The sequence below is a fragment of the Aulonocara stuartgranti genome (genome assembly GCF_965226115.1).
Source record: "Aulonocara stuartgranti genome assembly, chromosome: 7".
Lineage (NCBI taxonomy): Eukaryota > Metazoa > Chordata > Actinopteri > Cichliformes > Cichlidae > Aulonocara > Aulonocara stuartgranti.
In genome coordinates, this window is record NC_138945.1 from 42,338,982 (window position 1) to 42,402,173 (window position 63,192).

General features: G+C 39.3%; 2 protein-coding genes across 4 annotated transcripts; one reads left to right on the forward strand and one right to left on the reverse strand.

The window, feature by feature from the left end:
- Positions 1-5,869: 5,869 nt before the first annotated feature.
- Positions 5,870-48,069, reverse strand: ckap5 (cytoskeleton associated protein 5). Of its 2 annotated transcripts, none has more exons than XM_082539511.1 (44): positions 47,939-48,069; positions 41,648-41,741; positions 38,790-38,983; positions 36,799-37,005; positions 36,381-36,552; positions 36,127-36,259; positions 35,920-36,020; positions 34,419-34,532; positions 34,217-34,321; positions 33,735-33,824; positions 33,053-33,217; positions 31,016-31,144; positions 30,767-30,928; positions 30,520-30,621; positions 29,787-29,897; positions 29,558-29,650; positions 29,062-29,247; positions 28,793-28,887; positions 28,031-28,214; positions 27,742-27,887; positions 27,302-27,476; positions 26,221-26,334; positions 25,875-26,003; positions 25,483-25,677; positions 25,273-25,399; positions 24,726-24,811; positions 24,391-24,501; positions 23,846-23,968; positions 21,559-21,708; positions 21,286-21,489; positions 21,071-21,206; positions 20,069-20,262; positions 19,801-19,973; positions 13,998-14,171; positions 13,769-13,889; positions 13,214-13,393; positions 12,931-13,118; positions 10,487-10,562; positions 10,211-10,399; positions 9,685-9,822; positions 9,266-9,349; positions 8,991-9,150; positions 8,783-8,901; positions 5,870-8,100 (listed from the first exon to the last, which is right to left on the reverse strand). In XM_082539511.1, exons 2-44 carry the CDS (start codon positions 41,702-41,704, stop codon positions 7,840-7,842), a joined length of 6,153 nt encoding a protein of 2,050 aa, XP_082395637.1. In that variant the 5' UTR covers positions 41,705-41,741; positions 47,939-48,069; the 3' UTR covers positions 5,870-7,839. The 2 variants fall into 2 exon arrangements, with proteins under 2 accessions (XP_082395637.1, XP_082395636.1); XM_082539510.1 differs by having other exon boundaries at positions 41,648-41,744.
- A 5,744-nt stretch (positions 48,070-53,813) lies between these two features.
- Positions 53,814-60,585, forward strand: cstpp1 (centriolar satellite-associated tubulin polyglutamylase complex regulator 1). Of its 2 annotated transcripts, XM_082538065.1 has the most exons (10): positions 53,814-54,042; positions 54,119-54,221; positions 55,646-55,776; positions 56,774-56,858; positions 57,051-57,136; positions 57,760-57,804; positions 57,874-57,967; positions 58,554-58,663; positions 58,825-58,888; positions 59,642-60,585. In XM_082538065.1, exons 1-10 carry the CDS (start codon positions 54,000-54,002, stop codon positions 59,808-59,810), a joined length of 930 nt encoding a protein of 309 aa, XP_082394191.1. In that variant the 5' UTR covers positions 53,814-53,999; the 3' UTR covers positions 59,811-60,585. The 2 variants fall into 2 exon arrangements, with proteins under 2 accessions (XP_082394191.1, XP_082394190.1); XM_082538064.1 differs by having other exon boundaries at positions 57,760-57,967.
- Positions 60,586-63,192: the final 2,607 nt, after the last annotated feature.

Below are 63,192 nucleotides of genomic sequence, written 5' to 3' on the forward strand. Positions count from 1 at the left end.
ATAAGTACAAATAAGCAGGTGTTTTGTTGTTTTAGAATTAATAAAAACATCTTCCATCCTCCCCCTGAAAGAGCTCGTTACTTTTTCCATGTGTTTATGTGTACACAAACACCAGTACAAACATAAATGGTGACACTGCTCTGTGTCTATCACATAAGTAAAAAGAAAAATCATTAGTAATATTAACTTTACAAGACTTTAATATATAGTTATTCAAGCCAATTCAATTCGCTTTAGTTCAATTCAGTTTAATTTATATAGCGCCAAATCACAACAGCAGTTGCCACATGGCCCTTTAGACTGTACCTACAACAATAAAAGGAAAACAGAGAAACCCCAACAATCAGATGACCCCTCGTATGAGCAACAGTAACAGCAAGAAACCTCTGGAAGAACCAGGCTGAGGGAGGGGCGGCCATTGCTGCATAAAATAATTATAAAAAATATTATTTAAAACAAATGGTACATTAACATTTAATTAAACTTCAGTAAATATTGTTTTTCTTTCTGTTAACAACAATGAAATGATAAAATGTATATAAATTATTGCTAATATTATTTTTTATATTTATATGATTATTTAAATATATATTAAAAATATATATATTATTATTATTATATTATTTTGTGTGAAGTGTTTTGAGTGGTCAGTAAGGCTAAAAAGTTATCATCATTTTACTAAACCACATTTAATTTAGCTATGAATGTATTTTATTTAACAATGGTTGTTATTAAGCCTTCTAATGGACTGGCAGAATGCACCTGCCTTATGCTCTACGACCATTGTTGAAATGAAATTATTTGCTTTATATTAACTAAAATGCCATATAACCATATAGTGTAAGATTAAGTTGACGGCCCTGGGGGAAAAAAAGGCATTAGACCATGTGTCCTTGGGGGGTAGAATGCTGTAGACCAGAGGTAGGCAACTCCAGGCCTCGAGTGCCGGTGTCCTGCAAGTTTTAGATGTGTCCTTGATCCAACGCAGCTGATTCAAATGGCTAAATTTTCTCCTCAACATGTCATGAAGTTCTCCAGAGGCCTGGTAATGAACTAATCATTTGGTTCAGGTGTGCTGACCCAGGGTGATATCTAAAACCTGCAGGACACCGGCACTCGAGGCCTGGAGTTGCTTATCCCTGCTGTAGACTCTCGCTCACGCTTGCCTGGGAAAAAGTAGATAACAGGGGACCATCTTCTAGTGGAAAGTTACTGAGATGCTGTTGTTCAAACTAGAATGAGAGAGCGTCTGTAATAAAACTGTTAGGGGTACACCACCATTTTGAGATCCGCGGCAATGTGTCATGCAGGACGCATCTCCCTTCTAGAAGTAATTGTTTAAGAGAGTAAAGCATGAAATCGTTTACTGAGCAGTGTTTTGTCTTCCATCAGATGCCTCTGAGGAATCAAAAGAACTCGTTCAAGTGTTGATATTTAACAATTGGGGGCTCACTCCGGGATTCCAATAGGAAGCTAAGGAAGACAGATTGGGCGGTCTGGGGGCTTGATCAGCAAGGCGAACAGAGACCCGGGTCATTTTAAAATAAAGGTAAGCACCACCTGTTAAATCAAAGTGTGCATATTGGATATTATCTAAATTGTCTGTTCGCTAAGTTGATCGAATACTCAGTGTCAATTTGCTGCAGTAGACAAAGAGCCGGTGTGTGATCCGTCCCAGTGTGTTAGAGCAACGAAATTGTGGGTGTAATAAGTAAATAAGCCGAGTAAACTAATTGGCTGCTGTGGATAGCGACTGAAAAGTGTAAGAGTAATTATCCTTAGGCGTGATTGATCCACTTACTTTCATCTCAACAATTTCATCTCAACACCATAGATAGACTCCAGTCCCAGGATGACCCTGAACTGGATAACTGATTAATTTCAAATCACTTCACTTCAATTAGGATTTATTTGTATAGTACCAATTCACAACAGCAGTTTCCTCAAAGCACTTTATATGTTAAGGTAAAGACTCTACAATATTAGAGACAAAACCCCAAAAATTAGAGATACAAGCACAAAACTCAAACTATGAGAGAAGAAAAAAATGGCATATAATAGTAGAGCACTGCTTGATTGTTGGAATCACTATAAGATCAGCGGGTGTTTATGTGAGCACTACTTCAGTCATAGTCAGAATTTCAGTCGTGCCAGTGAAGTTGGAAACAGTACTCCCTGAGGACTGTAGTCTCATTCAGCAAGATAATGCAAGCTGACGCACAAGTTCCTTCAAAACTTTCATCATCTGGTCTCTAATGTCTCCACATCTCTATGAACCCAAGAATTATTCCTTGTACTTACTAAAAATGTTGTCAAATTTCTGAACTTGGCGGTAAAACACCATCAGTGTGGGTTTTGTTGAAAAAACATGGCAGTAAAAATAGCTTGCTGCTTCCTGCTCTGGTTATCAACCAGATCATCCCTTCTAAGACTTTCCCAGTAGGCCTCAGTGTGTTGCTTCCCTTTGTTCCATCTTGAAGTAGTGCCATTAATCTTTTGCAATAACACTTGAGAGCGTTTATTTTTCTATGCAAGCTACGATTGTATTTGTCTTTTCAAGTGCTTGAAGAAGACATTCACCACGTCAAACAATATAGCGCCACTACAAATCAAACCTTCTTCACAATGCCATTCTTTTGATGTTAAATTTCAGCTGCTTGGAGTCTTTGGGAAGCCTTTGGTACATCTGATTAGGAGATTAGAAAAAACCCTGAAAATTGGTCTGAGAAATATAAGAAAAGCAGCTTTGTGAGGTGTTTACAGATTTCAATTGTGGTTGCTAAGAGAGGGCAGGGTGTGTGGTCGAGCTCCTCAAGTGCTACTTTACAGCCTCGCTCACATGTTTGGCAGGATTGGAGCTCTGATCTGCTCACATCAGTGTACCAACAAAGTCTTTTCCTTGGAGCCACATTTTAAATGTGAAATGAATCTGCTTTGAGCTGTGAATCTGCTATTAAAGGAACTCTGGAGGTTTGGATGGCTCAGATGATAACAGAGTTTCTGGATTACAATGCAACACCAAACGATTTTCCATAATTGTGTGAAAGCTCACAGCAGCAGAACTTTTCCCATGATCCAGCTGCACTCGGTCCTGCCCCACTGTGTGTAAAAAGTTACAAACAGCCCCCTTTTATTGTCCCAGCCAAAGAAAATCCTGTAACGTTGACTCAAAACAGATTCTTCCTCCATCATACAGAACTGTTGTTAAAAACTATAAAATGAATTGGAAGTTATGGATGAAATGAAATATTCAGTTACAGTGAACATTTGCATGTTCACTGTAACTGAATGTGTCAGTGGTTTCACGAATGGTCAAATGGTCCATCACAATGAATTTTGGGACGGCATTTTCTCCTCCCTTTTCATAAACGATGGTTCAGTGTATCCTATGCTAACGGAAGCAATAAAGGAAGCGTTGAAGTGCTTCCTTTTTGCCCTAAATATTTGGAGAACTGAACAACTCTTACCACCATGCAGATACAGTCGGGTCACATCTCTCAGTCAGGAATCTTCCGAAGCAAAATGAACTTTTGGAACGCTCCCAATGGGAGCAATCTTTGTGTTATTTTTACTGTCATATTACAAAAAATATAGTATATGATTTTGAACTAAATGGAACTTATTACCTGTTTAATGGTCACAGAACCTGTACAACTAATAACATCAATGTTGCCATCTGTTAGAGGAGTGCATACATTTTCTGATGCTGATAATATTACCACGCCTTACAGGGTTTTTTATTTTCAAGGTATCAATTTTTTGCAGTCACTTATGTAAAAATTACATTGTTTTACTTACAGTGTGGCATTACCGTAAAATTAATTAATTACAAGTAAAATACTAGTAAAGTACTTAAGTATAAAATAAGTATAAAACTGCTTATAGAATGGGTTTATGTGTTTTCTGTAAACAGCTGCCAGGTACCTGAATCAGAAATATAAACAAATCTTTATAAACAAAAAGTTTTAACTAATGCAAAACTTCTATTAAGCCTTACATTTTATTGCTATATTCCTGCTGTAGCTCACCAGCAGGAATACTGGAAACAAAGAAATTATGTTAACACCCCATACTGCAAACATAGCAGCTATTCTCTTAGTGATTAACTTAGTTTGAGGTAAAATATTTAATACAGTTTTCAGAAAAATGACTGTGAATAAATTGGATCACTTTGATTCAAAATACATAGGAGATCTTTTAAAATAGAAGAAACTATTGACCTGTTGTGATAAGACCAATCACTGTATAAAACATGGACGACCTAACAGCTCTCCCAAAATGAAGCAAAACCGTTTCTGTCGCGCCCAGGTGTCTGGCTGCAGTATAGGTCATAAACCCTGACTCCTCCATGTTAGTGAATGGGACTGGGGTCGCTAAAACAAGTTCTTTACAAATAATTGTTTTTGCAGATATGCTTTCTCCCATTATTAGTACTCATGCTGATTTGTGTTCAAGGGGTCTCCTTTCTCATAAGTTTGATTGTAATTACTACCATAATGCTGTAAAACCGGGGTGCAACCTCATCATAACAGCTTTGACTGGCAACTGCAGACCGCCGTCCACATTTGAAAATTTACGCAATAATTTGCGCACCTACATCACTATGTACGGCTCATTGTGGGTTCGCTTTTCATGGTGCCTTTAGGTGCACCTCGTAAATTCTGCAATTTATACTCCCAAAGACACAAGGTTGTTTAATTTCCCTTGGTTGGGATAAGAAAAATACTGTATATCTGTAATCACTTTGTTGTTGATGCCAGGTTTCATATAATTCAGTGCTAAAATCACACTCATACAAATAATACACACAAAATACAAACTGATAAACGGTTATATTTACACATTTCAAAGAATATAACAACCAAGTTGTTATCAACCGTCATCAGATATCAACCCTATGGTTGTTCAAGCTGTCTTTGTGTGGATCATTGATCATTTTCAAGTTTTATGGTTGCAAAATTTTGACATTACATCCTAGAAATCACAAGAACTCCCACATTCACTGCTAAATCAGTACATACTTCATAATTCATTTAAAAAAATGAATTCACTGGTTTCATGCGAACACTGCCATATTCTTCTTAAAAATGTTTTTGTGTACATCTGTGATCATTTTCACATGATATGGCTGCAGAAGTGTGAAATTATTACATACAGAAATCAAAGTGTCATCCCATTCCGTGTAGGCAGGAGGGAAAAAAAAAAAAAAAAAAAAAAAAAAAAAAAATTCCCAGCACTGGCACTGGATACTTTTGGGATTATTTTACATCGTGTTTCACATCTTATTGAGGGGCAAATTAAAAGGTCAAAGGTCTCTCTCTCTCTCTCACTTTCAGTGCTGCTAAATTTGAATTTAATTCCTCATTACACTCGTTTTGTCCTGCTGTGTGTCTGTGTCCAGATCCTGGAATGTCTCAATCTTTGTGTTGACTGTCAGGTCTACTTTATTTATAGCTTGTGTTTACATTTCAGGTCTCCAAAAAAAAGAAGTGAAGTTCATCATTGTAAAATCAGTTATTTGGTGGTCACTATATATCATATAGTACTTTAACCATTTTCCCTTCCCAAAGGGAGGGCATTAATATTTTATAGACCAAATAACAATGAATTTTGGAAAAACCCAGAAGAACCATTGATGAGTCTTTTCACTCCTACAAATACAGAAGTTCTAAAACAACAAATTTTCTCCTTTAAGGGCAGAAAAAAAAAATAAAAAAAATTCCACAACATATTATACAAGCATGGCTAAGGAATTACATACTTACTCAGCATCTGTTTTTGTATTTAATATTAACTACGGAACAGATGACTTAACAGCCTTAGTTATCTTCATTGGCCGAGGGCTGGAAATAAGAGATGTAATAAGCAGTTTAATTGATGTAAACTTTATTTACAGAATAACATAAAAATCACAGGCTCATGCCATGCTCCTACAGCCTACAAACACAGAGTGCTTCCTTCTGCTGAACAACAGTTTGGACAATGCACTTTACAGTGGCAACCACGTTCACCCTGCAGTCTGGCTTCATGGCTGCGGTTTGTTAAGTGAAGGTTAATGGAGAGTTTTACATACATTATTTACAGCTGAGTGTAAACCCACAGCACAGCGCAACACAACTGCACACATGTAAGAAAAATTCTCAGCGGTCACTTCCTTCCTTCAACAAAATAAGCCTTTTTTGTTTTTTTTAAACTGCACCATTAATTGTACACCAGCTCCAACCCATTTCAGGGGGAAAACAGTAGCTTCTAGACTCTGAAGCAAGACTACAAAAACAGATGGAGTTACTAAAACAATGGATCTGATTCATTTAGTTTACAAAACCACTAATAAGTGGACTGGAGGAGTCTACTTTAGAGATCCAGACAAAAGGAGACCGTTATGAGATCAGCCCGTCCTTCAGTGCAAGCTGATGAGAGTTTGAAACATTTTCCCACTGTTTTCTGATGGGTCAACCATTGCATACACTAAAATGAGAAAATAACCTGCAGATTAATAGAGAACATCTAGTAGTTAAAACCCTATACCGAAGTGTGGACCAGCCAATGTTTTTGGTTACACTTTTGCTCTTCCTGTGATAACAAAGCTCAAGAAAAAGCTACAAAACAAACCAGATACTTTCTGAAAGCCCATCATCTGAGTATCTGGTTAAAGAAGATGCAGATAATCCATCAGAATCTGAATAAATGCAACTCAACTTACAATATTTTCAAGTCTGAAATTGACAAAAAAACAAAAAACAAACAAACTTTAGACACGTTAATTAAAGTAGGTGCTGGAGTTTTACAGTGTCACTTAGAGATGCCAACCATGGGCCAGAGGACAGAAAGCCTTTATTATTATTATTACTTTGACTTCATGCAGCTATACAGTTGAAATTTAGTTAATGACCGTTAATGTGAAACAATGGTTTTAAGTACATTAATTTTTTGAAGGTTATCCTTTCAGCTGAATATAACATTAATTCCTATTTATAATCAATATGACCTGGACTCATTACTGAAGCTAAACTCTTGAGCAGTGCAGCAGTAAATCAGCCTGTCCCAGCAAATTTCACTCTCCCAGTAATGACATCTCCTATTCAGAGGTGGAGAATGAAACCTGACAACTGGATTCACATCAGAATATAACATGTTACTAAGGCAGAAAAGGGGAAAAACTAAAGGCTTTTGCAAATAAAATTTAAGAGCATCTTCTCAGATTTCCTGCTGAGGTAAATTTAATTCAGTGTGTTGAACACATTCTTTAAAATCATACTGAACTGATGCAAAGCTGAAATCACAGAAACTATGTATGACCAATAGGGGGCACTCACCTCATGTCACGCACCTCATTTTGGGCGTCTACCTGAATATTGCTACTGTTGTGTCCTTGACATTTTCCCCTGCAGCCAACAGAAGTGTTGAACTGTTCAATATATACAAAACAAAAAAACGAGCAGACAAGTGGCTGAGGAAGCTTCATAATACAGAGTGTACATAGAGGGCAAAGACAGAACAAAGTACATGATCCTAATTCTCTAACAACTACAACACCACCGGTGCCCCTCCTCTCATATTGCTGAAGGGCTTCAGCTTTTCACTCTGATGAACAATAACTCACATTCTGATAACAGTAGCTGAAAACACCTGTATGGTTTCTACAGGGTGCGTTTTATTTCTAACAACATACAGGCACAGTGGGTGGAGTCAGGTTCAAATCTGAGGCGGGGTCCTGTGTCCTTCCCTTTCCCTCCAGCAGAACATCAATATAAAGACAGCATGAGTTAAAAAGGTGGATGGTCCATTTCTTACTAGAGGACTCCACAAGGTTAATGGATGAGATGTGGTGCTCCTGCTTCACTGCCGCTTACTCTTTATCCTCTCTAGGCGTTTCTTCAGGTCATCCAGGTTGGCAGCTGGTGAAGCTGAGCGGGTGTTGGTGTGTGTCGGGGAGTGAACGTTGTGCTCCTGCATGTACAGCTCCCGCGACTCTTTCAGCTGTGACAGCTTGCTTTGCAGCATATCGGTGGATGATGCCACTGACGGCTTTGAGGACAGCAGGGAGGAGATGGTGGGTCGCTGCTGAGCCTCGTCCTCACTTCCCCCAACACTCTGTTGCTGGTGGAGGGAGACAGAGGGCGAAAAGACACGTTAGCTTAGGCTGCATACCACTACTAACAAACACTCATCCTGGAATTAGGGCTGTGCGATATGACCAAAATCTCATATTTAAGACATCTATCGTCCGATAACGATATAAATCACAAAAATGTGACATTTTCTGTAAATTCTGTGAATCTCGGGCAGCTCGACTTGCGTGAAGTGTTTCCTGCTGCACGTTGTATAGCTGGAGTCGAGTGTTTTAACCGATACATTTTTAGACAAGTTGTTACGGCCGCCGTTTTCTTTGTGAGTATTTATTACACGGCGTGCTGCGGGGAAAAGCCTGTTCTAACGTTTGAGTCTAAGGTTTATTTTTTAGCACCTGGCGGCTCTTTTTTAATTCTCATCCGTAAACAGTCTGCATGCTCTTTCACGTGATTCAGTTTATTTTGAAAAGTCTCAACAGGATCTTGAGCTTTATTGTGAAAGGTTTATGTGGAAAATAAACAAGTGGACAAGCCATTGTTGTATCGTCGTTGCTAATGACAACGCATAAAAACAGGCGCTTGTCCGTCTGTACTTCTCTCGTATAAAAGAGAGGACTTTAAGAAATTAATATAGCCACTACACTACTTTGATAAGCAGCTGTAGCTCATCAGTGCATTGTGACTTTACTAAATGAATAATACCAACTGACCCTGGAAGTGTTTTCCAGGCCTTGTCTTTGTCTGAGAATCTTCAGTCTTTCATAGTAAACAGCTGGCTTCAGCTCCTCGTTGCTGCTCAGACTGGAGTCAACACCATGCTGAGGGATCACTGCAGAGAAGCATACACACAGATGTTACTACACATTCCTGATTGATAATAACCAAAGAGCACCATGACAACATGGGGTACAGCTGTACCTGCTGTGGTCTGGATTCGAGTTTTCCCCTCTCTCTCAGACTCAATCATGCGAAGGCCTCGCTCCACGTAACTCTGGAAGAACTGGGATGTGTTTTTGAGGAACGGTTCCAGGTCTGCATCTGAGTACTTCTGTTTGTACTCATATAACTCTGTCAAACCCTGAAAAGGAGAGTGTTCATGCTTCACTTTGTTGTCCAGGGTCAAAAGTATCATAAAACGTATTTCAAAATTAATTACACTGCTGCTTTGATTTTCAAACAGGAGCGATGCTGACCTCTTTAGTGTTCTCCTTGGAGCCGATCTTCTTGAAGATTTCAGACAGAATGTCACTGACCTTTGCCTTTGACATCCGATCGTCCTGCAAAAGAAACATCAGGATAGTGTAACTCAGTAGTAGTTGACAGTTCAATTATTTAACCCTCTGGACTCAATGGATTTGCTACATCATGCTTTTTCCTGAACACTGCCGTCACATTTAGTGCAGGAAGAAATGGTAAAAAACTGGATCGTCTAAGAAAAGCACCGGGGAGGAGAAGAGAGAAAAAACCCCGGAGGAATAAAACACATATTCACACAAGAAAAAGTAGAATTTTATTTAACTTGTAAATCAGCATTCTGCTCAACATAAACTCACAACTCTGATGGAACATTCTCCATTTATAGAATCATTGCCGAGTTTTATGCGTTACTTACTATACGCAGTCCCCCCTTCTCGTTGCTCCGGTCACTCTTGAGTCCCGCCAGGTTTCCAGAGTGTTTGACTACCCGCCTCAGATGGGCCTCCAACTCAGACTCGTTACGATTCTCAATCATCGACAGGTGGTCAAGGATCTGATCATCATTAATACAAAGCAATAGGAAAGAGTCATCAATAAATGAACATTTTAAATACTCATTTAAAAAGAGTCCAATTCAAAACTTTATCAAAAGCATTAAGCATGAATGAATGGTAAAATAATGTGACCTGGACCTATGTATGGGTTACTAAACAGGTATTGCAGTTTTCTTATATAACTTCTATAAGAGCTTTTCTTGTTTTAGTGTCCATTCAAAGCTCTTTAGACAACAAGTTGCACTGAACCATACATTTAGATGGCACTCTAAAGGGAGCATGCAAACTCCACAAATGGAACCCAAGCAAACCAAGGGATTCAAAACAGCAACTTTTATTTTTGCTGTGAAGCGCTAGTATTAACCACTCAGCTACTGTGTGTGTTACCTTTGCCCCGGTGAGCTTGCAGAGTGTGTGTAGCAGCGTCTTGAGGGTCCTGTGTGGGACATCGCTCTTGAGCTGCTTAAGTTTCTCTTTGGGAAAAACTTTCATGAAGTTGTGGACATCCAGCAGGATCCGGTCCAGGTTTATGTTGTTGATGGTCTCTGGGAGGAAGCGGATAACCCTCCACAAACACTGAATGTAAATAAACATGAGTTAGAAGTCCAGTTTAAAGCATTTTTAGTGGACAGCAGGTTTGGCACTAACATCAGGTTCCCTTACTTTCATGACCAGCTCTGAGACCATGGGGGAACCAGCTGTCGAGACCAGTGTGTCCTGAAGCAACACCAGCAGAGCACTGCCAAGGGACGGGAAGGAAAGAAGTAAAGTTTATTTGTCAAGTCAATTTCACAGAAAAACAGTCACAAAGCACCCGTACACAAAACAAGTAAAATAAACAGGAACATTAAGGACTATAACTGCCAGTAAACACAATATCAACTGGTAGTTTAAAAACAAACAAATAGTAATTCAATAAAAAAAAATTAAAAAAAAATCTCAGGAGAAAGTGATGCTAGAATGTGTTAATAGTCCAGCACTAAAATAATCTAAATGAATGACATAAATGCGTTGAATAAGGAGACCAGTTGTAGCAATTTAAAAATGTTCCTTAAATGAAAGAAACAGGAACAAGACAAAAGGTTTTACATGTTGAAGTCCAAAGAAGCAAATATTAAATTAAGTCAAGACAGGTCGAGCCGAGATAATCGATTGCTATGAACTGGTGGTAGTGTCCACTTGGTAGGGCTGCTCGATTATGGCAAAAATGATAATCACGATCATTTTCACTGAAATTGAGATCTCGATTATTTGACAATATTTATTTAACAATAACAATGTATTGAAAAATGACTTTAAAGATTGTCAAAAAATAATATAAAATAGTGTGCAAATACTGATAACAGTGCAAATGTTTGCAATATAAAAAATAAATGAAAAATGTAAACATCTATGTTTAGTAAACTTCGCAGTGTTGCTCTGTGGTGCAGCTACGACACCGTAGCAAAGTTTACACACTGTGTGTACTTGATCCACGTCTGACTCTGCGGACCCATAATGTTTCCACACCACTGAAGGTTTTTTTTACCTCTTTTCAACCAGCGGCAGTCACTCTCCTCTCCAGATAACTTCTGCTTAGCTTTCCGAGCTTCCCTCGGGTCCTCTTAATCAGCGGTCCCCAACCCCCGGGCCTCGGACCGGTACCGGTCCGTAAGTCGTTTGGTACCGGGCCGCGAGAGTTGAGGCTCAGGTGTGAAATGTATAGTTTTCAGGGTTTTTAAATCAGTTTTCAGTGTTATTTTGTTATCGTTTATTCGGTTTTCCTGGGTCTTTTCACGTGTGTTATGAATAAATCTTTTTTTCCGGTACCGGTACTAGTTTTATTTTGTTGTATTTATCCGCGACACCTTAAAGGCCGGTCCATGAAAATATTGTCGGGCATAAACTGGTCCGTGGCGCAAAAAAGGTTGGAGACCGCTGCTCTTAATTGTTGTGACACGTGTTCGAAATGCAGAGAGGTGCGCTCGATTTGCCACACGGAGCAGCGCAAGAGTAAAGCACAAGGGAGGGGCTAATAATCGGCTCAGTCATTTTTAATGATCGTTGAAAGCCCAGATCGTAATCGTGATTAAAATTCGATTCATTGAGCAGCCCTACCACTTGGGACAGCCAGGTATCCCAGAATGCATTTCAAATCACAAGCAGAGAAGCATCTGAACCAACACGTTGTTCGTGGATACTGAAGACTCCAGCCTGTCCAGAAATTATTACATCATCTGTTTTTAAAGAAATGTTTATTCAGCGATAATCTAAGCACCAGCTCTCTGTTAGAATTTTCTGAGTTTACTAAAATAAAAATGAAATCAGAACAACATCTGATTTGTGTGGTGTGTGCTTTTTAAAAAATTTTTTAATGTTGGCGTTTTGGTCATGTTACGTTTAACTGTCAAAGACTTGTTAGAAACTATGAAACACATCAGATTTCTGGATGCTAGCAGTAATTTCCGTAATAGTCTATTTCAGTATTGTGGTGTACAGTTACCACTATGTCGTTGGAAAGTCCACACGAGTCCAGATTTCTGAGGACACACTCACGTGGGCGTTATCTATGATACTCCTAAACTACAAGTTAACTTAAGTCAACCAAGTCAGACAATTCTGTTGTAATGAAAAACAAACACTCATCCCACCCGCAAGTTAGCGCAGTGCCAGCTGTTTAATTCACAGCAGCTTCTGCAGTAACCATGGTAACCATGGACACTGAGCACGTGGATCGATGCAGTTCAGACTTTGGGTAATACCCCCAAATCTGTCTCTTTGAAACTAAAAAAGGCTCATTTATCAGCTGTGCAGCTGGTTTTCCAGCAGGGTCCTGCTGAAAAACTGCAAGATAAAGGGAAACATGTTGATGATGAATTATTTATGTAAATAAAATGGAAGACTACGATCAGCAGAAAGCGCCACAAACTGAAACACTGAATGTAACTGGCTCCCAACCAGGTTGTGTGTTCAGAATAGGTTATTATGGTGATTCAGCCGCCCACCTTAGTAACACAAAACTAACCTCTCTGGACTTAAAGCCGTAAAAGAAAGAATGAAATAATAATACAGATACACACACAGAAGTTAGCTGAAGTTATCGCAGTGAGGAGTTTCTTCTTACTGACCTGATCATGTTGGTCTGGTCAGACTTCTCCAGGACTCTGATTACAAGCAGGTTGACAGACCTGATGACCTGTGTTCCATCTTCTACATCCTCCACTCTGCTGTCCAGCATCAACGTTATCAGACCATGCATCAGGTCCTTCAACACACCCATAGATGCCTCTCTGGCCAGGGACTCCATAGAGAACAGCTAGTAGAAAGGAACAAGAGGAGGTCCATAAAGACATCAGCATCCTCCTCTCAAATCAAGCTAACAGATGTGATTACTGTGTAGGCACAACTCACAGACAGCATGTTTCCTATGATGCAGCTATACAACTTTATGATATCCTTCTTATCCACCCGATCGTCAGCCATGTGCGTGCTGTTGATGAGCCTCAGCTGCATGATGGTTGCAATAAGAAACTGATCAATGTGTCCCGACATCACTTCCGCTTTGTCCTCCTGTCGCAGTACCTCATCAATCTGCAGAGGAAAGTAAAATCCTTCAGATTTAGAGAGAAATGCTATTTGGGAACACTGAGCATGGGTTCAGGGATACCATTATACTTTTATTCACCAACATTTATGCATCAAGTTGTGACAGGAGTATCTTTGTAGTGCTTGTGTCAATAAACAAATAAATACATCCTGACTATCATGTGAAAATATCCATTCCTGAAAAGAAGGGGGGGAAAGAAAGACCTGTGCCATGTTTTCCTAGCAGTGCAAAGTCACCGTGTTTTTTAAAGAAACTCTTCTGCTTCATTAATGATTACTGCGAGTGGTGGTTGACAGTTTACTAAATATTTCATATCCAATCAGTTGAAAATGTGCTCTGTGCAAAATATGTTTGTTTACCTGTGCCAGCGCCTGGATGCTGGTGTTGATGTCACCACTCGCAACCTGAGAGATGACAAAGTTGATGGTGGAAGCCGTGCTGTTGTGCAGTTCATCAAAGTGTGGCGAGACCGAACGCATCCTTTGAACACAAAATTGCAAAGAAGCATTAAACCTCAACAAATGTTCACTTCTTTCTTGTTTGTGTTGCTTGTGTGTGCGCTTAATTATCAGGACTGAGGTTGTTTACTTGGGTTCAGGGATCATGATGGGCTCCAGCAGCTCATCCAGCTTGTGTTGGACAAGGTCCGGCAGCTCGCACACTCTACCCTGGTCCATCTCAATCATATCCAGGTCTAGCTGGAACTCCTTGGGGATGGATGGATGCAGGGACTCTGTGTGCTGTGCATTCTGACGGGCTTGGCTAGATAGATTGAGGGAGGGATTGGAAGACAGGTGGTGGGAAAAGAAGACAAGACACTAAATTTAGTTGAGCATAATAATCCATCAGTGCTGCTTAGCTCCAGTCCTCACACAACTTCAAGCTTTGAGAGATAATGTGGATATAAGTGAATATCCTCAGCCTAAAGAAGGGTTTATCCAATTTAATATGATTAATAAATGAGTTTGAAACTCTCAAATGTCACATTTCTATGAATCACTGCATTCCAACACAGGACTTGTATGTGTGAGAATTGTCTGATCAACCAAATTTCACTGGGACTGTCTGAACAGAAACAGAGCAGCACTGATTTTAAAGACATTGAGTTTGTATCCTTCAGCGAGATGGGGAAAAAGTCATGTGGACAACCAGATAAAAGGCTACTGTTCATTACATTGATAACAAATAACAGGTTGATGAAAGTGATTTATCCAGCTGGTAACGTATTTCAGCAGCATAGCCTCAGCTATTTGCATAAAGGACCTATGACATTGATTTTGTAAAAAGAAAAACTTTGTACTTTTATAACAAGACTGAAATTTTAAGGAACCTTTTGTTTTGGCCAGAATGAGGGAACGAATCCAGATACCTCAGAAAGGTGTAATGTCACTCTTGAGTTAGCACATTCCAGACAGAATGAGGAAAAACAGGATTTAGTAAGTTGGAGCCATTCAGGCATCACTAGCAATGCAGTATAGTGCTTTTGCTATAGATGGATAGAGCCTGATAAATACAAATACAGCAGTGGTAGTACAGATGAAACATTTACAGTTTTGCTTTTTACTGTTTATGTTCGGTTATCTTGGATTACTGACTCAGGGTATGTTGGTGTGCTCTGATTTTCCGAGTGGGAAATCTGAGTTAAGGGTGGAGTTCCACAAAAAAACCCAAAAAACCAACAAAAAAAAAAAAAAAAAAAAAAAAAAAACCAAACAAACAAAAAAACCCAAAGATTTCCAACTACGAACTCATTACGACTTATTTAGGAACGCACCAACGTGCAACTTTGGTGGGCAGACAGCATGCTATAAAATTAGAAAGTACCCAGCAACTTCTAAAACTCATGTCATGAACTTTGAAGTAACCCCATAATTTGGTGAAATCTATTTTCACAGCAGTCCAAAGACCCTGAAAATTTAGGTTAGGCTGCAATAACATATTGTTAAGTGCCGGTGCAACACGCCCATCACAATATTCTTTAAGCATTGGCCCTTCTTTTAGTGAAAAATAAAGAACAGCACACACTGAAATTTTACCATAATCCACTGACAAAAGTGAAAAAGACAAACATGTCAGCAAAGCTCATTGGCTTAACCAGTGTACTACGGTGGGTGATGTACATCAGCAAGAAGGCTGCAAGAGTGATTCACACCTCTGGGTCAAAAATCAAAAATTCAGATCACCATATTACAGAGGAGGGGAAAAGATACATTTTCATGCTTCTGTTTGAAGAAACAGCAACCACAATATTTGGCAAAAATAACCCTCTAAAAGTAGAGAAATGAGAGAGAAAGAACAGAAATAACAAGTTTACATTGAACACACTGAACAAGAATACAGTGAGACGAGTTCTTACAATGGCTACAGACAGAAAAGAGGGGAAGGAGGAGGAGTTGGTACTCACATCCTATACGTGCGATACATTATTCTGCTCCAGAAAAGAAGGCAGGCAGAAAAAAGGAGGAAATCACAGAGGAAGAAAGAGGAAGGGTTAAGAGAAAGGCAAGCAGTCGGCCAGTGAAAGGTGATTTTAGTTGAACTAAGTTGAAGACTAGACAAGTAACCTTATGAGAGGAACCCAACATGCAATGACTCAGAATATCAAGACAAGAAGGGGACAGACAAAGTTGTGAGTAAACATTCAAACTGATGTATGACTGCATTAGAGTCATCCCAACCAAAACACAATGGACCAAATGTTTAACATGCTCACAGGAAACATTTGGAATAGATTGCCTTGAAATGCCATGTTACAATTCATAATGCAAACTATTTACGGCAGATATTACAACAATCTAAATCCCTCTAAGATTTTTATTTATTCTTTTTTTTTTTCTTTCCTCATAAAACACGATGATTAACTTGGCTACTGTAGAAACCATATTGAATGTTTTTTTAGCTTAACCTCCTAGGACCTGGCGTCCACATGTGGACATCACATTTTGGGTTATTTAGACCAAAATACTCAATTTTGCTCTACAAGGGCCTGATATCGTGTCACAAATTTAGAGGATCATCATTTAGCCTGGAGAAATAGTTTGCTGCTTTATAAGAAAGCCCTCCGCAAAGCCAGAACATCTTACTATTCATCACTGATTGAAGAAAATAAGAACAACCCCAGGTTTCTCTTCAGCACTGTAGCCAGGCTGACAAAAAGTCAGAGCTCTTTTGAGCCAACAATCCCTTTAACGTTAACTAGTAATGACTTCATGAACTTCTTCACAAATAAAATTTTTATCATTAGAGGAAAAATTACCAATAATCATCCCACAGATGTAATATTATCTACAGCTACTCTTAGTACCATTGATGTTAAGTTAGACTCTTTTTCTCCAATTGATCTTTCTGATCAACTTCAATAATTACTTCCTCCAAACCATCAACGTGTCTTTTAGACCCCATTCCTACAAAACTGCTCAAAGAAGTCCTGCCATTAATTAATTCTTCAATCTTAAATATGATCAACCTATCTCTAATAATCGGCTATGTACCACAGGCCTTCAAGCTGGCTGTAGTTAAACCTTTACTCAAAAAGCCATCTCTAGACCCAGCAGTCTTAGCTAATTATAGGCCAATCTCTAACCTTACTTTCATATCAAAAATCCTTGAAAGAGTAGTTGTCAAACAGCTAACAGATCATCTGCAGAGGAATGGTTTATTTGAAGAGTTTCAGTCAGGTTTCAGAGCTCATGACAGCACAGAAACAGCTTTAGTGAAGGTTACAAATGATCTTCTTATGGCCTCTGACAGTGGACTCATCTCTGTGCTTGTCCTGCTAGACCACACTGCAGCGTTCGATACTGTCGACCATAATATCCTATTAGAGCGATTAGAACATGCTGTAGGTATTACAGGTACTGCACTGCAGTGGTTTGTATCATATCTATCTAATAGACTCCAATTTGTTCATGTAAATGGAGAGTCCTCTTCACACACTGAGGTTAATTATGGAGTTCCACAGGGTTCAGTGCTAGGACGAATTCTGTTTACATTATACATGCTTCCCTTAGGCAGCATCATTAGAAGACATAGCATACATTTTCACTGCTATGCAGATGACACCCAGCTCTATCTGTCCATGAAGCCAGATAACACACACCAATTAGTTAAACTGCAGGAATGTCTTAAAGACATAAAGACCTGGATGGCCGCTAACTTTCTGCTTCTTAATTCAGATAAAACTGAGGTTATTGTACTCGGCCCTGAAAATCTTATAAATATGGTATCTAACCAGATTCTTACTCTGGATGGCATTACCTTGGCCTCCAGTAACGCTGTGAGGAACCTTGGAGTCATTTTTGACCAGGACATGTCCTTCAAAGCACATATTAAACAAATATGTAAGACTGCTTTCTTCCATTTGCGCAACATCTCTAAAATTAGAAATATCCTGTCTCAGAGTGACGCTGAAAAACTAGTTCATGCATTTATTACTTCCAGGCTGGACTACTGTAATTCATTATTATCAGGATGTCCAAAAAACTCACTGAAAAGCCTTCAGCTAATCCAAAATGCTGCAGCAAGAGTCCTGACAGGGACTGGAAAGAGAGAGCATATTTCTCCTGTATTGGCTTCCCTTCATTGGCTTCCTGTTAAATCCAGAATTGAATTCAAAATCCTGCTCCTCACATACAAGGTCTTAAATAATCAGGCCCCATCTTATCTTAATGACCTTGTAGTACCATATCACCCTATTAGAGCACTTCGCTCTCGCTCTGCAGGCCTACTTGTTGTTCCTAGAGTATTTAAAAGTAGAATGGGAGGGAGAGCTTTCAGTTTTCAGGCCCCTCTTCTGTGGAACCAGCTTCCAGTTTGGATTTGGGAGACAGACACTATCTCTACTTTTAATATTAGGCTTAAAACTTTCCTTTTTGCTAAAGCATATAGTTAGGGCTGGACCAGGTGACCCTGAATCCTCCCTTAGTTATGCTGCAATAGACGTAGGCTACCGGGGGATTCCCATGATGCATTAAGTTTTTCCTTTCCAGTCACCTTTCTCACTCACTATGTGTTAATAGACCTCTCTGCACTGAATCATATCTGTTATTAACCTCTGTCTCTCTTCCACAGCATGTCTTTATCCTGTCTTCCTTCTCTCACCCCAACCGGTCGCAGCAGATGGCCGCTCCTCCCTGAGCCTGGTTCTGCCGGAGGTTTCTTCCTGTTAAAAGGGAGTTTTTCCTTCCCACTGTCGCCAAAGTGCTTGCTCATAGGGGGTCATATGATTGTTGGGTTTTTCTCTGTATCTATGAAGCGCCTTGAGGCGACTTATGTTGTGATTTGGCGCTATATAAATAAAATTGAATTGAATATCCACTTACGAGGACATTATACTGCTACTGTTCTATCGAAATTTTAAACAAATATCCTCATATGTGGCTCTCATTTTTCTTAGAAACAAAAATCAGGTAAAAAAAATAAAATAAAAAAAATTAAATCTGGTAATTCTTTGTTTTTACATTCATCGGGCCCCAATATGCCCAAATATCAAAGACAAATTAAAAATGCATGCCGTGGAAGAGTTCGGGTCTTAGGAGGTTAATGTTATACTGGTCATACTGGTCTTCCATTTAGTTTACTGTGAAGCTGAAGCTGCTCCCTTGTGCACTGGTCCACAAAACTACATGCTACAATAATTCACTGTGCATAATGAAAGGGTCAATGTTGAGCCAGTAACTCTCAAACTATGACAGCTTTATCAAACCGATTCAATTTTACTTATAACACACCGAATCACAACAACAGTTACCTAATGGCACTTTAGTGGCACAGAAAATAAAATGCTGCCAGCAAAGAGGTGTAGTGGCAGCATTGTCACCTACTAGCAAGATGGTTCCTGGTTTGAATCTGCCAGCTGACTGCATCCTGTTTTTGTCTGCATGTTCTCCCTGTGCCTACGTAGGTTCTCTCCAGGTACTCCAGTCCAGTCTTTCCCCACTATGACTCTAAGATGTATAGTAGTTTCAAACTGCTCTCCTGGATTACTAATATTTTTTCTGGGGCAAATTAACTGTATCAGCTGACATGAAGCTTACTTTTACACTGAAGAGTCAGTAAAGTTTTAGCATCGAGTTGTTAATGTGTTGGGATTCGTGCAGGCACAACCAAGAAACCGTCAACCTCATTACAACAAGGGTCATTTTTACAAGACCAGTGCCTTAAGTGATTTGTATCATGCTTTAAACTATATGTGAAAACTTCTAGTATTTCTGCCCTACTGTAACCAGTCGCTAAACTTGAAGAATAGCCGTTTCAAAGGCCTGCTGTGCACTGTCACCAAGCAGTAATCACACAATGATTTTTCCCCCTCATCAATATTCTTATCTCTTGGTGAGGGTCCTTTTTATTTTTTTATTTAGTTGAGACAAACTCATAATCAGAGGGGACATACTTAAGCTTATTAGGGTCTTCCTGTGCAGGCTTGCGGAGGAAGGTGGCATTGGAGTTTGTTGGGTGCTCCTTCTGAGACCGATCTGTTGCAGTCTGTTTGGCCACAGCTGTGGGTGCCTTCTTTGCTGATCGCTTTATTCTCTCTTCTAGCATACTCATGTCCTTCTCCGACAACTGGAGGCACAGGGATAGAAGCATGTCAAAGAGTGCAGAGTACAATTTCATGTGAAGTCTTACCAAAACATGACCAGGACCAGTGCTCATCTTACATTTCCTATAAGTTTGTAGACCTGATCCCCGCAGACGTTGTAGACAGCCACCACAGTGTTGAGGGCAGCATTGCGTACAGATGTGTCTCTGTCACCAATGTGCACAGCAATTTCTTTCAGAGACTTAGCTGGAGTAGGCTGGCATACATTCATCCCATAGCCCTCTATCAAACAACCTAACTCCTCCAGACATTCTGAGAAAAACAAAAACACAACACAATTACAATGTGTTACAGTATTTCCCCTGCATTTCTCTACATACAGCTTCACATAAATGTGAAGGCCATACAGTCGATAAATTGTCTATTTCTCTCTCTCTCTCCTTCCTGCAATCACCCACTTAAATGTCTTCTGTGGTTTCCCTAAGCCATTTGGTGTTTCAGTTGTCCATTCTCACTTGAATTCCCCCCCGGTTCCAGTCTAATGGCCTCCTCAGTACCTTATAGTACCTTATTAACCTAACAGCAATTTTGCACTTGGACTGCAGACTTACTTGTGTTTCATAGAAGTAGAATGGGAGGCAAAATCTTCAGCTATTTACTAAGGAACCAGTTCCTAGTTTGGATTTAAGAGACATACATGCTCTACTTTTAAGATTAGGCCTAAAACTTTTCTTTCTGATAAAGCTTATATGCTTATGTTACAATAGGCTTAGGCTTCCCATAATGCACTGAGCATTTCTTTTTCCTCCCTGTAGGTTTATACACCACTACTACATTTAATTAGTAAACTCTGGCCCTTTCTCCCATAGTGAGTCTTCGGTCCAGTTTCTGTTTGCCCTCGTCTTTCTCCTAACACCCAACCTATCGCTACAGATGTCTTCCTGAATTGCTGGAGCTGACAGAGCTTGAAAAGAACATTTTCCTTCCCCAAATCAAAATCCTGCCACACAGCTTTCATTTCTAATGCAATTTTTGTTTTATAGCTATAAAAAAAATTGGCACAAACAGAAGAGGACTGATAGTCATGTGGTGCAGCAAAGACTAACCAAAGAAAACCTACCAGCTCTCTGTTTGGAGTTTTTGGATTTGGTTCCATCCATGAGGAAAGGGAAGACCTTGGATGCTGGATAAACCTTGCATAGCATGGCCAGGATAGCCCGAACATCTTTGCGAACCACATCTTTTGATTCTCCAACCTAAATATGAGGGAAGATGCTCAGCAGATGGAGTGAGGAAGAAAATAAATGAAGAGGTCCCATTCGGATATGTACTCACCTTAAGTATGAGGTAGGGGACGAAGGAGTTGGCTTCATACTCCGTCAGGTGGTAGTTCTCTCTATTCAGCATGGCAAACAGCAATTTTAGATACTCAAGCACCTTCATCAGGACTGTGGTGTTGGTATCAAAAAACCGCAGGGTGAACCACTTCAGAATCAGGTCCAGACAGCTGATGGTGGCTTCACTCTCACTCTCCAACCTCTGTTAAACAGACTTCATTAGTGAAACGCAAACAAAACGCACTGCAGTAGGAAGAGGACCAGCCAATACCTCAATCATGACTCCAATGGCCTTGACATGTCTTTGGAAGTCGAAGTGAAACAGCTCATCTTGCAGCCACTTTGCAAAACAGGTGGACATTTGAGTTTTCAACTGCTCCACATATTCATCTCGAGGGGTGATGAAGTTCCACTTCAGAATCTACAACAAAAACGTTTTCTTTTTACTTAAGCAGACATGTCATATTTCACCAAAAAAATTAAATAAAATACATTTTGCACATCTAATTTTATCACAATGCAACACTATGAAAATGCCTTTAAATGGTTTAACTGGTATTCAACAGTCCTACAGAGGCTACATGTATTCTACCATTTCATTCATTTTGCATCATCATGATGAGAATGATTACAATCTCCCTTTCTCTGACATACATTAAACTGGAGGTGTTGTGTTCACACACACAAAAAAAAAAAAAAAGAGTAACAATTTCTTAACTACAAGTGTGTAGTTTACACAGCATCTTAATTATAGTATCTCGTAATTAAGATACTGTAATTGGAGCTGATGCTGCTTTTTTTCAGTACAATACGTTACAACAGCTCTTTATTATTCCATTTAAGAGCTATATACGTGTGCAGCAAATGGGTTTCTGTATTATAAGTGAACCACAATCTGTAGCATTTAAAGTGGTACTGGTGGTAATTAATAGGGAACATAGAACAAAAAGGTGCAAATGATTTTGGACATACATGAAAAATAGAGCTGCAATGAGTCATCAAGTATTTTGAAGCATCTGATTATAAAAACTTCGAATAAACTGCGGCTGTGCAGCGTGCTGCTGTCACGATGGAAATGGGAACTCAAGTGTTTCACCCACATTTGCAACTAAAAACGGGGCTGTAATACAAACTTATTTAGGAGCATTGTGTAAATAAAAGGTGTGACATTAAGGCCACACAGGCCCCAGTTTTAAACAGAAACCCTGATAAGACAACAGCAGCAGTGATGATGACGCTGGCGTAGTTTAACATGGAGCCAGAGTCTGTTTACACACCGCGAAGAGCAAAGAGGCCGAGCAGTTACAGACAGACTGAGCTCAGGTAGAATGAAAAAAACAAAACCAAAACGTGTTTGTAGTATCCAACACAGCGGCGCTGTTCCTGTAACCACCTTGTATAACTACTGGGTAGGTGTGTACCAGTAAAACTGGGCCAGTAAAACTGAGCCACTGACCTGAGGGTTATTATACCGAACAGTGAATTATTGTTAATATTAATTAATTAATTAATTAATTAATTAATTAATAGCTACACCTTCATAACATCTTGTTTTCAGCAGCACAGAAACTTCAGAATGCTGTTATTATTGCTTCTCACCACATTCTCCTTTAAAGGCTTACAGACAAACTCAGTTATTCATAAATAAAGGTGGTTTTTTGGAAAAATGAAACAAATTTGGGGGGGGGGGGGAGAAAAACAGTCTAAAATGGAAACCAATGAGCAGTTGAATTTGAAAGACATTTTTCTCTCTAATATTCATTATTGCCCATTAATAAGACAAAAGTATTTGTATATATTTTTAGAGCTGCTTTTAATTCTCAAGTCTTCTTCTCTCCTGTACTTTCTCCTCAAAGTAATAAAAGTTTGGGTACAAACCTGATCTTATGCTGCATAGAGATTTCTTATCTGCGATGGTTTTCTTCCATTTCTCCAATTTGGTTAAATTGGAGCGTCTAAAAATTAGCTATACATGAGGATATGAGTATGTGCTTGCCTGTCTTTGTATGGACCCTGCAATGGACTGGTGACCTGCCCAGAGTGCACGCCGCCTATTGCCCTATGACGGCTCCTCTGGAAGTTTCATTTGTGCCAAAATTATATTCACGTGTACATCATCTATAGAGACAACACACTGGTCTTTGTCTATTAAACTTTGACGTCAGCTGTACAACCAGCATATTTTGATCACCAGATTGTGTATGTTTCATTTCAAAGTCAAAGCCTTTGTCTGTGCCAATAAAACTTGTGTTCTTTTATAGGACTTCTATTCTTTTGATGTGTTGTTGAGTATGTTAGCTTCCTGTCACTTCATGTTAGGTTGGTTCTCTGTTTCATTGTGGTGTTTAGCGCACTGCACACAGAACAATATCTAATGTTTAATTTAAATTTCAGCTTATAAATAAATAAATAAATAAATAAATAATAACCTTAGTTCTTAAATTTCATGTTTTTAGACTTCACGAGTCTAAAACAAAGTCCAGCAGCCCAAAGGACACACCTACAATTAGAAAGTCCACAAAGACATGCCCTATTGCTGTTTTTCCATCTACTGGTACCTTCAATTGCTTCTCCTCTTTGATCCTCTGTTCCTTCGCATTGGCGATGAGGATGAAGAGTGGCCCAGACTTATCTTCATCATCCTTCAGACCTTTAGACACAGGCTTCTTACCAGCAGCACCCTGAGGGAAGCAACAGCAAATTCATAGTGAGAACAGCTGAATTAAACATTGTTCTGCCTGTGGATGTGTGAGCATAGTAATGTTTTCTAATGTCAAATGAAGAGAGGAAGAGCTTGTAAGTAACACACTGCAGAAAGAAGAAATATAGGAGGTGTTATGCAAGGCAGGTTGCAACGCTGAAGTCTGACACACACATTCATGCAGTTAAGTGAAACCTGAATCCTGTGTGAACTATCAATTTTGTTTTTGCAACCAAGTTAGTGCATTTTTGACACAACCACGGCGAGAGAGAGAGAGAGGCTGAAAAGAGTTAAAAAGAGCCCAGTGAGAAACTCTGCTCCTGATGTACTGGGAGAGAGCAGGGACAGTTCAAATGAAGTTCTGAGCCGACTTTCATCACTAAACACCACTTGAACATCTACCTGTTGATTGCCACCAGCAGCCTTCCCTTTGCTGGAAGGCTTTTTACTACCATTATTGTCCTTGTCCTTGGAAGAAGGGGGAGGGATGGGTTCCTCAGGTGGGGAGGGAGGCTGGGTGAGTAGAAAAACCATATTGTGTTTACAACTTCTTAGTCCTGAATTAACTGATAAGAAAATAGTGTAAAAGAAAAAAAAAAAAAAAAACCCAGTCGCAAATGTGCATGGCATGGCAAACCATACTGTACTGACTTAATTTATAAAGCACCTTGTATCTGCTGAGTGCAGTACACAAAATGAATAATGTTCACTCACACACACGTGAGAAGCATAAATACCTTCTTAGCAGCCATTCCACCTCGGACTTTCTTAACTTCTGGTTTACTATCAGCGACGTCTTCACTTGGTAGTTGAGACCTGGAGGCTGCAGAGGACAGATTCAAATTAATAGAATGGTCTGGCCATTTTAGCTCATACCTGCAAGCCTAACAGGAAATGACAAACTTCTCTCCAATGAAATCCTGAGTTCTATTGTTAGACCAGTTGAAGAGGGTTCATTGTGAAGGAGAGGAGATCAAAAAAAAGGCATCACTCTTAAACATGAACAAGTACACTTAAAACAAAACAGGGGATTTAAAAGCTAAAAAGGGTTCCATCATTATTTAGTTACACATGAGAAAAAGTCCAATACAGTCTTAACAACAGCAACCTTCAACCACCAAGCTTCACCTTTATCATCAGGATAAAGACTGGCTGTATTGGTGGAATTTACTTTTTTTTAACCATTCCTGTAATATTAAATGCAATCCATTGTTTAGATAAATTTGAGTACCACCGAAATGTTCTGAACACGTACTCGGGACTATGCTAAAATATTAAAAATACCTGAAGCAGCTCTATTTGGCTCTGCAGATCCTTTCCCTCCCCCCGTTTTGGCTGGCGCCGCAGGTTTAGCTGGCATCACTGCTCTGGCCTTTTCCAACATGGATACCACCTGATCCTTAGAGGCAGGCTGAGGGGAGATGAGAGTAAGATGACATTAATCCCTACTCACTATTTGTGGTCAAGAAGCAAAAATATCCCGTAGGTTCGTACTTTGAGTTTGCCTGTCGCTTTGGTCATCTTGTCGTAGCCAAGATGCATCATAAAGGTAGGAAGGGCATCCTGAGCCTTTTTGCGCACATCTCCATTTCTGTCCTCCAGACAGGCGTAAAGCTGAGGAATGCACAGCATCAGATCCCCTGGAACAGTCCTCTGTGTGGGCAACTTCTCTGCTAACCAGCCGAGCACCTGGGGAATGCAGAGAGGTTTCCAGCAAAACATGAGTCTCTTACTTACATCCCGTTGTGCTGCAATTCATGCAATAAGGAACACCAACAACTAAAATTTCAAATCCATCTCTAGAAAACAGAACAGTCAAAGTTATGTTCTGTGAGACCACACAGCAAAAAGAATAGGGGTGTGTGTGTGTGTGTGTGTGTGTGTACCTCTTGTCGCAGAAAGGGATTCTCTCTCTTCAGTTCCTCAGAAAGATCTTCTCCCTCCAGCCAGTCCTTCATCCCAGTCTGCTCCACCCAGGCCTGAAGTGTGGTCATGGCAGTCGCCCTCACATTTGGCTGCAGAAATAATTGCCAGCACAATTCAATCTAGGTCTATATATCTTACTATTGTTTTCATTAACATGTTTCCTTCATGGCACTTTCATATTTTTATGAAATTTTCATGTAAAAATCTCAAAAGCAGGAAAGCTCTGGAATGGAGGGTTTTTTAAAAAAAAAGAAAAAAAGTTTGCAACAAGATGATCATGAATACTATCATCGGTGGTCTGAGTACCTTGCTGTCTCCTAGAACGGTTATTATGGGAATTCCCAGAGCTTTGACGTGCTGCTTAAGTCCAGGTCCCAAGGCTGTAGCCAGTTGCTGCAGAATAGAAAGAGTCTGCTGCACCTGAAAAACACAAAGTAAAACCCTTATTAACATTTACTGCCTATTTAGTTTAAGTATTACTACATAGTTACCTCACATAATATCGCTCCACACTAAACTGTTACAGTTTTTAATTTTTGAGACAGACACAAACACATTAGATTTCATCTAAGGAAATCAACTGGACTTCTTTAAGTTTCACAGAGACATTTCACCTGTCATCCAAGAGGCTCCTTCAGTTCAAAATCCAAATGGAGTTCCAGGTATTTAAATCCTAGTGGTGTTAATGTGCCTCATCACGTCATGAATAAAGGCATGGATCATTATCACCAGATGTTTCGGATCAAACCACTAAGAGCTTGCCTCACCCCATCATCTCACCTATTGGGGTCACCTTACAGATGTGAGTGGCGGTTGAGGCGCCATGGAAGGGATCTCAAATCTGCATTGTAGGTGGCTAATAGTCAGTGTCGTAAGCTACCCCCTCTGTTCAACGACAGTTGACACAGATGGCCTTTATTACCTGTCTTCCAAACCATCTGCCTTTTCATTTCAAAATGTGAACATTAGCATCCTAAAAGTGCCCCTTGGCCACTCCTTGTTGTCACAGCTGGGAAGGGGTTAAAGGATCTTAACATTCAGCCTTGTGTGAGTAAAAACGATCCAATTAAGTACTCCAATTCTTAATCAAAGATGAATCGAAATATACGTTTGACCAATATGTTAGAAGGAGAAATCTGAGTAGTAAAAATGATTGAATGTTTTTTTTCACCAGACCATCGATATGCATGATTTTAAATGAAGGCAGGAGCACTAATGCTTGAACACAAAGTGATAATTTTTATCTCCATACTTTCCTCACCAAAGATAAGAACCAAATAGGTTAAGTAGATAAATACAGTACAGGTGATTTCCCCCCCCTCTCCCCTCTCAAATCACGCACGCACACGAGATCTGTAGGTCAGGTGAAGAGCACCATCTTACGCACCAGGATCTTGTTGGAGTCACTGAGACGTCCCTTCAGGGCCAGAGGCAGCTCTCCAATGTTGGCCATGATGAACTTGGCCTCTGAAATGATGGCTGCAACCTCATCCAGACCTTCCTTTCTGATCTTCCAGTTCTTATCTCCAATTTTAGACACAAGGTCAGTCGTGATCTTGTCACTTAGAGACAGAAGGAAAAAGAGCTACATTAAAGAAAGAAGGGGGATAGCAAACATGACATATTACAGATTTAAGGCCCAACATCCTACTGATGGCTTAATTAGCCAGATAAATGTCTAAACAGCAACAGTCTAGAAGCTCTTAAGATGGGTAACAACCCTGTGTGGACCTAAGAATTTGAAAATGTCGCCATCGGAGAAGCCATGCTCCAGCTGCCGCACATGGATGCATGGTTAAATAAATTTCAAGGAAACAATCAGGTTACCTGACATCTGTTCGGGGCAGCAGGTCCATGATATTTTGTCCTCCACCTCCAGCATCTTCATCCTGCTCCTCAACTTCAGCACCCTCCTCCTCTGCCGCCACTTTTTTGGTGAACCTGATAGGGGGTGGTGGAGATTGACCTTGCATCTAAAACAGGAGACAGGATAAAGAGACACTAGTTGTGATTATTTTTCCCCGTTGTTGTTATTATACTACTACAATAATTAAACCGGTCACACTTGCTAAACTGAGCACATAGTTAAATTTAGAGAAATCTCTGGAAGTGCTACCTTCTCGAACTCTGCATCTATCTGTGCAAGGAGAGCCGGCTTCTCATCTTCAAAGAACATGCGTAGTGGAGCTCCCATGTAGAGGTACATGACTCCCAGCAAAGTGATGGCTGCTGTCCTAACAGCGGGGTTGGTTGCTCCCAGAGCTGTCTTCACATTGTTGATGAAACCCTTCACATTGATACTGGAGAGTAGGGAGGTCAAATGTTAACAGAGGTCTTTAGGACAACTTCCAGGGTGAAAATGGCATAGATACATGAGGCCAGGAAAACAACTGATGTCATGGTGCCCATCTCAATCTTCTATATGCGATCTAGTTGCAATATGAAAAAGCAAGAACTGCAATCAGGCATTTATAATAACTGGCAAGGAGTCTTTGCTGTAGAAAAACTTTGGCCCACTCTGTTTTTGTAGAATTGTTTTTCCTTTTATTCATTTACTGGTGTTATTGTTGCCTAACAGGAATAGGTGGGATTTCTCCAGGTATTCCCCCTCCTAACACCACCAAAGACATGCAGTTAGTACGGTTAGGTTAGTTCGTGATTTTAAAATTGTCTATAGATGTGAATATAAGTGCGAATGGTGAATGGACCTCCCCAGGATTTACCCTGCCTCTCGTCCTGTGGCAGTTGGGAACAAAAACATAACCTCCCTGGCAAAATGTTAAATGAAGATGTTTTAAAGAAGCCCCCCCCCCCCCAAATCAAAATCAGTTGGAAATTATGTTACAAATAAAGTGATGTGTGATGGACAGGAAGTTACCCTGCAAAGCCAAACTCCTTCATAGCATTAGACAGCCAGTTCAGAGTCTCTGCCTGGTTTTTGGGATTTTTCTGGGAAAAAGCCATAGAAACAACCTGACAAAGAAAAATCATAAGTCATTAATACTGTGCATTCTCAGTTCAATTTTATTAACAACAGTTGTATCAAGGCGCTGTTGCTACAGTAGTATCTGTTGATGTTTCTGTCATTTTCTGCACATATAAAAAGACCTTTTCAATCTTTAACAATCCAGAAAAATTGATCCTTACCTGTTCTGCAGTCCATGGCAGTGAGCAGGCCTCTCCAATAGCAGTCAGTCCTTCTTTAGCATTTCCACCACACTTGACATCTCCAACCTTGTCCACCAAGCCATCCAAAACAACAGAGGCTGAGGTCTTGGAAAATTGTCCCCTTTGAGCAATGAGAGCCACAATCCGCAGTTTCAACTGCATCACCTGAACAAGAAAAGGGTAAGTAATCAGACATGGCTGATCTGTCCTATAACAGGTGCTTTATTTTGCCATTTACACACTGGCTTTCAAAGAATGCCAATGGTTTTAAGTGCAGTGCCAAAACTTTGGTTCCCTCTACAGCAGCTTTTCATTGATATTTTTTTTTTAATTCTCATCAAATCCTTCAGTAAAATTTGTATAGGAGCACTGTCAACTGGAAGAGACACTCCCATTAGTTAATTGTGCAATGTAGTTGTTAATTGTTGAGCAGGTGTTAATGATGTTTCATTAACATCATCTTGTCAATGATTACCTGGAAGTTCGTCTCCTTCCACCCTGGTTTCTTGGCCAACATCCTGACTAAGGCCTGGCAGGGCATTGCAGCTTTATCCATTGTCTCAACAGCCTAGAAGGATACACAAATTTAATGAAAAATGGCAGTTATTTGCAATCACTGCTGGATATTATGAGTCAATCAGCTTTTGTTCTGTGATGAAGTTGTTTATGACACAGCTGATGAGGACAGAACAGGAAGACTTTACCCTCTGGAACTCCTCCATACTGGCCAGTCTGTCCTTCCAGTTGGCCGAGTCCAGCTGTTCAAGACAGGAGGCAGGAAGTACACCTGCAGCCAAGTCCTGACACACCTCAGCCTGATATAACAACACACAAGCACACAATAAGAAATTCCAAAGCAATAGCCTGATAATGTTGTATCCCACAGGGATAAAATATTACTATGATAACATGAGTTAATGCTGCTAGGCACTCTTTGTCAGTAGTGAGGACTGGATACTGATTAACTAAGATAACCAACTTTAAGACAATATTCATATAATCCCAAGTGAAAACATGGAATTGTTTTAGTTACTTTAATCAGCTGTTTAAATCTGTTATTTTCAACTGTGCTTACTAGCATGTTGTTTTACAGTATAGTAGGCTGTTGCATTCACATCATTGTCTTTGTTTTTAAGTTGTAAAGCCTGTCAAGAAATGAAGTACGTGGGAATGCAAAGTCTTGCGTTGTGTGTACATTTCATTGGGCAGGTACACTGTCAACTGTGCACTGTAGTAGGATAGTACAAGTATATACACATTTTTTCCCCCTGCTGATGGCTTAAAGACTTTCTGCAGCTCTGTCCAGCTTTCTTAGAATAGCTGCCTCTCTTTTCAATGAGTTTCACACTGGACTGGGAGACAGCAAGTGTTCTAGCATGTATTGATATGCCGGACATTTGTTGCAGAGGACCAGCATGCAGTCAAGTAATGACTTACTGAAAGTTCAGACTCCGTGAATTCTTTACTGTCGGAGGACTTCTTGGATTTGGCACCAGCTGCAGAGGTTGGCTTCCCTTTCTTAGGTGGCACTGCTGACACCTGGATAAAGTTTCAAGTAGAACTATAGACTGGTAAAGATGCCAACCATCCTATTTATCAATAACAAAGCTGATATACAATAAGGCAACAATATTTCTCCTTCGACTAATTTGACTTTTCTGTACATGCATTGCTCCCAGCACACCTTATTGGCAGAAGTCTGGCTCTTCGATGGAACAGAGGATTTGGATACAGATTCAGCAGGGACGACGGCTTTAGCTGCACATTTCTTCTCAACTGTGCCGCCGCCTCCTCCTGCACCCTTCCTACCTCCTGAGAGCTCCACATTATCAGCACACTCCTTAATCTGCAACAAAAACAAAGTGAACAGTTCATGACAACAAAAAAAATTGAACCGAATTCACATCTGAATTCACATCTTCCTGATCCTCACCTTATCCAATTTCAGTTTATCCAAGTCAGCCAGGAAAGGGTTCACAGCTTTCTCTCCCACCACTTTCATGGCAGTCCCCAGAGCTTCAAAAGCAGCATCACGGACCTCTGGGGCAGAGTCATTTACTTGCTGTGAGAAAAACATAGGTATACTTAGAATTAGTTGGCCAGACCTGCAGTGCTTTTTCAAATTTTTCCATTCCATATTTAGTGGTGACTAGAACAAAATTCAATAGGTGATACAAATTTTGGTGTCTGTTAAGTTACATACAGGTGACATATATTGAACATAAAACAAATGCAAACATAGAACTTAACATCACTGTATCTGTGAATGTTACAGCAAACATTTGTTAAGGAGGTGTCCGAGTTCATACAGATATACACAAATAGGGCTGCAACGATCCTCACCATTATCGATGACATTGACTATACAAATTCATCGAATTTTATTGTTATATACTAATACCATGTACACGTATTTTTGTAACAGCAATACACTTCAGGAAACTATGGGTGCAGTTTCGCCTATATTGTCTGCCAAGATTGCACTCAGTACTAACAAAGAAGAATGTTGCAATTCAAGTCATTCAAGTCCAAAGAATAGACTGAAATGATACAAAAGTGGAGAACTGCCAGGTTTTTTTTTTTGTTTCGTTTTTTTTTTTTAAAGAAAGGAGAAGGAAACAAAGGGGGGGGGATCAACAATGTAAAGCAGTTCTGCAGCAATGGAGGTTGATCAAGCCTTGAAAGCTGGTGCTACTAATTCCTACAGGTGTTCCAACTTTTGGGATTACTTACAACCCACTCTGTCTGCATAAAAGCAGTGCTGGAACACACTGTGGTACCATACCCTCGTGAGCATCAGTGGAGCAGTATTGTGCTGCAGGAGTAATGTACTGCTACAAAAATTGAGAGAAAAAGGCAATTAACAATAGAATTGATTGAAGAGAGACAGACCATTATAACACTTATAAATGCAGGTCTTTCCTACAGACAAATTGCAAAGAAAGTCAAAGTGTCAGTGATTCCAAAGGGCACACAGAAACTGGGGCAAACTCTGACAGGAAAAGGTCTGGCAGACCCAAAGCCACCACTGAACCAGAGGACAAGTTTCTGTGTGATAAGCAGCTCACAGGACAACAGCTTCAAGCACAGCTTAATAGTGGTGGTAGTAAGCAAGTCTGAGTTTCAAAGACAAGACTTTGAGCTGCAGATTTGACAGGATGAGTTGCAGCAATAAAGGCATTGCTAAGATGTCAGAATAAGGCAAAGAGGCTTTGCTGGGCCATGAAACACCATCATTGGACTACTGAAGTCTGGAAGAAGGTATTACGGACCGATTAATCAAAATCTGAAATCTTTGGTTCATCACGCAGGATCTTTGTATGCCGCTAAGTAGGCGAGAGGATGGTTCCACAGTGTGTGGCATCAACTGTCAAACATGGAGGAGGAAGTGTGACCGTCTGGGGCTGTTTTGCTGGATCCAGGATCACTGACTTGTACAGAGTGGGAGGCTCCCTGAACCAAAATGGCTACCACAGCATTGCAATACCCTCTGATATGTGCCTAGTTGGTCAGGGGTTCAAACCTGAAGCTTGTTTGGGATGAACTGGACAGAACAGTGAAAGCAAAGCAACCTACAAGTGCCACACATTTATGAGAACTTCTCCAACAGATATGGGAAGAACTTTCTGAAGAATATTTGATTTCTATTGTAGAAAGAATGCCACGGGTATGTTCAGCCGTTATATCTGCCAAAGGTGGCTATTTTGAGTCAAAAGTTTAGAATACATTTTGGTCTATAAATTGATTTCACAATTTATTTTTTCACTCCAATTGCTTACTTGTACCATGATTTTTTTTTCAGAGTGCAATTTGACATTAAACTGCAGAAAAAGATTTTTATTGAAAAAAAAAAAAAAAACCTCAAGGTTCTGGAGAAATCCTGATTGAGGTTGTAATTCATGCATGAAAGGGTTAATTATAGGTTCATCCTAAAAGGCATTACACTGTAATGCTGCAGTTCTTAAGTCACCTTGATGAGAGCAGCACAGAAAGGCTTGAGGATGCTCTTGGGCAATGTGGCTTGTGTGCAGTGTCTGAAGGAGCGGGCGAGAAAAAGAGAGGCCTGCTGCTTGATTGAAGGGTTCTTATTGTCCATCACAGCCAGGATTTCCTCTGACAGGTTCTGGAAAGTTGTCTGGAGGGGGGAGAAGTCTGCAGTCAGTGAAATTCTCTACAATTAACAGGAGTTTAAGTTCTAAGTTTATAACTATGGGGAAAATGCATATAATATAAAGAACACCATCAACTGCCAGTGCTACCTCTCAGCTATAAGTCAACACACTTATGTTTTCAATTTCGAAATCTTATGCCGTCTTGATCTCAAGTTATGGAATTCACAAGTTTTTATGAAAACTTGACCTCAGAAGGTCACTGAGATTCAAACTCATCCAAGATTCTTAGTGGATGCACTTCGGTATCAATTTGAAGCTCCTACGTCACCTCGTTCTTGCATTCACAAACTTAGTTGTTCACAGCACCGGCCTAGTGGGGGTGGTGACAATAACCAAACAGCCTTTTATGGCCGACGGCTAAAAACTGAACATGCTGATTTATGCTGTTAAGTGAAAGTACACATAACAAGGACTAGAGGTTTTTCAGTCAGATTTACATGCTGAAGTCTGTTGTCAATGAGATGTAAAGAATTTACTCACAGTGAGAAAGATGGCATCAATTGCCTCCTGCAGGGATTGGACAACCTGTGGCTTTTTTTCCTTGAACTTCTCTAGAATGGTTGGAACCACCTTAAAAGACACATCTCACATTAGAAAGTAACAAACTGGGCCAGCCTATTCGATGACATTTACAAACAGGTGATATAAGATGCAAACAAACAGATCAGTTTAAAAGTGCAAAACTTATGACTGCTGTGCAGCATCCAACACTAGAGAAAACTATGATACCTCAATCTGTTATACAGCTTTGCATCATGTTTGTTTGTTTTTATTCCTAATGAATAAAAGGAATTAAAAAAAAATTGAAATAAAACACTTTTGTTTTTTGTTTTATTTCCTAAAGTTGCTGTGCTGATCATTTCAGCCTACAGCATACGTTTAGTGTTTCAAGGTTAAAGAGAACATTTTCTCTTCTCAAAAATGTGCTGTTATTTAGATCAAGAAAAGGCACTTCAACTTACTTGTCCTGCATATGTTCCAAATTTCTTCCTCAGTCCAGTAGCCAGTCCTGCCAGACATTTAGCTGCCATTGAAACCAGCATCACGTTAGCATCTTTCCCTACGACCTAGAACACAGTAAACTTGTCAAGAGACAATCGCGAAACCCAAACCTGTGAGAAAAAATGCTTTTTGAAGCCACTCAAGAGTACTTTGAACCTTTACCTTCTTTAGGGCTCTGACAAGGTCTCCATAGTCTCCATTCTCTAGTTTGGGGTTCTTGGTCAAAGCCTCGACAGCCTCCAGTGCCTCTTTTCGTTCCTGCCACTTCTTAGCTTCCTACAATAGACAGAACAAACACACGTTATTAAACAGCATTTAAACTCCACGATTGTACCATCACCTGAACTGAATATTTATTTTAATATGCTAATAATTACAACTAACAAAAACAGGCCTGTTGGTACACAAAAACAGAAAAACCAAGGCAGACGGGGGAGCTCAATAACCATGTCCCAATTTATGAGCTGTGTCCTTCAAAGGATGCATTTGAAGGTCAATTACGTCACTTCTATGTTAGAGAAGCAAGTTGTTATATTTGTCTTTCTTCTTATTGGGTTGTCTTGGTTATATTCTTTAGAAAATGCCCCATTTCAACTACTGCAGCTTGTAACCTTGTCATATAAAAACAGTTTTAACAAGTTGTTCCTAGGGCTGTTCAATATCACGATATATATCAGATGATGATATGACAACATCTATCTTTTCACATTACACTATCGTTTGTTTCGTGGTGTCGCAAAATAAACTGTTTACGGCAATATTTTTTCATCGTTTTGATGGTCACTGTAGAATTTCTTAAAGTTCTCTCTTTCTCTTATATTTAGTATAACCACACTACGGACGGACAAGCGCCTGTTTTTATGAGTTGTCGTTAGCAACAACGAAGGTAAAACCATCGCGTGGCTCCGTTGTCTGCTTGTTTATTTTCCACATAAACCTTTCACAATAAAGCTGAAGATCCTGTTGAGATTTTTCAAAATAAACCGAATCATATGAAAAGGTATGTGGAGTGTTTACGGACGAGGAGCTAAAAAGAGCAGTCAGGTGCTAAAAAATAAACCTTAGAACAGAGTTTTCCCTGCATCACGCCATGTAATAAATACTAAGAGAAATTTGTGGCCGTTTCAACTTATGTAACACTGGACTCCAGGTACACGACGCCAGCTGAAAACACTTCACTCAAGTCAAGTGACCGGAAATTCAAAGAATTAACAGAAAATGTAAAATTTTTGTGATATATATTGTTGTCGGGGACAATAAATGTCTTATATCGCAATATGAGATTTTGGTCATATTGCACAGCCCTAGTTGTTCCTGTGGCTCTTTTCCATGTTGTATATAAACACCCCCCTAGGTGGAGTATAAAACATATTGGGAACTCTTCCAGAGGTCCAACTACTCTTTTCCAGCTTGGATCAGTTGAAAGCAAATGGTAGGGTCAAATTTTGCCATTATCAACATGAATGACTGATCCATTCATTGTACAATTCAGGTTGCTGGTGTTATAGTTGTATTGATGTGGGGGGTACTGTCTTTGGGCTTTGTAGGACCAAAAGAAGATCATTTAAATGCTACAGCCTACCTGAGTATTATTGCTGACCATGTCCATTACCTTATTTTGATGTTTGGGAAGGTTTTTGAACTGAAAGCTGCGTAAACTTACAATTTTCTCATAGAAGTCTTTGGGCATCTTTGATAGAATTTCCACAGGCTCCAGCAGCTCATAAGGATCCACTGCCACCACCAATTCCTCCCCATCATCTCCTGATTGATTGGGGGGAAGAAAAAGTCAATATCACACTATGACTGACTTATCTCCTCTTTATCTAACAACACGTCAAAGAAGCAATTCTCTACTCTATAAACCTACCGTCTGACTGTTCTCCTCCTTGAGCCTGTTGCTCCTGAAACTTTGCTTTCAGGTCCTGCTGGGAGCGCAGGAAGCGCGTCTGTTTGGGAGGAGATGAAGGTAGCTTCACCCATTCCTCCTCTAGTTCTTTGAGCTGCAGGAAAAAAAAAAAAAAAAAAAAAAAAAAAAAAGACAGGTTTATTCAGTTTATCATGCCTTGAAATGAACAAAAATGAATGAAACGTGTGCAAAATGTGTGTAATAATGGGCCCCACCTGTACAGAATTAATGTTCTGAAGTGAAGGTCTCAAAGCATCTCTGATCCACTTGTAGATCTCTACTGCAAGCAGCTTGGCTTCATCTCTCACAGCTTTCTCTCTAGACTCAAACTGTTTGGGTAAAATCTTCACTACTGGCTTCAGTGTTACTATTTTAGACCCAAATTCACTGTGAAAAGACAATTACATGACATTTGATTATTGTCATTTACAGAACTGACACTTACATAGACTGACTTACAGCAATTTGATTCCAGTGGTTAGAAATGAGCAATTTGATCAAACTTAGTCAATGCTTTTTGTTTATTTGGTCTTGTGTGGCAGCTAGAGCTTTATCCTGACAGGCAACATTAACATGACATACTACATTTGCTGTGTCTATACATTAAAGGATTCTCAGTATAGTTACACTAACCTGAGAGCCTTTCTTAAAGTCTCGATGCATGCCACCACTATCTTGGGGTTCTTGTTGTCGAGTCCTTTGAGCAGCTCGTCCTGAACCACTTCAGCCTTCTCTATCTCAATGTACATAAAACAGATGTCCATACCCAGCTCTTTGGCCCGTGCTTTTGGCTGGTTGAACACTTTGGTCACCACACCAGACACTACCTCACCTGTCGTCCTATAGAGTGACAAAGACAAAAAAACAAACAAACAAAAAATGATATAGGCATATACATAGATAGATATACAAGTTCATGATAGCATGTGGCCATAATTACCTCTCCATAAGGAGTAGTGTGTGGCCCAAACACAAAATGGCACGCTTTCATCAGTGCTACTACTGCTTAATAAAGAGTTTCACTGCCTTACTGCTACCTTCATTATTCTTTAATAACTTGACTCAAACTTTTGAATACCAAAAAAGGATCTTCGCAGCCGCCAGTGCTACCCCTCAGCTTCCACGTAGGTTACGTTTTTGTGTTACGTTTGTTTGTTTTTAAAAACACATTTTTTCACCAGGTGCTCAAAATTATAACGACATAGCAGGAACATAAAAATATGTCCCCCGAACACACCATAAGGAAAAGAGTAGTACTGCAGCTATTGATTATTTTAATCAATTAATCTATTGATTATCCAATCAATTAACTGAGTAATCCAATAAAAATAAATATGTGTCATATTAATGAGCAATAATAACTATTCAAAAGAGAAAAAAAAATCTAAATATTTGCTCATTGTTTTCTATTTTATAAATTGCAATGTTTTTTAATTTCATCCTTCAGCGTGTGTGTGTGTGTGTGTGTTTGTTTAACTTTGTAATTTTTGTAACTGTGTCACACTTGCTGCTGCCTCTCCTGGCCAGGTCTCCCTTAAAAAAAAGTTGTTTTTTTTTTAATCTCAATAGGATCTTCCTAGTTAAATAAAATAAAAATAATTAAACACGCATGCTGTACATGTTCAATGAAATTGTTAAAAGCCTCATTTTATCCTGACATTCATGCCTATGATGAATGTATATAAACATCTGACTACAAATGTACTTACACCTTTTCATCATCAGAAATTTTCACAAAATCATGTGGTACAATTTCTAGGGCTATATCACTCACTACAGATAGGACTGCAGTTAGCGATGTGAGGGATTAGCCAAACAAACAATGACACTTTACTAATCAACACCAGCAATACAGTTTCTTAAAAACAACTATTAATTGTCATTAGCGCACCACAATAATGGCCTGTATTTATATAGCGCTTTACTAGTCCCTAAGGACCCCAAAGCGCTTTACATATCCAGTCATCCACCCATTCACACACACATTCACACACTGGTGATGGCAAGCTACATTGTAGCCACAGCCACCCTGGGGCGCACTGACAGAGGCGAGGCTCTGTCAGTGCAGACTGTTGCCCTCAAATCATATTAATGCCTTAAATCAATGCTGTAAAAATCTGACCCTCAAATAATGTGTTTAATTGCTTACAGCAAAAAATAATACCCAGCAGATTTCTGTATTGAATTTCAGCATTAATGTACTCTGTTCTGTGGTCACAAACACCATTTTTCTGGCAAAACAAAAGTAAAAACCTTGTACTGTTTCTGCAGTTCAAGATAAATGCAGGCTACTGGCAACAAATTAAGTCTGCATTCTGATGAACAATTATATTTTCATCAGATTAACAGAAACTCTACAGACTAGGTCCAAAGCTGCTGTTAGCAAGGGAAAAACTAATAACCATTAAGCACCACCAATTTAACTGGCACCATCTTTGAGACCAGTTTACCTTTATACATTAATTGAATCACAAGGCAAACCACTGTTGTTGCAGTGCAACTCAACACACAACAGACTATGTAAAACCAAGAAAGCCTGTTCTTTGTTTAGAGGCACCGTTTTGGGTTTTTCCAGACTTTTAAAAGAAATTGCAGGAGAAACTCTTGTTGTTACTGTTACTTACTTTCCAGCAAAGTGGGCATTCTCAATGAAGGCAAGGGCTGCCTCCAGACCTTTGAGCTGAGCCACTGCATTCGAGTCTGTGACAAACTTCTTAATCAGTCCCAGGTACTTCCCCCATTCTGGACTCTTTTCATCTTCTATCTTCTGGAACAATTTCAGTGCTTCTTCATAACCATTCAGGCGGGCTTTCCAAATCTGAATCAAACACACTGAGAATTAGTGTTGTCACCATATTTTACTTCCAACTTTCATACATTGTTTGGACAATAATGCTAAATGATGCAAAAGGATAAAAGATACTCAAGACAACTTATATTGACAAAACATTTGTTTTGCAATCCCAAGATCAAATAGTCTTAAAACATCACACATTGATCTCACATGTTGCTTTTGGTTTTATTTAAATAAAAGAAGAAGAAAAAAAAAGCCAAATTAGATAAATCATGCATCACCAGTCAGCCTAAAACTAAAAATACAACATGAATCCTTGAAGTCTGACATGTCTTATCAATTTAAATGCTAAAACATTCTAAATGATAGTAATTCTAAGGAGGCAGACAGGATTCTCCAGAATCCCAAAAAGTTGATTCGTATGCAGCATTTTCAGTGGGAGAAACATTTGTCACTCATTCGACTGACTTCTTCAGTCTCATGCATCACAAGACTTCATGTAACTCAGCATGAATTCCATTATGCTGGGAGATGAAGGAATGGCGATGCCAATGCTTAGCTTGAGGCTTCGTAAGAGGGCTTCACTAAGCAGTGTGTGATGCAAAGTGGCTCCATCCATATTTGCTACTACTGCTTGGTTTTTGTCAATTCACTCTTGTAAAAGGGGGGGGGGGGGGGGGGAAGAGCAAGAAAGTACAGCTTGTGTTGATGTAGTGATATGGTATAAAATCATGATTAAAAACCATTCAAATATTCCTATTCAGTCATGCTTTCACAAACAACAAACTAAATGGACATACACAGTGTTTCAAGTTTCTGCGCAGGTGAACTGCCTTAAGAAAAATCTCAGACATCAGTTAGAAAGTGTATATCCTTGTATGCTCCATATGCCTATTAAATCTACTGTAGGCACAGTGATTGCTGGCTTTTCAGTCAAACTTATTTGTGAGCTAAAAGAGAATAACAAAGGAAAAGGGTGCAGTTTCGTTTTAGCTTTAGAAACTTGGATTGCTCACATTCTCTGTACAGTCTACAACACCACAATGGCATTCCTGCCCATGTTAAACACAAAAGCACTAATCACATTGAGTTCAGGGTGTGGTTCATTTAAAAGCCTTTTGTTTGGTATAGAAAAAAAAAAAAACAAACAAAAGAAAAAAGAAAAATTGTGGCTCTCATGCTCAGGAGGGGGGGACTTCTATATAAAACATATTCCAGCTGATTATGCTAACCATGTCCAGTGGTTCGTTTGCCTGAGTAGCTGTATCATCTTCCAGTGGCTACAACCAGAATAAAACGGAGGCTTAATCTCAGCATAGTCCAGATTTCAGATCTAACAAGGTGAACCATTTTAATTATATGATCATTTTTTCCCCACATCAGTCAATACTTATTTATTGCATTTCAAGTCGTTCAAGTCCAATGAATAACTTGAAATAGTACAAAGTGGTGAACTGCCAGAGGTTATTAAAAAAATAAAAAAAATAAAAAAAAAATAAGGTAAGGTTACCCAAAACTGAAAAATAATGTACATTTCAGAAATGTGTTAAAGAACACAAACTAGAAAACGAAATTCTTTGGTTCTTTCCAAAGAAATAAAAGCCCCTTTAACATTTGTAGCTACTCTGATCGAACCACCACACATCGCCACAACTCGACAGGTTTTCCAGTACAAAATAATACTGCCTTGAGTACGTGACTGTCGACATAGCAACATGTCGGAACGTCCTGCGACATAATTAATATGCAACACGAATGCTACAACAAAGGTGGACTACGAGGCAAGAATATAGCTGCTGCTTGGTCTGTGACTTTTCGTTAGACTCAAGGACCATATTATTGTTTGGGGGTTTTTTTTGTAGTCATTTCCCTGTTGCTGGGTTACCAAAGTGAGCGTTTTGATTTTCATGAACAAGATGATCTCATGACTCATCGTGTGACGCTACTGACCAGCCAATCGGTGGCATCCAGTCTGACGACGTCAGATTTTAGTACCCGCTTGGATCACTTGGAACCTCGGGCAAGCAGGTACTAAAATAAGTACCTTGTACCAGGTACAATAACCTAATGAGAAAACTGTTGAACCATACGGAGTCCATTCAAGTAGGTACTATTGTAAAACAGGCTATAGTAGCTATTAATACACAAAAAACCCACTTAAAAAAACAAAACAAAAAAAAAAAAAAAAAAAAAAAAAAAAAAAAACAACACACACACACACACACACACACACACACACACACACACACACACACACACCTAAAGTACTGGGGCGTACAGCTGCAGTACCCCAAACAGCTCCTCTAAGCTGCGTGTGTCAACCCAACCTGAATTAGAAACAACATTGCAGATGTAGAAGCAGAGCAACTGTGGACAGAAGTTTCAGCAGAGTGGAGGTAGTTCATAAGAGATTACAGGATGACTCCAACCTCAGCAACAGGACCACTCTCAGCACTGAGCAAATGTGTTTCATCTTGAGTGACAAAACGTTTCTTCCGCTGAAAACGCCAATTCCAGATGAACAGTAAACTTTTTATAATTTCCTTACATGGATCAAGACAAATTGTGAAATAACTTTTATTAAAAATCAAATATCAAGTAAAAGAGCTGTGTAGAAACATTTACAAATATTTTTGAAGGAAAAAAATAAATACATTCACAGAGGACAAGCATAAATGAGAGGCTCACCTTGTGTTCACATTTCTGGTCAATGGGGAGCTTCATCCACTCGCTCTCGTCCCCCATGGTGGCTGCCTGGGGACTCAGCTTCCCCAAAGGTACACTGCTGAGGTGTGGGACACACACACATATCATTTACACGGCATGTCCAAGAAAAAAAAAAATTAAAGTCCTTGTTATCCAGATATCCTAATTAATCTGGGAAGCCTCTAACTTTGTAAGCTAACCAGCAGTTATGATAAGTGGGACTTTTACACCATCAACATCAAACCAACACCAAAGTGCACCAGTTATAATAATACGTATAAGAGTTTCTTGTGCACACTGGAAGCCTAAAGCGGTTTACTTGCGCCATCATCTGAAGACTCTTGGCTGGCTCTTTGAATTTCTTGATAATACTTCACACTCCAGTTGTTCACACTTGGAAATGCTGTGATAACCTTGTAGATACATGTTCTGCTTTGTGAGCATGAACTCTTTTTCTAAAATCTAAACTAATTTCTTTTAGATTTTTCTCAAGTGAGAGCTCAAATTCTTGCTGAAGTTTTTATACAATGTATACATTGGAAGAAACCCCTCAGTTTTAACTCAAATTTACAAGCTTAGAGCATTACGAAGGTAAAGCACATCACTGACCAGTTGATTGTGGCAATGCTTAATTTAAAAAAAAAAAAAAAAAAGTCAGCTATGTGGTGGGGGGGAGGGGGGAGTCAAACCCAGAAGAAAGCTAGAAGTTTAGAAATTCAATGAATCCACCTCCAATGCATCTGGCCTTGCTTGTATTCAACCTGGTCTCCTGCACACACGCACACAATTCATCCATCTTCCCTCTCTCCATTACATCAGCCAGATCTCTTCCTATACCAATAATCCTGGTATAAATTTTTTTATGTGACAAAAATATCATAGCAAGCTATACTCTACCAATGCCATCTGTTTACATTCCTTTGCACATACACAAAACAAGCCTGGGCATCTCTGACAAGTCAGTCAGCCTCAAATTACAATTTAATACCTTTATTAAAAAATAAATATATTTAAAAAAACAAGGTGGGGTGGGGCAGGGCCTATTTTAGCAACCTCTAAAAAGCAAAAACTAAACAAATGACTCAACCAAACATCTTAGATGAAGTCCATATGACAGAAAAAGCAAACAGTGGTTCAGAAACAATGTGGTACATAGTGGGAAAGTGAGGCTTTAAGCAACTGGTTAAAAATTTATTATGACCATCTGCTAATGTATCTAGAGTGGATAATGTTCTACAGTTCGATCGCCTCATCTTCCCACTGTACAGTCAACAGAAATAGATGTAGCAGGATTCTGAGAAAGAAAAAGAAAAAGGAAAGGAGGAGGAGGAGCAAGTACAGCGTAGTGTTCTATGCTAATGGCAGCTAATGGTAACTGTCATTTGATAGCAACTAAAGTTGGGGAAAAGAGACTTACAGTACATTTGCCCATTGATAATTAATTTAGCAATTGAGGTCACGCCCAAACAGACACCATTATCATGGTCCAGATCAGTTGAGGCACTTGGTTTTGGGTTAAGAAGTGAATGTACATAATGTGGCTATTTCTTTGGCTAGATGAAGCACCAAACTCCACTGGGAAACGCCCAGAGATTCAATTTAATTTCAATGCAATTTTATTTATATAGTACCAAATGATGGAAAATGTATGCTATGCCATCTAATGCTAAGGGGAAGCATGCATAATTTAAGTTTAATTAGTCCTAACACAGAATCTTGTGGAACTCCTTCAATAACCTAAGTGTGCGAAGAGGACTCACCATTTACATGAACAAATTGGAGTCCATTAGGTAGATGTGATTCAAACCACTACAGTGCAGTATCTTTAATACCTATAGCATGCTCTAATTACTGTAATAAAATAACAGTCAACCGTATGAAATGCTGCACTGAGGTCTAGCAGGACAAGCACAGAGATGAGCCCACTGTCAGATGCAAAAAGAAAATAATTTGGAACCTTCGCTAATATGATTTCTGTAGTGTGATGAGCTCTGAAACCTGACTGAAACTCTTCAAATAAACCATTCCTCTGCAAGTGATCAGTTAGCAGTTTTGCAACAACACTTTCAAGAATTTTTTAGATAAAAAGGTTGGAAATTAGCTTTCTCTGAAAGGTAGATGGGCTCTCTCTAGATTATAATGTTGATAATGCATGATGCATGCACAGTTAAGCTGCATGATCCATTATTGAAGAATACGATAAATGGTTCAAAATGCTTTTATTAGTTATTGACATTTTCCATTAAAGGATTCTCAAAGTTAACTTACAACGTCCCTGCTGTTAAGAAATTCATGAAGTCATCGCTAGCTATGGTTAAAAGAATGATGGCTCAACAGAGCTCTGACTTTTTGTTAACTTGGCTTAGCTACCATGGCATCACTCATTGGTTTCTTAAGGCCTTAACCCTGGACTACCAAGCAGGATTTGGGCTTATCCAGGTAAATACTAGGGTTTGGAACACGAACACGAACACGAACACACACACACACACACACACACACACACACTTTGTGTGGCGATATGCCAAAACAGGGACACCAGATATGAATATTTTGAATAAATTAAAATACTCTGGGAGCACTATAAACTGGAGGGCGCATCTCACCTTTGTGCCAACAGTTGCAAACTGACTTGGACTGATCACTGATCACACTTGAACCAATGTAAAATTTTTGAAAAGCTGAGTTTGGAAAGCCAAGACAGCCAGACAGTGGAAGTGGACAGTATATCTTTTGTTTTAACATTGTTATATCCAGGGGCAGCACAAAAGTGATCCCATTAAATAGATTTTTAGTTTTAGTCCCCTTGCTTTCCACTCTGTTATCCAACTAATGACAGAACTAATAACTAACTAATGCAAGCCTACACCAAACAACCAACCTGGTGACGTAATGTTCTACACTGAGAGAAGATGGCGCTAAAATGTTTTTAAAACTTTAAGCACTTATTTCTTAAATCCAGACACAGACAGTGTTAGATTTGTCCGTTTTTGAGAGCAGGGCTCTATGATGCAAGTTAGGCTTAATATGTGTAGCATTTCATGTCCCCTTTCAAGCTCGGGTCCTCTACCCAAATCCTGGAATCTTGAGGGTCCCGCGTAGCATCATTGCTGTTCCTAGGACTGCGCTCCTCTGGACAGAGATCTTGGGTGTTGTTTCTGGGATCTGCTGGAGACACTTGTCCAGCTTGGGGTCACTGCGGTGATTACCAATGGGAGCACTGCTGCCTTCACATCTTCTCAAGCTCTTCTCTCAGCCTGTGGTACTTTTTTCAAGCTTCTCATGATCCTTTGTTGCTTTCACTTAGTATAGCAACATCAATTACAGTTGCCTTCCTTGGTTTATCCACAAATATTATGTCCGGTTGGTTAGCCAACATCAGTTTGTCTGTATTTGGAAGTCCCACAGAACCTTAGCTCGGTCATTCTCAACAACCCTAAAGAGCATGTCCCAGTTTAACATCACGACTTCCAGGTCATACTCGACACAGTCGTTTCCGCAACACTGCTTTTCTCCCGAGGTCCCCAAAACTGTTGAAAGGAATGGCTTATTCAAAGGCTCTGGAGGTCTCTACATACACACATAAAGTTCTGTCAAAAAGTTCACTGAACTCTGATATGCACTGAATGTTTTTGTTCATCAAGTGGTTGTTGGCTTCATTTGTATTGGTGATGCAAAGGCACGTCACAGTACAGATGCTGTGCAAGAACTCCTTGCTGGCAAGATTACGCTGTACTTTGCTTAATTCAGCAGGAAACCGTTATCGTGCGACACATGCAATAGAAATTAATGGGTTTCAGAGCCTATGTGAAAAGGCCTTCAGGCTACTGAATTTGGGGTGAAACCCTCCATGCAGTGTAATGAGCTTCATTGTCTTGATGTCAGTGGCATCCATCTCCTCCTTTGACCAGCTTATTATCCCAGCAGGGTGTCTAATCACTGGCAGAGCGTAGGTGTTGATTGCCTAGATCTTGTTCTTCCCATTCAGCTGACTCCTTAGGACTTGCTTTACTCTCCGCAGGTATTTAGTGATTGTGGCTTTCCTAGCAGCCTCTTCACAATTCCTATTTGGCTGTGGGATTCAGAGGTCATTGTAGCTGCCCTCAATGTCTCTAATGCTGTAGCCATTTCCTTCTGGTAGTACAGTCGCTTCAGTTCTGACTGCTCCCTCTCCAAATTCACAGCCTTTGCCATGACATAAAATCATATTCTGTACAGTATATAGCCAAAGTTTTAACAATGTGAGTATATGACTAAAACCTTTGCTAGCTTTGAGGCATCCACTGGTGACACTTGGGCACTCTCTGACAACATTTCCTCCTCTGATTCAAACCATCACAAATTCCACCACCAAAATATCACTATTACATTTACAATGGAACTGAATGCAAAAATCCTAATTAATCATGTTTGTAGGATCTATTTAATAACTGTTCTCTGAAAAATGTGTCCTGTTAAAGGGAAATTCATATAAATACATATGCAACAAGGCCAACCAAATAAAATATCTACCGTTTCCACACTTTTCAGTCCAAACCACTTTGCACCACTTTCTTATATCCTGACAGTAGCTTTTTAATGCTGAAAGAGAGCTTTACTGTAGCACAATCTGGCTGATGAAAACCACAAACCACTTTAATGGAGTTGCAATATTCATGCTGACTTTAATATACCACACATTGGCATACAAGAAAAAACAAGGGCAATGGCACACTTGAGCATGTGACACAGTTACCTTCTAAATTCAATACAGGGATGTGTCAGGATCTGAGAGTAAATAACGTTTTGTGTTATGCACATCGTACAAGTCAGGTGTAAGAGATTCTAGGTTTAAACAGTTGAAGCGCTTGATATAAAGCAGGTGTCCTCTGGATGAATCAATTAGGCTGTTGGATAAATCTATAAATCTGGCTTTGAAACTCCTTTACCTTTAGTACCTACTCGGATCGACTCAGATCAACTGGTTTGCAATCAAGTACCATCGAATATCTGTGGTTGTCGTCATAGCCATGCTGCAGAGTGTCCAGTGATGTAATTAATATGCGACACGAACACTACAACAAAGATGGAGTTCAAGGCAAGAACATACCTGCTGCTCAGTCTGTAGCTTTTCATCGGACTCTGGGACCATGGCATTGTTTTTTGTAGCCATTTCCCTTGTTGTCGGGTTTCAAAGACTGCAGTTTTGATTTTCGTGAATGAGACGCTCTCATGACTCGGCCAATCAGTGGCATGCAGTCTGACATCACATTTTAGTACCTGCTCAAATCACTTGGAACTGCAGCCGAGCAGGTACTATGACCTAATGGAAAACCCTAAAAACCGTGGAGAGTCGATCCAAGTTGGTACTAATGGAAAACGAGCTTAACGCTGTGAAAGGTAGAGATCCAAAACACAGAGAACAGGTCAGGGAGAGAGATGAGTTAGAGAAAGAATTGACAACTACCCAACAGGAAAGAATGGAAAAAGAAGACATCCACGAAGGAAACAGCTGTAAACAGCATGTAAAAACTGATGAAGTTCTTAAATTCAGTCTCACATTTGATTGCTTTTCTCAGGTCAGAGTAATGTAAATTTGTGACTTTAGTGAAATAGCCTTAGAAACAAATTACAACTCAATACGTGTGATCAATAAGCTCTCCTACTCAAAAAAAAAGCAGCACTACACCTCTAGCTCTCAGTATTACAGAATGCAAACTTAAATACAACCAAATGAGCACAGCTAACCTTTATCAACTAGACTCCCCTTTAAATACACCCAACCAGTCATTATCACTTTGGTTATCAACCGTGCCGTCAATTAACCACATCACCGATTGTTTGCTTTCCCGGTTTGACTGGGAGTGGCCAGCATAACATAACTAGCGGTCGTTAGTTGCTAACGTTAGTTACCGAGGGCCATTAACTAGCTAACTTAGCAACAACAGTGACAGTTGCTACGTTACCCCGTTAACCGCTCATTCAGGTCCAACCCGCATCAACACAGACGGCTATCGCTAATGACAAATAAACATTGTTAAACATGTCGTGCAAAATTGTATTATGCATAAGTTATTTTCAAAGTCAAATCTCGCCGTTAATTTATTGTCGGTTGGTAATAGCTGTTAGCTGGTTAGAAAGAAGGCTACAAGCTAACCTTCCATCCCCGCCAACATAACCAGGCCTAACAGCGCAGTTCGCAGCTACACACATTACATCACAACTAGCTCCGATTCAAACCTGATTTGTAGTTGCTTAAAATAATAATAATATTTAAAATCTTCAACATAATACCTGTTTGCGTCTTTTAAAAATTACGATGCTGCTTCCCCAATTCGATGAGGATGATAAAGATCACTGAAGCGGGGTCCAGCCGAGTTTTATACAAGTGCTTCCCTGCCTCGAAGGAGATTCAACACTATTTCCGGTACAGAATAAAACAGACAGTTGTGCTGTTTCTTATCTAATTCAAATTATAAATATAATTTACAGAAATTGCGTATTCGTTAAAAGAAAAACTTCGAAAAAGTATTTCTGGGCTGGGATATGAAAATATTTGTTTGTCTGTCTGTGGAATATGCGTGTGTTGAACTCTTATTTTAAACACAAATGAACGCCCACTTCCGATTTCGCTAAATACGTCCAACTTCTTTCAGCTTTTTCAAATTTCTCCAGAGCCGGACAGACGGAGGCGGAGCGGAGAGCGGGACACCACCCCGACGACGTCACTCCAGTGCTGAATCACTTTTAATATTTAGTCCGACTGCATAAGCAACCTGTCATGGACAGTGAAGAAGCAGCACACAAACAAAATGCTACCTTTATACAGTGAAATTTTACTTATGTGACTACTTATTCATCTAATGGGCTTCTTTGTTTTTCACTAGACGGAGACAGATGTGGAGAGAGATTGGTTGCGTTTGAAATATGCTCCGCCTTCAATGTGTGAAATTCCTTAGCTGATTGGAACAACGCGTGCATTGCTTTCTCAGAAGAGATTTCATTGGCTACTCTGAAATTAAGTCTATCTCAAAACTACGATTGTCTATGTAAACACTACTTGTTTGTTTCGTGTACGCCCTTTAAACTTTAGTGATGAGCGATGTTATGCCAAAAACCGATTTCCGATGTTTTTATGTGTATTTTGTATTTCGAATATTTTTACTCATATTAGTAAATAGACAGTAGTGAACATGATTTATGATTGGGTTATATATAGAAGAAAGAAATAACCTGTTGTTGAAGTATCTTTATAACTCTGCGTATTTGTACCCACATTGTCCTCTGCAGTCCTTTTTGGTCACTTTAAGTAAGTTTGTAGAACTGTGGTGTTATGTTTGTTACAATTTCTGCTACCCTCTTGGCTTGATCCATTGACTGATCTCTTTCGAAAATCACATTTTTAATGTCAACGACACATTGTATCCGGGTAAATAAAGGATATATAAAAGTCTCTCCAAAGCTCAGTGCAGAATTTGATGGCCACCATAAAATGATTGTGTCGTGTCAAGGTAGGTAAAGGTAGGTATCTCTGAAGGAATTAGGTTCCCCTGCATGTGGAGTACGCGCTGGGCAGGGGAAAGCGGATCCAGTTGACTTCGCCTCCATTTCAACTAACCACACGTGGAAGTCGTGACGTTTTAGTTTAGTGAGAAAGTAAAAGATGAATGTCGTTAATTTACCGTTCAGTTTGTGGGTTACAACAGAAATTATACATTTATTGTTCTCAGGTATTATCGGACTGGATTATTTCAACAAACCGACGACATTTTGCCTGGTAATATGTATCCTTCTGTAACTTGATTGTATAAAGAGCTAAAACCTCCAAAATTTCAGTAGTAATAAGTCATTATAAGAAGTGTTTGCGAACTAAAAATCAAGAATGACGGATACTGTTTGTCCGTGATTTGGACAGTCCAGCGCATGCTCCCGACACAGGGGTAACTGTCGGGATCCCTACCTTGGCAAGACACCGGTCTGGACCCGTTCATTGTGGGTTGTTGCTGTTGTTGACAACAATAACAGCTGACAATTAAGCTAACATTATGCCCGCTACTGTCCAAAAAGTATTGCATTTTCACTCTGATAAACAGTTTGATTAAATTCTCACACCAGATGAAAATTTATACTTATAAATTTATAAATATAAATATACAATTTATATTTTTTATACTTCAAAGAAGTAATGCAGTAATGTAGACCAGCAACTAACAGCAGTAAAAATATCACTTACAGAAAACTCACCAGAGTATTGCTGTCAACAGACAGCAGTGAGCTTAGGTGACTTATTGATCTCTATCAAAATGTTACACAAGGTTTTATAGTTCCCTCCACAGTAAGACAGATGTGGGCACTTGACAGCAGACACTAGTGGCCTGCACTCACCAGGAATCAACCTTGGCGACTTTTTGTGACGAAAATGTAAAATAACGCAAAATATACAATAGACACATAGTCCTGTTATTTCTGTCATTCCTACTGCCCTCTGCCTAGGTAAAGAGTAGAGATAATTTCATTTCATTTGTTCATATGTTTTAATTACATGAGTACACACATTTCAATATCAGCTGGACATAGCACACCAAGGGCCATTCACAGTTTATTTTTTTAATGATGGCTGTGATTATCAATACAATTTGTAAATGTTTGTGTTTATTTAAAAGGGAAAATACTTATTAATTAACATGAGCACTTAAACTCATCATGTAAATATGCCAGATTTACCCACAGACTATTTCATCTGCAATCCCTGGCAGGTTAATGGCATATTAAATAAAGCAACAAACCAAACATTTAGAAGCGTGTGAACATAAAACGTGTGACAAAAACAAATGTCCATATACCATTATTAAAGATCAAACCCTATAATCACTTACACCCCCCCCCCAAAAAAAAAACCAAACCAAAAAACATTAGAATCAAGGATTTTCAAGGGCATTATGTCATGTTTGATTATCCAATAATCACTGTTTTACAAATTTAGAAAAAGAAATAAAGAATGTTATATAGTCTTTCTTTCCGAGGGTATTGTATTCCAGGTATGAGCTGCTTGATAAGACAAAACTGATTGCCCAAAATCAATTTGGGCTGAAAAGTGCTCTAATAGTGTTGTTGGTTATACGAAGTCACCAAATCCCAGCCTCTCTAATTTGATTTGAATTTTAGTATCTTAACCTCCTAGGACCTGGTGTCCACATATGTGGACATCACATTTTGGGTTATTTAGACCAAAATACTCAATTTTGCTCTACAAGGGCCTGATATCCACTTACAAGGACATTATTCTGCTACTGTTCTATCAAATTTTTAAACAAATATCCTCATATGTGACTCTTATTTTTCATAAAACCAAAAATAAGGTAAAAAAAAAAAAATCTGGTAATTCTTTCTTTTTACATTCATTGGGCCCCAATATGCTCAAATATCAAAGAGAAATTAAAAATGCATGCTGTGGAAGAGTTCGGGTCTTAGGAGGTTAAAGAATGTTTATGAAACATTTAAGTATAGAGAGGACTTGGATAGACTGTACTTGGATAGTACAGTCACAGATAACGGACAACACACATAGGAGACATTTGACTTATAATTCTGTGTTGTTTCTGAATCAAAATAACTAAAGATACTTTAAACATTTATGTAACTAAGCACTAAGGTGTCGAATGAAATGCCAAAGAAATAAATTCTACTAATATCCCAGCTGCACATGAGACCTATCAACCCAAAGGAGCAGGCAAATAGCACTACACTGCAGTTTGAGAGAAATTGCAATAAATTTACCAGTGGGCACACACTGCAAACAGCGTAGCTGGGAATCAGCGCTATGTATGACCTGCAATCTGGGTTCTTTAACAAGACTCATTCTCAATCATTCATAACAGCCTTTACGGTTGGTTGGACAGACTAATCAAAACAAAATGACCAATCAATCAAAAGAACAAAAAAAGGACAGCAGAGGCAGCTTTATCTGTTGAGTTCAGGGATTTATTATGAACTTGTAAACTTGTAAGTGTTGGTATGAACTTGGTCTCCTATTAGCATAATAAACATGGATAAGTCAGCATGAAAGTACTGAGGAAGACTAGTTTAGTGTGATTTAAAGTGTGATGTCCCTGCAGAAAGTGCTGTGGTTCAGAGTGAGGGCTCAGAGATTAAATAAGTCCTCTTTTACTGCCAACAGTGGGATAAACTGAGAGAGAAGATACTGCTGGTGTAGCTGTTGTGGTCCTGAGAGTCTATGGTGGATGTGACTTCATAAGCCTTTGCAGAAAGGATGGCACTGAGACACTGGACTTGCTCATACTCTGGGTTCCCTCTTTATTCTGGTACAAAGATAACAGATCACAGTTGTCATCAACAGTGTTTTATGCAGCTGCAACATTCAGGTCTGTTAACAAGGATTAGAACAGTTATAAGAGTGTATTACTGATCAGTGTACACTGGGTAGCTAGTTAGCTAGTACCGTTAGCTAAAATGATCATTCGCTCTGGTTTTTGCTGCTGCTCCTAATGAGGAATGGGGGACTGCTGTGTCTGTGTTAATTTCCTGATCAACCACAGTGCTAATGTACTAAACAAAGTTTTGAAAGAAACCAGGCTCTGTGCTTTGTAGTTGCGAATCCAACATGGTGAAAAGAGGACAGAGGCCTTCTGATTGGCTGACCTCTACTGTTGTTACCTCCGTCCCAGCCCTCCTCGTATCTTCCCTCCACTACCACCAACACCTCTGTTTTTTATCCCCCTTCAGCTACAAGTGCAAGTTTTGAAATGCCTTTCTCCCAAGAAGTGTTGCAAAATTGCAGAATATGTGAATCTGACTTGAGAGGGTGTAGTCAAGTGCTTGTATTCACTGATATAAGAGGTTATAATCACAGAGTTGTAGTTGTAAGCAGTAAAAAAAAATTCAGTAAAATTTAAATGAGAAGTTTGCAGCTCACAGTGTATTTGCTGATGACACCAGCTACATAGGACTGATTGAGAACATTAATTATTCAGCCTACAGAGTTCAGCATCTGAAGCGATGGTGTGACAACAACAACCTACATCTGAACACAGCCAAGACCAAGGAGATGGTAATCGACTTTAGGAGAACAAGGCGATCTGAGCACTTCGCCCTCTACATTGATGCAGCTTCAAGTTCCTCGGGGTCCATATCTCGGCTGACCTTACCTGGTCCACAAACATTTCACAGTAGGTAGGAAAAGCACAACAAAGGCCGTACTTTCTCAGGTGCAATTACTCCAAAGACTTCTAATTAACTTCTACCGCTCCACCATCACGAGTCTTCTGATCTATCTGCTGCACACTCTGGTTCAACTGCTGTACTGTGGAGGACAAGAGAAAACTGCAACGGGTGGTGAGGGCGGCAGAGCGGACAATTGGAACTTCACTAACCCCCCTCAGAGACATTTATACCAGCAGACTTCAGCGGAAAGCCAGTATCATCATCAAGGACCCCTTGCACCCTGGACACTCACTTTTTTCCCTCCTTCTTTCTGGTAAACGCTACAGGTCGATCAGGTCAAAGAAAAACAGAATCAATGTCAATGTCAAGGCTGTCAAACATGCCCTACCCCCACCCTGATTGAAGGTTAACTGTGCTGTTAAAATCCATGGACATTTACAGCGTATTTATGAACCGTATTTATTATAGTAGTAACCAGCATTCCTATCCCTTACTCAATGCGGAATACCACTGATCACATTGCACCTTATACTGCACACTGATCACTCATATATGTGTGTGTGTGTGTGTGTGTGTGTGTGTGTGTGTGTGTGTGTGTGTGTGTGTGTGTGTGTGTGTGTGTGTTCTTATGTTGATCTGTACATACTATTATTATTATTATTGTGTATTACAACACATTCCCTGTGTCCATCCTAAAAGAATCTGAATGTCTCCAACGGAGAGATGCAAACTGTGTTTCATTGTTCTTGTAACAGTGACAATAAAGATCTATTCTATTCTATTTGTGAAAATATCATTCTACACATTTGTGAATATTTTTCTGTAACTGTAAATTAAAAACACAAGTGTGTTGAAAAAATCTGTACACGTGAGAATTTCAAAATACAAGTTCCAATTTTTTCTCAGTTTTTAAAGCTCTTAAATTCTGTAAAACGTTTACTTTCAAAGCGGAATCTTTGTCAGTAGTAATGTTCGAGGGGCTCTGATTAATGTAACTCACAACATCCGGCGGTTTCCATGGAAGTCCACCAGCTCACCATGTTAGGACAGCTAGCTAACAAAATTCAGAGTAATAAGAACACAGTGTACGTACAGTAAATAGCTGCACTGTTCACCGATTATAGCTGCGTATTTATTAAGTCTTGTTTCAGTGGGTTTCTATAGGAAGAGCAGAATGAACCGTTTGAACCCCACGGTTCCCGCTGATCAGTATCTCGGTAGGTCGTGTGTTGTTAGCTTTGTCAGTTAGCTCCTAGGCTAACTTTATAATCTCTGTGTGTGTCTGTGTTCCAGCGGACAGCAATGTGCTGTTCTACCTGAATGATGCTGTGATCCAGCTGCTAGAACACAAAGAGGAATACAACCAGTTCGGAGTGATCCGCTACTTCGCTGAATAGTAGGTTCCACACAGTTGTTGAAACAGTGAGACTGCAGCTCCGGTGCTTTAGGTTAACAGGTTTTTACGTTAACTAGTTAGATTTGTTTACGAATTCTACTCTCCGTGTACTTGGTGATACATCGTCATGTTCAAGAAATGGTTGTCACTGTTTGCCAGTGTGTCATACGGTTTAAAAGGATTATCATCTCCAGCTCGTGCAAATGCATAGGTTATACGTATCAATACTACTTCATTGTTGTCTGAAGATCATACTGATACCTACATGCATTTGCACGAGCTGGAGATGGAGACCCCCCCTCCCCAGGTCTTTAATCCTGCATTACACAGTGACAGACAGACAGGAAAAGTCTGTGAAAATGATGAATCTGTGGATCAAGCATCTGGAACATGGAGAGTGGAATAAGTTATCTTATCTCATTACTTGATTAATAGATGGAATAATCAATACATTACTCAATTACTGAAATCATCAATAGCTGCAGCCCTAATGTACAGTATCATATTCATCATAGTCATCATATGTGTGGCTGTTGTGTGAGCATCACATATCTCTGAAAAATCTAATCTCTGAAAAAGAAATTGTTGTTTAGAGCTCAGTTTCACAGTCCTTCATCATGGTTTTTTTAAGTGTATTAAAATACATTAATAATAATAAAAAACAGTTGAATTAAAAAGCTTGTGCATATGTCTATTGAGGAATTAAACATATTAATGAAAAAAATCTACATTTGGGAAATGCTAATCTGAAAATCTGAAAAGAGCAGACATGGTCAGAGCTACTATCCCATCTTGAGTATTGTCACAGTACAAAAGAAGTTAATAACAACTTTTTCTCACACCATAATCACTACATTACACATGTTGGCCAAGGTGGTTACCAAGAAGAAACTCATCTGTTATGATGAATCTGACTGAATCTATTTCACAGGGTAATGGTGGCTGTGTTTCCAGACAAAGCACAGTTCATTACTGGTGTCAGAGCAGTGAAAGCTGAGCCAGCAGCAGCTTGTTTCGCACACTGGTCTCCCATCAGTTTACCGTTGAAGACTAGCAGTTTATCCACAGTGCACATGCGCAAAACAACCAGAAAAAAGCTGCTGACCTCTCAGCTTGCCCAGCTCAAGTCAGTGTTACGGGAGATGGACACGCCCTCAAACCAGAGAGAGATGCAGCAATTCTAGCTCCGTGTGGTCACAAGGTGGCAGTAATGTAAAGGATGGATGCACACGCTAATAGACAGGCGGGGAGCTTTAACAATGCAAGCACTGCTTGCCTTCCATGTCCTGACAGAAAGTTATTTATAAAGACATATCAGAGTCAGAGAGACTTCATTAATCGCAGAGAGCAATTGAGTAAATTTGTGTGTATGTGTGTGTGTGAGAGAAATATATAATATATCTGGGTTTGTAATGTTTCTGTAGTTTCAGCAGTGTAAAGAACAGTAACCACGTCCTCTTCAGAGAGTTTAACTACATCCAGGCCACTCCACATAACAGAGCATCCTTCATTCGAGTATTCTGGAAATGCTACAGACAGATCGGCAAAAGTGGAGGTGAGAACACAATAATGTCTTTGGACTGTGAAATGAAGCTGGAGTACCTCTGGGGAGAACCATGTAGTCATAGTAAAGAACATGGAAACTACAGACAGAAATATCCCAGCCTGGATTCACTCTCAAGATGTTATTGCTGTGAGGTACAGTGCTACTGCTGATGACAGACCTACCCATCTGTCACTCTCCTGAGATACTGTTTCTAAGTTGCTGTTTCTAAGTTCTTTTTGTCTAACATTCACATGCATTCACACCAGAGAACAACATTGGACTAACATCTTGCATGCAGACTAGGGCAGACTGGGCTTGAACCACCAACCTTCCGGTTATTAGATGATCTGCTCTACCACCTGAGCCTTAATGAAGACAACTGAGTGAGCATCACTTGTAAAAAGCGGACATGAGATTATGAAGCTACCAACCTTGACACACTACAACCTTTGGTTGGACCTGTTGACCTTAAAACTCTGTCCATAAAAATCATGGACAAAATCAGTCAAAGCAGCCTTGGGAGATTCCATTACCCACTAGAAATAAGTGTGAATACAGTTGTACAAGGACCAAATAGCCTTGTACTCTTGAAACATCCCAGCAGGACACATTGACTAGATCTAAAGCTTATTATGGTATACTTAGGAAGCTGGTAAATGTAGACATAGACATTAAATAGACACAGGAGGAGTTAAATCTGGGTGATGCTGTATGTTTCTTCTTGATGTGGTTGCAGTGACCTCAAACAACATGCTTTTTCAAAATCAGTGAATTTACAAATCCTTGCAGATCAAAGAGACAAAGTTTTTGATGTCAGTGTATTTGTAATTAATAAAAAAATTGATATAAAACTATGTTTATGTCATAAGTGTTACATTATTGTTTTAGTTGTCACTGACAGTTTTATGTGTTACAGTTTTGTGCTGTCATGAGTTTTCTATTTAAAACTGGTGGTTAGTCATTGTGTAATTTGTAGCCAACAAATGTTTTGTGTCTTGTGTTGCAGACTTGCTCTCCATGCTGGAATACAGGTCCCTGCTGCAGTTACTGTGTCCAGATTTTCCAGTGGTGTTAGTTCAGAGTGCCGCCAGGTCAGCAAAAGAGTAACTTCCCAAGGTTTCATCTTGATTATTTCACATCAAGATGAAACCTGAGTGCTTTGCACAATATATAATCCTATGTAATTCATTTGAGCACATTTTCAATGTAGCACATTTTGAACACAACAGATCTTAACAGGCTGAAAGTTTCTGGGTAATGATTGCTGTTCTCTCCTCCTCTAGAATTGCTGTGATGGACGACACCATCGATTGTCTGATGTCTTTCTCTGATTTTCTTTATGCTTTCCAGCTGCAGTTTTACTACCAAGGTAATAAACCAAGTGATGAAAAGAATAATTAAAGAGAGCAAATTAATGAACTTAGGGAGGGAAAGGATCAATAAACTGAAGGAACAGAATACAAACCCAAAGGATTATATAGAGAAAATAAGGGAAAATGGTAATAATTCATGTGCACTGATTATTAAATGAAGAGAATCTAGTTAATGAAATAGGAAATCTAGGAAACAGACTGAAAAAATTACTAAAGGGAGTAGATTAATGTTAATCCAGGGAACCGAATGGTAATATGAGTTAACGAAATAAAAGGAATTATTCATAACGACTGTGTAATAAACTGAGGGGGGTAAAGAATTCACCACTAACTGAAAAAATAAGTATCCTAGAAAAAGAGAATATTTAACTTGGGTAACAGATAAGAATGTAAAGATTTGATTAAATTGGATAATAAAGGATAAAATAACTGAGAAAATAGGTTTTACGAACCCATTCTCTCAGTTATTTCACCCGAGGGAATAAACAAACCAATATTAATAAAAATATAGTAATAACAATAAATACAAAATGAATAAAATGTATGTAATAATGTTAATAATGTGATTTGTTTTTAAGTTAAAGGAAACGTCCATTAAATTCATCCATTGTGTTCGTAGAGTTCCTGGACTGTGTGCTGGTAATCTACCAAGATCTGCTAGCAGGTAAGAGTCCCAACACTGTCATCGTCCCCACATCCACCTCCATCGAGCAGATCCCATCTGTGTCTACAGAGGAGAACAACAAAGAAGAGCGGCCACAAGATGGGGTGGAGCCTTCCACTTTGGCTCAGTGTATAGACGCCCTGTGCGACAGGTCCAAACATAGGTAAACACTTCAGTTCTCACTCACCACTATATTCTTTTAGTTTCCTGTAGACATCTTGTGAAGGCGATAACTCTCAAAGGTGATGTAGCTGATGTAATATTTTCAAATTCCTACCATTAGACTTCAAGGTCAATGTCAGAATTCACTTAAAATCTTGTGAATGCGATGACTTAAGGAAGTAACTTAGGATTTTCACATTGCATCTAGTGTGTCTAGGCCAGTATTTAGGTGCTTCATTTTTTAAATTTTAATTGTAATCTGTAAATAAAAAAATATATAAACTAATAAATAATGACCAAAAAGCAATAATAATGATGAATTTAAAAAAAAAGTATTAATTTTAACGACACGTGTTTAAATTCACTAAGACAGTAAGGCTGTATTTTGTCTGTACACTAAATTTGTTTGTGAAGTACGAAAAAATTGTGGTGCAAAAAATCACTGCGTTTTTGTGCGTATACACTAAATATTTGCAAAAATATTCCCACCTCACCACACAACAATTTCAGTACCAGTTGTAGCACTGATTTGTCATTATTTGTGTGTGTGTGTGTGTGTGTGTGTGTGTGTGTGTGTGTGTGTGCAGTCATCCGCCCAGGTCATGTATGAGGGAAATCCTGAACCAGACTGACAGAATTTCTTACTACAGCTTCCTTATGAGTCTGGCTAAACAAGAGGCCATCAACCAAACTATTGGTGGGTTCAACCACCACTGTGTGTCAATGAGACACTGGGTCTTATTGACACACAGTGCATAAGCATTACATCAGTCAAAAAATGTGCATTTGGTTTGTATTACATTAGTGTTGCTTTCAAATGTTTGAATTTTGAACCTTTTCGTTTCCCTGATTCTGCAGGAGTGTTACCCAGTAAGGCAGAGCTGCTCATTGACCCAGAGATGGACCAGGAACTTGACAAACTGTGAGACTGCACATCTATGCACATAGTAATAAACATATCAACAACAGGAACATTACTCCATATATTAGGCAGCTGTAACCAGGTGTTAATGTGTTATATGACAAGTGAGGGATTCCTCAGATCTGCTGGAGGCTTACAACAGAAAAAAATAGATTTATACTATTTTCAGTTGACCTGTGTTGTTTCTGTTTTACTCTTATTAAGGATTAAGCGAACTGAATTCTACATTTTAGAAGCAGATGCTACAAGAGTTTTCAGAGCTGCTTTTCAACCCCTAGACAGTTAGTATAGATTGTAGTAAGGTAGATTGGATTGATAGCAAAGAGCATCGAAGTAATCTGAAATTAAACCCCTCAGCAGCACAAGGCTATAAAACAAGAAAAATGAACTCCCTTGAATAATATAATTTATAATTTTTTATACATTTATGCCAATAATGGCTAACACTTATCAATTTTTGAAAAATCACAGCCGTGATGTTCTCTTGCTGTCCAGGATTGCTCAAAGTTCCTGGTTTATCTTTTATATGTAAATTTGTGGGTTTCAAAGGTCAAAATCGAATTAATGTCCAAGCTGCTGATTCTGATATTGTTAGACTTCTGTTCACTGGCATGAAAACGGTTACTCTGCTGCTACTCTCGTGTTCAAATGTAATAGCGCTCCAGTACAATCTCTACATACTTTCACTTTGCTTTTTTCCCATTTTGCTCTTTTCTTCTTCTAATTGTAATCTTTTGTTCTCTTGCTGTCCAGGATTGCTCAAATCGTAGTGAGTCCTAGCAGTAACAGTAGCAGTAGTGCTGTGGGGGGGCTAAAAGAAGTGCAGAAGAAGGCATCACCCAGGAGGAACATCCACCACAGGAGGAGGATGGAGGTGGAGAGTGACGGCTCCACTGAAGAGACAGATTCATCTGAAAACTGATCTCTGACAACTTAGTGACCTGTTGCCTGCCGTCTTAAAGGAACGCCTGTTGAAAATCGACAGTGTGTCAGGACTGAAGAAGAAGACGTCCTTCTAACTTTTACGATTGTAAATAATGCAAATAATATTAAAGAAAGCATTAAAGGATGTGTCTAACATGCATTAGAAAACATACAGAATTCTGCTCTCACCAATCACTACTGCACTATAATTTATAGATGAATCTGTTTGTGGCTCAAACTGTGCAGAATGCAAAAAACAAGGAACCAGATGAGTTCCAAACATCAATACACACACATCTGCATCCAAAAATAGTAAATATATAATACAAACCTGTCTTGTAGCATGCTTTTTAGTCAATAAGACTAGAAAAGCAGAAAGCATTATATGAATACCGTTCCATTTCTGTATATGTTTGTATGAGGCTGTTTATCACAAGAGCAATGTGGAAAAAAATACATCTACAAACTTACTGTAAACACAAAACTGTATACAGAATAAAATTCTGTGAGCTTGTTAAGCAACAAGGCCTTGCAACTTTGAAAGATACAAAACGACATACTTTTACTTTTCTTGTTGCTCTTTCCCGTCACCCTCCAACCTGTCGAGGCAGATGACTCCCACTTCTTGAACCTGGTTTTGCTGGAGGTCTCTTACTCCAAGTGCTGTTGTTGGGGTTCTCTCTAATTCTGTAGGTTGTTTACCTTAGTATATGAAGCACCTTGACTTTGCTGTGAACTTGCAGTGTATAAATAAAATTGAATGGGAAAGTGTATATTGTGATATTTGCTATGTTGATTGGAACAGCCAGTGATCAAACCACCAACCTCCTGAGCTACAGCCACCCCTGAACCATGAATTGCACGGGATTGGCAGATGGAGAAGCGTCACTTCAGAGAACACATCTCTACTGCTGTACAGTCCAGGGGTTGTTCTTCAGGAGTTTTTGTTGAAAAGGCCGGAATTGGAAGAGTTTCAAGCTGCCCTGGTGTACCTCTCATTACATCTGTGGAGAAGGTAAAAGCGTTCCAGAGGAGTTGAATTTCCAGGGGATACTGCTTTCTTGTTGGGTCATTATGAGCATGAATGAAAGATTGTGTTTTTGGCCAAGGCGTGCCCAGTCTCTCTTTAATCTTACTCCCCTCAAAGATCAGAAATAAAATCAAAATTAGTACAGAGTAGGTTTATTAGATAAATACAATTAAGGTGATTTGATTGTTTTGCTTTTATTATTTGAATTAGGTTTTTCTTTACTCCAAAATTTCTTTACAAAGACATCCTGTATTCAAAAAGTCTATATGTTCCCATTCTAAACAGGAAAGGTCAAAATCTGACTATTAGTTTACATCTTATAAATAGCTCTTACAGGTTACTCCAAATTTAAAAACAACAGATCCCCTGGGACTGCTCTCCAGTCCTCTTAATTAAACCTAGTCATATTCCAAGGGCACTGAGAGGAGAGCTGCTACAACAGGTGTGTTTGGTTGGTACGATTCCCATCACCTATCACCTCCATCCAAGCTCTGCACTGCCTAACTGGTAATATTCATAGGATCAGAGACTGTACCTTTTAAACAGAAAGACTATTGGGGTGATGGTTCTGCATATTGACAAGCTGGGCACGACCACTTAGCTCCAGTGAAAGAAACTCTTATTACTACAGCATACCAAGACATTTTGGACAAATGCTCCCAACTTTGTGGGAATAGTTTGATGACGGCCACGTCCCATTCCACCTTAACTGTGCACCACTGTAGAAAGCAATGTCCATAAGGGCATGGACAAGCAAGTTTGGTGTGGAAGAACTTGACTGGCCTGCATTCGATAGAACACCTTGGGATGAATTAGAGCAGAGACTGTGAGCCAGGCCTTGTTGTCCAGCATCAGTGTCTGACCTCATGAATGTGCTTCTGGAAGAACAATCAAAAAAAGAATAGAAATATCCTTTATTGTCCCTCACTGGGGAAATCCAGGTAGCAAAGTGACCGGCAGATAGAGCATGCAAAGAAGAAAGATGAAATAAAAAACAAACAGAAAATAAATAAGACTGTAGAGGGCATATTTACACTTTAAATAGCATACTCAGATTCAAAACCCCTCTGTGTAACAGAGTAGGATAATTAATAAAAATGTACAAAAAGTGCTGTATATTAGTGCTTTTTACAGAAACTGGAAAAACTGCAATTAAATGCAGGGATGTAAACAATGTATTCTAATTATTGTAATTAAGGAGTCAGATGGTCTAATTTTGTTTTAAACCCTTTAAATAAATAAATCAGATATAATTTGGCTGAGTTGGCTCAAGGCCTCAACGTTTATTGTGTATTTCTGATCACTACATAAGTACCTGGGTGTTCACCTGAACAATAAATTGGACTGGAGTCACAGCACTGATGCTCTTTACAGAAACAGTCAGAGCAGACTTTATCTGCTGAGGAGACTCGGATCTTCTGCAGTGTAGGGGCGCTCCTGAAGACCTATTTTTTTTAACTCACTCAAAAATGGTGTTGTCTGTTTTCTACTGTCACTGGTTGGAACAGCAGCTTATCTACAGCTGAGAGGAAGCAGTTGGATAAGCTCATCAGGAAGGCCAGTTCTGTCCTAGGATGCCCCCTCAAGCCAGTGCAGGTGGTAGGAGACAGAAGATAGTATCACTCTTGGACAATGTGTTCCACCCATGAAGCTGTTACAGAACTGTAAAAAGCAAACTGTGGCTGGTAGCTCTCACCAGCAGGAAACTTACAGGGGCGTTTCTTTGACAAACAAACAAACAAACAAACAAACAAACAAACAAACAAACAAACAAACAAACCCCAAATAAATACGATCACACGGGGACACTTATTACATGCACTAAGTGTTTCCCCAAGGAAATAACTGGTACCACTGCAACCAAATTATCTTAGAAACAGTATATCAGTTCATCATAAGTGCCTAAGCAAGGCCTGATTCCTATGAGGTGTTAGCCCCAGCTCAGGAATTGCACATGGCCCAGAAATTTTGATGAATAGGAAGATAAAATGGTTGACTATTAGTTACTAAATAGTGGAAAGGGGGTGGGATTAAATAAGCTTATGCTGCGTCCTACTCCTTTTTGAACATGTAAGTTATTTATAATTACTATTCCTTTTTTTCCCTTTTGTTTTGCTTTATTTGTCTCTTTTTTTCTCTGTTGTTGTTGTTGTATTAATTGAACATGTTCAAAATAAAGATACAATACGAATACGATCTTTTTTGCACCTTCAGTTAATATTGAAGCAATGTGGACGCCACTACTAAAGATCAAGTGGACATAAGTGGCATTTCAAGTGATGTTAAACAAAACAAATTACTTACAATATTTCAAAATAATGTAATTTTCTTGTCTAATGTCGTTTTAATT

Coding starts and splice junctions, on each gene's coding strand:
- ckap5 (XM_082539511.1), bottom strand. CDS start 41,704: ATGGGGGACGAGAGCGAGTGGATGAAGCTCCCCATTGACCAGAAATGT. Junction 27,888..28,030: donor TAGATGCAGAGTTCGAGAAG/GTAGCACTTCCA, acceptor CTCCTGTTTTAG/ATGCAAGGTCAATCTCCACC. Junction 8,902..8,990: donor TCGAATCCAGACCACAGCAG/GTACAGCTGTAC, acceptor GCTTCTCTGCAG/TGATCCCTCAGCATGGTGTT.
- cstpp1 (XM_082538064.1), top strand. CDS start 54,000: ATGAACCGTTTGAACCCCACGGTTCCCGCTGATCAGTATCTCG. Junction 54,043..54,118: donor TCCCGCTGATCAGTATCTCG/GTAGGTCGTGTG, acceptor TCTGTGTTCCAG/CGGACAGCAATGTGCTGTTC. Junction 54,222..55,645: donor ATCCGCTACTTCGCTGAATA/GTAGGTTCCACA, acceptor ATGTTTCTGTAG/TTTCAGCAGTGTAAAGAACA.